This window comes from Dendropsophus ebraccatus, chromosome 2, assembly GCF_027789765.1.
Source record: "Dendropsophus ebraccatus isolate aDenEbr1 chromosome 2, aDenEbr1.pat, whole genome shotgun sequence".
NCBI lineage: Eukaryota > Metazoa > Chordata > Amphibia > Anura > Hylidae > Dendropsophus > Dendropsophus ebraccatus.
This window is the reverse complement of record NC_091455.1, coordinates 194029598-194101686: the sequence shown is the minus strand read 5'-3', so window position 1 is coordinate 194101686 and position 72089 is coordinate 194029598. Positions and strand designations below refer to the sequence as shown.

The window sequence follows — 72089 nt, the reverse complement described above, 5'->3', positions numbered from 1 at the left end:
AACACTCAGATCCCGACCTATGAAAACTTTTCACATGCCTCTGTATCAAAAGTTTTTTCCATGGCAAGTACACTTTTATTCGGAAAAGGCAAAAATCAACTATAGATTAAAAGTTGCAAAAATAGAGCTGTATAATCTTCCCTATCTACAACCCTAAAATGGAATGCTTCATCAAAAAATACCCATTGTTTAAATCAAGTTTTTATATTAAACACATTTTTTGTGTGTGTTTTTTTACTATCTATATTATTATTATTATTATTATTATTATTATTATTATTATTATTATTATTATTATTATTATTATATCTATATTATTAAATGATCCAGTTTTAATTATGCAGTTTTAAGTCTGGCCACTAAGCCTAATAATAAACTGACATTTCCTGTTCTGGACAGTAAACTTTTTTTATACACCAGTGTGTATAAATATACACCAGTGTGTATAAATAACAGGATCTACCACCATTAACTTCTGAACAGGTAACAGACCATACCTAAAAAACTCTCCCATACCAGTATATGCCCCCCCCCCCCCCCTTTAGTCTACATGCATAGTGAAGATACTGGGCAATTGGCAATTCCGTGCATGCTGGGAAATAGAGAATTGAAGAAATTGCGACTTAGCATGAACCCTGACAGCCAGTATGAATATTTTACACAGGAGCAGTTAGGAAATGGCGGCATGAATTAACGTCTGTACATTTTAATTGACCAAGGGCTCATTTGATACATTACTCATAAGAACCTTTAGTCAGGGTGACACAGTGCAGGGTTTGAAGTATCTTGTTTTTAGCCAAAACAAGTTGTAGGTACATAAAAAGAGATTTTTTTATGAGTTTATAATGTTATAGATGTTCCCTTTATGACTAAATAAGCCATATGGAGAGGATTGCCTTTATAAGGTAAGGTCTTTATATGGACAACCCCTTTGATCTGATTGGCTGAGCAGGTATTTCCTGTGTGTCGGGATACGAGCAGTGCTCTACAGTGGGGAGAGCATTGTCAGGACACGACCGCCAACAGGTGAGTATAATTTTTAACTTTTTAAAATAAGAAGTAATTTAACAACATATTATAATTATAGATGAACGAATCGCTTTGTTAGCTCGGCAATCGGCTTATCGGCAGTTGCCTTTGAAGTCTGTGGCGCTTCTCTCCGGGTGCCTAGAAAAGCTGGATCCAATCCTGTGAAACTTCTCCTAGGACTGGATCCAGCTTTTCCCGGCCAGCTGATAAGCCGATTTTTTAGCCAGCTGATAAGCCGAATAGCTAACAAATTTGCTTTGTTTATACTATTTGTTTACAATAAATAGCATTGCCCACATGATCCTGTCTCTGTTCTCGGCTTAGTGAGATGATATTTTTTCTTATACAGGAAAACAAGCAGCCAGACGGTAAAACGGTGTTGTCTTCACTAAATCTACAGGAAGTTACAGAGGAAGAGGACTATAAAGTTAAAATGAAAAAACAAAAACAACTGAAGTCTGTGAAGAAAAGAGGAAGGCGGCCTGGAACAGTCTCTAGTACAGTCAAGGAGGGCAGTCAAGGTGGTAGAGAATCGAGCAAGAGAACATTTGTTCAAGGTGGGAAAAGAGGAGATGAATCAGTCACGGAAATCAAAGACCACCAGGATCCAGAAATGTTGACCAGGGTTTCTAACCAACTAAAAACAGCACCAAAGCCATCTAAAATTCCATCGTCTCAAAGGAAAGTGAAGGCTAAACGTAATAAAGAAGATGCCTTAGTGACCAGTAAGGCCAGTGTGGAGTCTGATAGGGCCCAGCTTCCAGCTCCATATGAACAGCAGGAGATACTAGGAGGACCAAGGCCTGCAGGCCAACAGCGAGGTAGAAAACAAAGCCTTAGCTCCAAGCCAAGACGCCTATCTCTAAGTAAAGAAGGAAAGGATATAAGGATAATTAAAGAAGAAAAGGATAAACATATACATAAGGATCTTATTGGGAAGAGGGAGGTTAGTATTATTTTTAACCATGGTTTTTTTTCATTTTTGTTATATTTTTTAAGCCATATAAATTCTTGGAATAAAGCACATGACTAAAGGATGGTACTTGCTGCTCATACAGTGCTGATGGAGTTTATATGCTTCCATTAACTGTAGGGAAAAAAAATAAGGGTGAAAAACTGGGTTTCTAGGGGGTCATTGGGGGCAGAAACCTGAAGCAGTAACCAAATCCACCGAATGCTATTTAAAGTACAGCTTTATGTTGAAACTACTTGGTAGTAGTATGACAGCTATATTGACAAGAAAAGTAAAGTAACATATGACTGCAGATTAGAGTTGTTTGTAGTCTGTTACCGTGGAGACACTAATTTTTTTTTTTCTCACTTGCTTAGATAATGAAAGGTATTCCAGAATACCAGCCAGAAAAACAGATGGCAACTGAGGAAGTGCACACTGATAGGTAAATAGCTGTAATAAGTTATCAGCATTGGTCTTCTTCCTATAAAATAAATGTATGGATGATCCCACTGATATGAGGTTATATGCACACAAGATGGATTTGGTGCAGGTCTTCCGTGCAGAAATTCACTGGTTCATTGAACCTCGGCCAATTGCTGGATTTCAGTCGATCGCTGAGTTATGGTTATAACCATTGGTTACATCAAGGTTGGGTGAACTGGATTGTCACTTGTTTTTTTTTATGTATACGATATATGTATTTTTTATTCTTTATTTTTTTATTGTTTTTGTTCTTATTCATTTAATATAGTTTGGTGAAACCATCTGTTGACGGGAACAGAGAGCATTTTACTGGGCACAGTCTTTACAAAGCATTAGGTCCAGACCAAGACTTTTTAGGATATGACAGAAGTACAGAAGAGTCTGCTGGGATTACACCGTATTCTGGAGCGATGAGTTCAACTGCAAATGAACAAGACCAGGAGGACATGTTGCCTAATAATGCTTTTAGAGATACATTTCCTTTGAACACTTCTGCATTTGCCCAGTCTGATCCGATTAGTACCTCTGATAGTGCTGAAGAAGGTTTAGGCACGCAGGACTCTCAGGTTATGGACTTGTGTGAAATGGAAAAAGCTGAGAAAAACGTATCACCAAATTATGATGACACAAAGAAGAAAATTCTCCACACCATGTCTAAAATTAACCAAACAGTTCCCTCAGGTACCATAGATAAAACCTTGCGTACAAGAAGAAAGATGGAATTTCCAGATTTGAAACCACAAAGGGCTAAATGGCAACTTTACAGTGAGAAAGACAGTCACCATGCCCAACGAGAAGATCCTCGAAAACCTCAGCTATCTACTGTAGCCGATACTACTTACCCACCATCCCATCACAACAGCCAGACACCAGATCTGGATGACATCGATGACACTCATTCCCGATTTCTCTCATCAGAAAAGGTAACGGAACAAAGAAGATAAAAGTACATAGTGAAAATAATGTATGATGATGTGCATGAAGGTACATGTAGATCATCCACCAAATGGACACAATGGTTTATACCAGCATTGGGAAAACTTTGTCCTTCCAGCTGTTACAAAACAACAATCCATATCAAGCCTGGACAGCCAAAGTTAAAGCTGTGACTATCCAAGCATGATGGCAATTGTAGTTTTGGAGCTGGAGCGCCAAAGATTCCTCAGCCCTGGTCTACAGTGAAGGGTCAAAGATGGCCACTCAAAAGCATACATTTCGCTCATGGATGTTTACCTGCCTGATGAGACTCTGGGATGTAAAGAGGGGACACTGAGGTAGTGGGGTGTCAATAAAGTGTAAACAAAAAGACAAGGACAAGAAAAATGAAGATTAGGTACCAAAAAGCACTTACTAGCTGTGGGAAGTGACCACACTTTGGTTTAAAGCGAGAGAAACCAGTCTGGCCCATTGCTTATGATAGGCTAACCTGAGATGGTGTCTTAAAGTGTACCTCTCACTTGTCAAGCTTTGATAACTCAGGGTCTGATTATTCAGACCCCACCAATCACTAGAATGAGCTGGAAAAGGAGCATGCTGTTGAGTACTTCTTCTCCTGCTCTTTGTACGTGACCGAGATGGTCCCATAAATTTACATTGGGACACAGACCTTGGAGAGGATGCACTGAGTGTTCCTCTCCTGGCTCATCCTAGGGATTGCTGGAGGTTTGAACACCTAGACCTCGACCAATCAAAATTTTTGACATGTCCCTTTGACAGGAATGGGGAACTTTTGGCCTTCCAACTGTTGCAAAACTACCAACACCTATCATCCCTAGACAGTGTCTATTTCCGAATTAAGCCAAGTAGGGTCCATAGGAGCTGAAAGTGCTTTTGGATGGTCTAACCCCTATAATTATACATTTATGGCACATATATGATCTCTGTGCTTAAAAAGACTCTGTACCCACAATCTGCCCCACCGCTTGTAACGTCGGATAGCTGTCGGGGTCTGTTCAGCAGGTGATGCAGTTATTGTACTAAAAAAACAACTTTTAAACTTGCAGCTCTGTGTCAAATTGGCATGGCCTAGAGTACTTGTGCCCTAGTCCTGCACTGCCCATCCGTCCCTCCTTCCCGCCCTCTTCACCAATAGGAATGCCCCAAGCAAGATTTCTCATATTCATCACTTGTCTGAACGCTGTACATGTGCCTTAACGATCCAACACATGTGCAGTGTTCAGACAAGGGATGAACTATTGAAGGGAAGAGGGCGGAGAGGAGGGAAAGAGGGGTGGTGCAGGACTAGGGCACGGGTACTCTAGGCCACGCCAATTTGACACAGCGCTGCAAGTTTAAAAGTTGTTTTTTAGGGGAATAACTGCATCACCTGCCGAACGGACCCCAGGACAGATCTTTGAATAAAAGCAGCTATCAGAAAGTACAAGTGGTTTGAGGGGCAGATTGTCGGTACAGAATCCCTTTAACCCCTTAACGACCGCGGGCGTATATTTACACCCTGCGGTCGTTAAGGAAGTTCAGAGCGGGGCCGCGCGGCGGCCGCTCTCTGAGCCGCAGCGGTCCCGGGTGCCACTTGTAGCCCGGGACCGCAGGTATTAGCGGGCACGGTCCGATCGCCGTGCCCGCTAATACAGTAATCGGATGCAGCTGTCAAAGTTGACAGCTGCATCCGATTACCGTTTGCAGCGTCATCCCTGGTGTCTAGTGGGGAGATCGCTCCTCCAGGACGTTGCCCCGGAGGAGCGATCTCCGTTTCTGAAGCCGGCCGGGGACCACTCCAAGATGGCGCCGTCCCCAGCTCGGCACTCGTTTACTTCCGGCTGCAGGAGCCGGAAGTAAACGAGTGCCTATCTCATGGATCTCTGCAGCATATCTATGCTGCAGAGATCTCTATGAGAGATCAAAGCACTTATACTAGAAGTCCCCCAGGGGGGCTTCTAGTATAAGTGTAAAGGTAAAAAAAAAAGTATTGTTATTAATAAAAAGCCCCCTCCCCTAATAAAAGTCTGAATCACCCCCCTTTTCCCAGGTTATTAATAAAAGTAAATAAATAAATAAATAAACAAACATGTTTGGTATCGCCTCGTGCGTAATCGCCCGAACTATTAATTAATCACATTCCTGATCTCGCACGGTAAACTGCGTAAGCGCCAAAAAATTCCAAAGTACAAAATTGCGCATTTTTGGTCGCATCAAATCCAGAAAAATGTTAATAAAAAGCGATCAAAAAGTCGTATATGTGCAATCAAGGTACCAATAGAAAGAACACATCATGGCGCAAAAAATGACACCTCACACAGCCCCATAGACCAAAGGATAAAAGCGCTATAAGCCTGGGAATGGAGCGGTATTAAGGAACCTATATTTGTAAACAATGGTTTTAATTTTTTACAGGCCATCAGATACAAGAAAAGTTATACATGTTATATATCGTTTGAATTGTAACGACTTGTGGAACATATATAACAAGTCAGTTTTACTCCAGGGCGAACGGCGTAAAAACACATATCCACTAAAAACACAAAATGTGTTTTTTTTTTTTCAATTTCACCACACATTGAATTTTTTCCTGCTTTTGCAGTGTACTTTATGCAAAAATTCAGCCTGTCATTGCAAAGTACAATTAGTGGCGCAAAAAATAAGGGCTCATGTGGGTTTCTAGGTGAAAAAAATGCAACTGCTATGGCCTTTTATGCACAAGGAGGAAAAAACGAAAACGCAAAAATCAAAATTGCCCCGGTCATTAAAGGGTTGAATATGTGTACACATTAGTGGATGCTACTGCATAAACCCACAACAAGCATAGTATTAACATTACAGCAACACAACTAAACAGTATATATCAGACAATGACATTATTAGCCATTTAAAAACGACCTTGTTACATATAATACAGAAGTGCACTAACCCACAGGAGGATTCCGGTTATTGTTTTTAAGCTTTACCGGCTACTTTTCTAAGATACTTTTTCTTTTCTTACTAACCACACATTTCCTGTGTAAATTTCAGATACCAGACAAGGAAACAGCACAAAGTGGAAATCAGCTAGAGCCAGCAATGATGGCACTGTATATCACGAACAATGGATATTTGTATAAAAGGCTTCCTTTCTTGGGGACTTCTGTACAACTCCTTTGTTTTAGACCTCAGGAAGAAAAATAAAAAGCTGTACTCGTATAGAGACAGATGACTTCTATCCCATACCCAGAAACAAGGAATAGAATAATCAGCATATAAAGGGGTACCCAACAACATTGATGATCTGTCTGTGTCATATCACGGCATATACGTAAAAAAAATAACAATAAGCTTACCTATAAGCAGGGCTGTATTTGCCATTAGGCCTTATGGCCCTGTGCCTAGGGCAGCAGTAAGGAGAGGGGCAGCACTTAAGTGAATTTAACAAATAATAAAAAAAAAGATGAATACTTTTGATATAGGTTCTGCCACCATGCTGTGGCCTAGAAAAAAAAAGTTTTCCCTTTGGTTAAATCCACGTGGATCAAAACAAACATGAAATTTACCTGCAGATTTGCATCTGCTCATTATGTTGTGGAGTTATAATAATAATAATAATAATAATAATAATAATAATAATTTTTATTTATATAGCGCCAACAGATTCCGCAGCACTTTACAATTCTGGGGGTACATACATAGATTTACTGCATATTTATGACAGATCTGCATGAAAAAATTCTGACGCTAGTGGAATCATCCTAATGGGTGGTCCGAGTGCCTAGGGCAGCACAAGCTGTAAATGTGGCCCTGCATAGAATGTTGACATAGAATGCTATCATGCTAAAATGTTTGCATAGAAAATCCAGGCTTAGAATTTTGGCATAGAATGTTAATATATAATGTTGGCATAGAATGCAGGCTTAGAATCTTGACATAGAATGTTGGCATAGAATGTAGGCATAGGATGTTGACATAGAGTATAGGCTTATAAAGTTGGTATAAAATGTTAGCGTAGAATGATATAAATTGTTGGCATAGAGAATGTAGGCTTAGAAAGTAGGCTGTTAATATAGAATGCTGGCTTACAACGTCGGTTTGAAAAGTTGACATAGAAGTGTAGGCATAGAAAGTTGGTATGAAATATTGGCATACAATGTTGGCTTAAAATGTATGCATTAAATATTGGCATAGAGTGAAGGCTTAGAATGTTGACCTAGAATGTTGGCATAATAATAGCATAGAATCTTGACATAGAATGTAAGCTTAGAATGTTGGCCTAAGATATAGGCTTCGGATCCTGGCATAGAATGTTGGCTTATAATGTTAACCTAGAATATTAGCTTAGACTGTTAACTTAGAATGTTGACAAAAATGTTGGTATAGAATGGAAACTAAGAACATTATCATAGAATGCTGGCACGTGTTTTTTTTTTCTTTAATAATGTTATATTACAAAGTTATAAATCTAATAAAGAGATGTAAACAAGTTGTTTTATAGTTTCCCTGGAATACACCTTTAATATTGTTCATAGCTAAATGAAACATATGTATTTTTTAATTTCTAGAGTCATCTCCATCTTGACGTTCTGCCTCATGGACATCAGCTTCCACCTTTGGAACACAAAAGACAGCAGGTACTGTATATTCCTAGAATTGAGAATATCCCTTTAACATTACATTTTGTACCCTGCTTCCTGGGGGTTTCTGTACCTCCATGTTGACATTTGGTTGCACGGTGGTCACTGCTCCTGGTTTACAAGGGAGTTTTTCTCTTATCGTATGACTACCTATCTTTCCCAATCAATCAATCAATCAATCATTTCTTCTGTCTCTCTCTCTCTCCTCCATCTTGTTGCACTTCATCCTCCATAATCTTCCATATTCTTCTCTGAAGCAGGTTGGACAGGCGGCACCTATGCCGATCAGAAAGTCTCATTGGAAACTTGATATTGCTGACCTGGTAAACTGGATGACTACCAATTATGTTAGTAACCATTTCATTTTTGACAATATTGGACTTTTACCTACTCCTGTAACAAATCGCGTCCATCTGTGTACTTTCTTGTTTCCCCATTTCCTTCACACAATAGGGGGAAGGTGGAGTTCACTTCCACTGAGGTGGTAGATGAATATGTCAGATGGAAAACACAGGATGAACCACTAGTCTGACGCTTATTCCAGTGCCTCCGGCTCTACTGGATTTTGTTTTGTTTTCTATGTTTGTTATATACTAGTTTATTAAAATGGCTTTGTTGGGTCTCTCATATTCTTAGGGGAGTACACAGAGGAGATGCTGAGCTCAGGGATATATAGATTTATATACTTTCTATAGATTCAGTATTTTCATATAGTCCTATGCAATGTAGCCTCTATTGGTTCTAGACCCCAAGTTAAACAGCATAATACAGTCCACCAGAGGTGGCAGCAGAGAGTACAATGTGTATGTGTGTGAGTAGAAATAGGGGTACTCCAGGCAAAATCTTTTTGTCTCAAATCAACTGGTTTCAGAAAGTTATACAGATTTGTAATTTACTTCTATTTAAAAATCTCAATTTTTTCCAGTACTTATCAGCTGCTGTATGTCCTGCAGGAAGTAGTGTATTTTTTACAGTCTGACACAGTGCTCTCTGCTGCCACCTCTGTCAATGTCAGGAACTGTCCAGAGCAGTAGCAAATCCCCATAGAAAACCTCTCCTGCTCTGGACAGAGATGTCAGCAGAGAGCACTGTATCAGACTCAAAAGAATACACCACTTCCTGCAGGACATACTGCAGCTGATAAGTATGGGAAGACTTGAGATTTTTAAATAGAAGTAAATTACATATCTGTATAACTTTCTGAAACCAGTTGATTTGAAAGAAAAAGATTATCGCTGGACAACCCCTTTAACTCTTTGATCCCTTTTGATTGCCATATGCCGTTACCTGAAAACAATGGAAACGTGTAGATTAGTAGTTTTACAGTACATTAAACATACATTACAACTTGATCAGATGATCCATCGTCAAGCCACATAAAATATACTGTATTGGGACGTTGCACATCTGTCTATCTCAACCAAAAGCTATGGCTGTCAGTGCTATGCAGTAAGCTAAACATGGGGACCATATATATTAAACAGATATGGTAGAGAACAGTTAAAGCTTCAGCAGTTACATTATCATTGTCCCACATGGATAGTTGCCCCTTCCCAATGCCGTCTATTACCTGTTTGGCATAATGACAGTAAAAAGGAAGTAAGCTCATAGTATTAATTCCTGTTGTTCTGCAGCCAATACTGGGGCAAAGGGCTGGACCAAAGACAAAGAAATTCCATCCACCTATGATACCATCACAACAACACCAAGTAGTAAGTGCTCTTACAAGAGTTAAGTACATAGTAGTATTGGTTATAATAATTAAAGGGATTGTCCAGCAAAAAATATTTTTCTTTCAAATCAACTGGTTTCAGAAAGTGATATAGATTTGTAATTTACTTCTATTTAAAAATCTGAAGTCTTCTCATACTCATCAGCTGCTGCATGTCCTGCAGGAAGTGGTGTATTCTTTCCAGTCTCACACAGTGCTCTCTGCTGCCACCTCTGTCCATGCCCAGAGCAGTAGCAAATCCCCATAGGAAACCTTTCCTTCTCTGGACAGTTCTTGACATGGACAGATGTGGCAGCAGAGAGCACTGTGTCAGACTGGAAAGAAAACACCATTTCCTGCAGGACATACAGCAGCTTATAAGTACTGGAAGACTTAAGATTTTAAAATAAAAGTAAAGTACAAATCAATATAATTGAAACCAGTTGATATGAAGGAGTACCCCTTTAAAGTGTTTCTATATACTATAAGCTACTACATGTATGTACATGAGGAGCAGCACTATATCTGGCCATCATATATCTTACATATGGCAGTTTTTCTGAAGATTTCTGCTCTGTAAGCTAAATTTTTAATTTTCACCTCTCAGAGCTGATGGGCAGAGCCTCCCGTCTATGAGGCTAGGAGGAGATCCTGCACTGTCTCTGTGTACAGCCTTAGCTGCACAACCATTGAAGCCATTATAAAGCTGTAGTGAGCAGTCTAAACTGTCTACAGTCTCAGGCTGGGTTCACACATAGTATGACACCGGCCGTTCTGTGACAGTGTCAGTGAAGCAGTGAAGTTCATCCCGAACCGTACTGCAGTACCAGCCAGTTGAACTTAATTTCTTTAGAATTGGGGTGCAGGCGCATTTGGGTGTGCCCACATTCTAATTACCCATAGCTGACAATGTAAAGTGCAGCCGGAGCTGCAGTTTGCATTGTCTGTCCAGGCTCCTCCCTTCACATCTCAGAATATAGTATAGGAGTCTGTACATCAGACTGTAGACATCAGTAAGCCTGATTTCACCAGATCATGACAACTTTATTAATGTTATGATCCCAACTTCAGTTTCCTCTTATCTATATGGAGTTGATCTCAGCACAAGTGTGAACAGCTATGAAGAAATCTGGACATTTCTTCACTGAGAAACCTCAGATAAACAAGAGGTTAACCCCTTCCCGTCAGTAATACACAGATATACGTTCCTGCTGCACATACCAAGTGCAGCAGGAACGTATATGCACGTTCCTGACACAGAAGGGGTTTGCGGGACCGCTACAGTGAGAGTGGCCCTGCAGGAGCTGAGGATAATGAGAGGCAGCTGCGATCCAGCAGCTGTGTCTCATTAATCTCTTAAACGCAGCGATCTATAGCGATCGCGGCATTTAAGGTACTCATTGACAGAACAAGCATCTGTCACTGAGTGATCGGGACCCCCGCAGCGGTCCCGATCGCATGTACCAATGGGTGTTCCGATTGCATGTACCTGTTGGTTTGGCGATCCGTGCATAGAGTCTACTCTCAGGAAGGCTCTATGCATAGATCGCGATAACACTGATCTATGCTATGCTATTGCATGTTAAGGCTGGGTTCACATTACGTATATTTCAGTCAGTATCGTGGTCCTCATATTGCAACCAAAACCAGGAGTGGATTGAAAACACAGAAAGGCTATGTTCACACAATGTTGAAATTGAGTGGATGGCCGCCATTTAATGGCAAATATTTGCTGTTATTTTAGAACAACGGCTGTTATATTGAAATAATGGCCGTTATTTACTGTTATATGGCGGCCATCCACTCAATTTCACCATTGTGTGAACAGATCCTTTCTGTGTTTTTAATCCACTCCTGGTTTTGGTTGCAATATGAGGACCACAATATTGACTGAAATATACGTAGTGTGAACCCAGCCTGCAAGTGTAAAAAAAAATTAATAACTGTAGTAGAAAAAGTTTTTAAAAGTATAAAAAAAAAAAAAACTTATATAACCCCCCCAATAAAAGTTTAATATACCCCCTTGCCCATTATAAAAATATATATATAAAAAAAAAATGAATAAACATGTTATATATGGTAGCGTGCGGAATTGTCCGATCTATTAAGATATTACAATATTGTTCCTGCACAGTGAACGGCACAAACGTAAAAAAAAAACAAAAACACCAGGATTGCTGTTTTTTTTAAAATTATATAGCAGAAAAAAATGAATAAAAAGCAATCAAAATCTTTCTGTTACATCAATATGATATTAATAAAAACTAGAGATCATGGCACAAAAAATTATACCCCAACCAGCCCTGTAAGTGGAAAAATAAAAGCGCTATGGCTCTTAGAAGGCGGGGAGGAACATTGCATTAATTTGACCTGGACTTTTGTGCATCAAAGGGCTCTGTCTTGAAGGGTTTAAAGCGACTCTGTACCCACAATCTGACCCCCCCAAACCACTTGTACCTTCGGATAGTTGCTTTTCATCCAAGATCTGTCCTGGGGTCTGTTCAACAGGTGATGCAGTTATTGTCCTAAAAAACAACTTTTAAACTTGCAGCCCTGTGTCCAACGGCTGGGGCTTAGATTGTGTATCCATTAGGCTGGCACACCCTCTCTGTCCCTCCTCCCCGCCCTCCTCATCATTAGGAATGCTCCAGGCAGATTGCCTCCTATTCCCCACCTGTGTGAATACTGAACATGGGCTGGATTGTTAAGGCACCTGTGCAATGTTCAGACAGGAGAAAATGTTCCAGTGGCATTCCTAATGATGAAGAGGGTGGGGAGGAACGACAGAGGGGTGGTGCAAAGTTAGGGCACAGATACTCCCCTTGGGCACAGGGCTGCAAGTTTGAAAGTTGTTTTTTTAGGACAATAACTGCATCACCTGCCAAACGGACCTCAGGACAGATCTTGGATTAAAAGCAGCTATCCGAAGGTACAAGCGGTTTGAGGGGGTCAGATTGTGGGTACAGAGTCACTTTAAGGAATGTGATAGACCTGTACTTGGTGTCCAATGTCATGACATTGATGGTAATCACCACCCAAGACTATTACAGCAGGGGTTTAGCTATATAGATGCAGAGGTTGCAGTGACACCCAAGTCCTGGTCATACCGTAGATACGACCATTGTTTGTACACAACAACCATGGACACAACAGCTCCATATCCTTATTATTGATACATTGTGCACACTGGAAGCCAAATCTGCACGAGTGTGGAGTCCTTTTTTATACTAGATAATGCTGTTTCCTAAGGGAGGTATATGGGTCATTGCTTAGCACGTAGCTCTGGTTAAAGATTAATCAAGTCTGCCGACTCCTTATTAAATCATAGTCTTTTTGTGGTTTATGTCTTGAAATACCTTTGATTTCTTGGTTGGACGAGACTTTAGAACTAAGGCTGTGTTCACACTACGTTTTTGAAATCCGTTTTTTTGCAAAAAACAGATGGAAAAACCTATGCATTTGTGTGCATCTGTTTTTCCATTGACTTCTATTATAAAAAAAAAACGTTTAACGTACACAAAAACAAGGCCAGCTACAGTTTTGTCTAAGTTAAAAAAAAATTATGCTTTTTGATCCCCCTTTTTTTAATATAATGGACATCAAGGGAAAAGTGGATTAAAACGGATGCACACAAATGCATACGTTTTTACATCCGTTTTTAATTCATTTTTTTCCAAAAAATTGATGATAAAAAAACGGATTGCAAAAACGTAGTGTGAACCAAGCCTTAAACCGAGAAGCGTGTTTCTTGTGTAAATAATACGTCTCTGTGTTTTCCAGAGGAAAGTTGAGGCTGATGAGTTTCCTTTATCAGAAAAAACTTTCCCACAAAGAGAACTGAACATCCAAGGTAACAACAACCATATTAGTGTTAAAACATATAGATTTTACCTGCGTTTCTTTATTAACTCAGTCACTTTCAAATCCAAGTTTTCCAGTACTTATCAGCTGCTGTATGACTTGCAGGAAGTGGTATTATTTCCAGTCTAGAGAATAGAAGAGGTTTTCTATGGGGATTTACTACTGTGCTGGACAGTTCCGGACATGTACAGAGGTGGCAGCAGAGAGCACTGTGCCAGACTGGAAAAAATATACCACTTCCTGCAGGACATACAGCAACTGATAAGTACTGGAAGACTTGAGATTTTTTTTTTATATAGAAGTAAATTACAAATCTCTGGCACCAGTAGATTTGAAAGAATTTTTTATTTTTTTTGCCGAACAACCCCTTTAAGCCAAAACCTTCTTACAAAGTAGTCCTTTTTAGATGGAAGGGTTAAAAGTCGGTCTATACTTTCCAGCAGTGCAGTGTAATATATGAATACTCATTTTGGCAGGGACAGCGGTTACTCACTGTATTGTTTAGACTACTGCAGAAGTCATTGTTCCCTGGTTACAACATGTACTATAGAGCCACAAACATCATTACTCATATCTATTATTCGGTATATTCTATAGACTGGGTCCAGTTTCTGAATCTGTACCTCCAGCTTTGGGTTAGTCTGCTTAGAATTATATGAACGTGTATTATAAGTATTATTTTTAATGGAATCCTTCTCACTACTAGAAGAGGTTATCCAGAAGTACAGCCGGATAGCAGGGAATTCCTGTGGTTGCCTTCCGATCTCATAGGCAATCCAAGAACTGCAAATACAGCACAGACTTCAGATTGCTATAAGATTATCTACAGCTATATAATATTCTACAGCTATAAGATATTCTACAGCAGTATTTCCCAACCTGTAGCTCCCAGCTGTTAGATTTCCGGGCATGATGGGAGTTGTAGTTTTGCAATAGCTGGAGGGCAGCAGGTTGGGAAACACTGGTCTACAGGTTGTATGGCTAACAGTGATGACTAGTGTTAAGCGGAGAGGCCCAAACTGTTCGCATGTGGCAACATTCTCCAAAGTCAAAAGCTCAGCATTTGACTCCACGTGGCTGCAGAAGTTGGATGCCACCCATGTCGCGCTCAACACTAGTGATGACACAATCCCAGAAGCAATGCAGTTAGTTCAATCCATTCATATGAATGGGGATGTGAGAAGATCAGATTACAAAACTCCCAGTCCTATTTCTCACCAAAGAAACAAATCATCTGGCAGCGGGTTATTTCCATCAACGCATTTCACCTAGACTTTATTTTATTTTAGGATGCCACATGTCGTTCACGCATAGTTTACCTACTGAGGATTCATCCAGAATACCTTCTCCAGCCCAGACAGCAGGTGAGCTCATAAGTCCAGGGCCGGTGTCAGCACAGGGCTTACACGGGCAAGTGCCGGGGCCCACAGAGCCTCTAGGGGCCCAGAGCTCAGATTTTCAGCCCCTTCACTGTAGTGCAGGGTGAGCGGGCTAAACATCAGAAGAAACAGGAGAACGACCTGCACAGAGAGAGAAAAGAGTGAAGGGTATGATCACATGACCCTCAGGTCCTCAACCTCACAGGGTGGAGAGCAGCACGACAGAGAGGAAGAGGGGGAAGACTGAGCTGTAAGCGCTGTGTGTATGTGTGTTGTCAGTGAGTAATGTGTGTCAGTCAGTCAGTAATGTGTGTCAGTTGGTCAGTAAGTGCTTTTGTCTGTCAGTAATTTCAGTATCAGACAGTAATGTGTGTGTGACAGTTAAGAGTACTATTACACGGAACGATAATCGGCAGAATCGGCCCGATTCGGACGATTATCGCTCCATGTAATAAAGACAAAGATCAGCCAATGATCGCTGTCATCCGCTGATCGTTGATATAGGTTTGGAACTATAATTGTCGGGCGCCGACCGCGCACCGCTACATGTAATAGCGGTGCACGGCTGGCGACTGACGATATATATTACCTATCCACACTCCAGGGCTGCTGCAGTCCGCTTCTCCCCGGGTCCCACACGCTCTAGCTTCAGAGAGGCCTGTCAGCTGACAGGCCCCCCAGCCAATGACAGGCCGGGACAGCCGTGGCCTGTGATTGGCTGAGCGGCCTCTCGGCTGATAGGCGGCTCTGAAGCTAGAGCGCACGGGACTCGGGGAGAAGCGGACCGCAGCAGCCCTGGAGTGTGGATAGGTAAAGTATACCATCTAAGCAAGGGCTGCGAGTGTTGGTTTTGGGGTGAACTCCCTCCGAGTCAGCTGCTAACCGAGTATGCTTCAGTAATCCACCCTGGACAGTTTGGTACCTCATCAGCACAGAAAAAGAATTAACCCAAGTGTAGAGATGTGTGTGAGTGTGCGGAAGAGATAAGCCAAAGTCCAGTGCTTCAGTAAAATATAACAGTTTACTTAGGCCCCCTTCACACGTCCGGAAAATCTGTCCGGATTTCCTATCAGGAAATCCGGACGGATTTCCGGACTCATAGGCTAACATTGGACACGGACACCCTTCCGGATTTTTCAGGAAGGGTGTCCGTTCCGGAAAATAGGACCGGATTTTTTAGATCCTGTCCTATTTTCGTCCGGAAATCCGGCACGGACGCCCCCATAGAAGTCTATGGGAGCGCCGGAATCACGGGCATTTTCCTGATGTATATCAGGAAAGTGCCCGTGATTCCGGAATGGTAGAGAGCCAGGACCTCACCACGGGGCCGACCGCCCGCTCTGCTCCGCTCGCCCGCCCGCCCGCTCCGCTCGCCCGCCCGCCCGCTCCGCTCGCCCGCCCGCTCCGCCCGCCCGCTAAGCTCGCCCGCACCGCTCGCCCGCACCGCTCGCCCGCCCTGCTCCGCTCGCCGGCCTGCTCCGCTCGCCCGCCCGCTCCACTCGCCCGCCCGCTCCGCTCCACCCCCCCCCCCCCTCCCGGAAACTCACCACCGGCCCGCCGCATGCTCCGGACCTCCGACCGCTGCCGCCGCCCGGATCTCTGCACTGCACTCTGCCCGGACCTCAACCTCGCTGCCCGGACAGAGCAGGATCCAGGACAGGTGAGATTACCCTTTTGAGAATTACTACTCCCATCATGGCTCTGCTGACAGGCCATGATGGGAGTTGTAGTTCTGCAGCCTGTGGCCATCCAGGTTGCAGAAGTACAACTCCCATCATGGCTCTGCTGGCAGGCCATGATGGGAGTTGTAGTTCTGCAGCCTGTGGCCATCCAGGTTGCAGAAGTACAACTCCCATCATGGCTCTGCTGGCAGGCCATGATGGGAGTTGTAGTTCTGCAGCCTGTGGCCATCCAGGTTGCAGAAGTACAACTCCCATCATGGCTCTGCTGGCAGGCCATGATTGGAGTTGTAGTTCTGCAGCCTGTGGCCATCCAGGTTGCAGAAGTACAACTCCCATCATGGCTCTGCTGGCAGGCCATGATGGGAGTTGTAGTTCTGCAGCCTGTGGCCATCCAGGTTGCAGAAGTACAACTCCCATCATGGCTCTGCTGGCAGGCCATGATGGGAGTTGTAGTTCTGCAGCCTGTGGCCATCCAGGTTGCAGAAGTACAACTCCCATCATGACTCTGCTGGCAGGCCATGATGGGAGTTGTAGTTCTGCAGCCTGTGGCCATCCAGGTTGCAGAAGTACAACTCCCATCATGGCTCTGCTGGCAGGCCATGATGGGAGTTGTAGTTCTGCAGCCTGTGGCCATCCAGGTTGCAGAAGTACAACTCCCATCATGGCTCTGCTGGCAGGCCATGATGGGAGTTGTAGTTCTGCAGCCTGTGGCCATCCAGGTTGCAGAAGTACAACTCCCATCATGGCTCTGCTGGCAGGCCATGATGGGAGTTGTAGTTCTGCAGCCTGTGGCCATCCAGGTTGCAGAAGTACAACTCCCATCATGGCTCTGCTGGCAGGCCATGATTGGAGTTGTAGTTCTGCAGACTGTGGCCATCCAGGTTGCAGAAGTACAACTCCCATCATGGCTCTGCTGGCAGGCCATGATGGGAGTTGTAGTTCTGCAGACTGTGGCCATCCAGGTACACTAGGGGCTGTGTGGGTACCTATGATTTATGTTGGCATACTAGACCATCTCATCAGGAAATCCTGAAGGTTTTTCCTGATGGTTTCCTGATGGTAAAAACGGATTACTGTCAGGAAATCCTGATACTATCCTGATGACATTTGAGGTCTCCTGATCAGGATTTCCTGACAGTAAAAACTGACACGGACGTGTGAATGGGGCCTTAGGATAACCGTAGTGCAATACAAAGAATACTGGTAGCAACAGTCCAGTGTAATACAGTAGTTACAATTTTGTAATAACTCAGGTGCTAGTAGTTGAGGTAGAGACCAGGTGCTTGTAATAAGAAGGTGCTTTGCAGTAGAGAGAGTAGAGATGAGGAGTTGCCAGTGGAGCCCTGCCCAAGGTAGAAGTGTACTCTGCCAGAACAGTAGAGGTGTGTAGTAGAATAGAATAGAGAATTCTTGAACTCACGGATGACTTCTAGTCTTGACCACTTTATGCCCCCTAGTTGCGAGCCAACCATCCTAGGTGGGTAATACAAGCCCCAGGCCTGGATATAGCAGACTCCCGAGATTTCCCGAGTCTGCGTAGTGGATTATGTAGACTTTTTCTAGTACCTTTGTTCCACTGGGGTTAGTTCCTATGACTTTGAAGGAAACTCCCCTGCACTGTTTAGAAAAGTTTATGGTGTGGGCAAGGTGATCCCTGTTAGGCTTCTCCCCCCTTGTGAAGGCTTAGCACCGCATAGTGGTTCTAGTGCTCATAGAAAGTTAGTGTGGTTTGCTTAGCTGTGTCCCTCTTAGAGGACCTGGCCAAATCCAGGTCCTGGCTTGGCTTCTGCAGAGACTCGTTCTTTTGCTCTCTCCAACACTGAAACTAAAACTAGACTCCCACCAGGAACTAAGTCATAACCCCAGGGATATGTCTAACCCTGTGATTGGTGGGCTTTGTGTGAGCAGAAAAGAGACTGAAGGAGATAGGCTAGAAAAAGGAGGGAAAGCACCTGCACCTGTGAGTGGTCAGAAAGGCAACACATGACATTTAACAGTTAACCCCTGGAAGACTTTAGCTGTGCAAAGGACAAGTTACACGGAAACACAGTAGTGACACCTAGTGGGAAAAAACGCTAGCTACAGCAGAAACCTTATCCCACTTGTGTGAGCCCGAGAGAGTTACCTTATTAAGGTGCAACAGAACTTAGGGGCCAGTACCAGTTCACTACAAAAAGACAAAAAATAAAGACAAAATTATATCCATAAAATTCATAAAAGATGATATAAAGAAGAGGATTATAGAAGACAAGCACAGAGTGGCTGACACCTCAGATGTAAGAACAGATCAATCCCAATTCCCTTGTTAGTGTTATATGACCAGCCTGAGGACATAGGTCATCCCTGTGGAAGGCTTCCATATTTAATGATTACTTTTCTATGTCTCTGGAGAAAGTAGATGGTCACCGGCCGTGGATAACCATAGCAGAGCTTCTAGTGATGGGCGCCCTCTCAGGATTCTGCGTCATAAATCGGGATCTGAACCTTTCCACTAAAGACATGAGATTAAAGGAGGAATCGATTTCTGCGCGTTCAGAGATCATACATTATAAATGACTTCTAAACCAAGTTAGGAGTTCAATCAACCTGAAAGGCTTACAGACGTGTGACCCTATACATTATCATAGCTTTTACACATTACAGTGAGCCAGTTACACTGGATATAGATGCAATTACTGCCTGTGAAGTCTCCTTAGCCTTCATCCTATATTCCACATAATGCATGTATAATAGGAAAGTACATGTCATATAAAAGTTTTTATTGAACCGATCAGTAGAATGGGCAGGGAGAGCAACACACTCCTCTCCCCACTTTAGGTCTAATAGACCTGTATGGCCCCATAGACTTGTATTAGAAATCTGTCCAGGTTACGTGAACCAGAGCCTGTAGAGAACGTGGCAAGTGCATACTTTTCTCGGTCTGTTCTCAGGATCTTTTAGTACCTAAGTGTCCAGACCCCGACCAAATTAAGATGGTGAAGAATAAAGAAAGCTGGCCTTCTTCCCAATTCATTATTATAAATATCTATTTCTATATCTTTTTAAAGACATCAGACTGACTTTTCCTTTACCCAGCTCCAGCCAACTATTCCAAAGACCATTTCACCCTAAGACTCAACACTTCAGTTTTCCTCCATTGGATGAAGCAAATGAGTTTATTGTCATGTAAAAACTAATCTATATATGTGATCGCTAGGTATTTCTTCACTTTTTAAGGCAAGCTTAGCAAAGAACAACAACCAATGTGGGTGGTGAAAACCTATAACTGCAGACCTGTTATACTGCCAACAATATGCAGCGTGGAGACTACTTATGCACTAACACTTTAACTGGTACTGAAGAATATGTTAAAGGGGCTGGCCACTTTATAGTAAAATTGCTCAGTATACAGTAGTAGTAAGTGAAATCACTGTATATACTGACAGCAGCTCCCTGTGTACCTCATAGAGCATATATCAGACTCCCCTCCTCCAGGGTGTACTGCCCTGCTCTGTGGTGTTTCTGTCACATGGAGGAGCATGTGACCATGCCCCGCCCCCCAGTGTCCTCCATAGGCATATACAGGCTCAGTGGTGGACACTGGGGGCGGGGCATAGTCACACGCTCCTCTATGTCGGCCATCTTATGGACAGAAACACCACAGAGCAGGGCAGCACACCCTGGAGGAGGGGAGTCTGATTTATGTTATATATCCAATGCAATTATATCCAATATGTAATGCTTTAATTACAGAAAGGAGAGTGCAACTGCTCAACGGGAACAGAATTATTCCAATGGAATACTCCACTCTTCCGACTATGACTGTGAAGGGCAGTGGGAGAGTTAAAGACTTGTATAAAGACAACTCCACATCTGGGCAAGGTTCCCCAAACCTACAAATAAACATCTGATGACTTGTTCAATAATCTATTAACTATTCAATAATCGTTCTCATTAGTTACCATGAAGCACCCTCCCCCCCCCCCCATTCCAACTTACATCATGCAGTCTTACAGACACAAAAAAGTGAAACTGAAGCTGCATCCCCCTCCAGCCTCTATTTATTGTACAACAATACATAGATCTGTGGGAGGACTGATGGGTTCAACATTGACAGAGCAGGTGGCTGGAGGAAATGCATATTTACAAAGGTCATCATCAAAAGTTTTATATATTCACACGTCCTATTGATTTAGTGGACAAAGTTACCCTTTAAATGTTTCACTGTCAAATCGGCAACAAAGGAAAGTGACCACAAAAGTAATATATACAAATCATATGGTCAGCTGTGAAAGCTATGCAGACTCAGCACATATAACATGAAGACCTGTATATGATACAGTCTATTTAGTATTTAAAGTCACACCTTATGATTCGTAGTCTATCCTTAGTCAGTAGTGACTTCATGTCTGTAAAATGTACTTGAGGACTGGTGAGGTCACATGACCCCTTCAAAACGCTTCCATATGCAATGCACAACTTCCATTTCACAACTTTTACTTTATCCTCCTTCTGGGGTTCAATCCAGAAAAAATATAATAATAAAAACATAACACACCTCAGGATTGAAGACAACATATTGGCTTGTCTAGATCGTACTATTCTTGCTTGTATTGTAGATTGCATCACAGTGCTAAGATTAGGGGGTTATCCAGGATCAGAAAAACATGGCTGCTTTCTTCTAGAAACAGCGCTATTTTTGTCCTCAGCATGTGTGCAGTACGGCCACCCAGTTCTATAGGCATGAATACAGCAGACTTGTAATACCAGACACAACCTGGCGTGGCACTGTTTTGGAAGAAAGAAGCCCTTTATTCTAACCCTGTATAACCTATTTAAGTTAATAAGTTAATAAATTTCAAATGTACCAGCATTTCTGATTAAGTCCTGTTTAGGAAGTAAACCCTTACTAATCCCACCATGTGCCTTCTGCTCTTGGTTACAACCCTCTAAGGTGGGCCAAGCATGCCCAGTTCAATTACTGAGATTTGGTAGCTTCACTTCATGCTACAGCCCCTTTAAGGTGCCCATTCACCTAAAGTCAGCCCAATGTATTGGAGGGGGGTTAAGCCTCACGGCTATCCACAGATGACGTCAGTGAGAAGACAGGTTGGGCATGGTGGATTTTAAATGTTTAACTCTTTTGTTCTGGGTGGGATAAACCACTGCTGTCGCCACAGCCACCTTACCCCTACCCATAGGGTATATATGATGTGTGAAATCCATAAAATCTCTGAAGGTATCTGGTACTAGCAGCCGATCCTGTACGCTGTGAATATCACATCTCTTTACTCTTGTCGTTTTCCAACTTTCAACATCATCTTCAAGATCTGACTGTTCACTTGCTGCCTAATATACCTCCGACCCTAGACAGGCGCCATTGTCCTAAGAAAATCAATGGCTTGATAAGATTATTTATAGGTTTTTGTCTCTAATAATTTCTTGTTGCCATCTGTACGCTGTTACTATGCACTGCAATACTCACAAAGTCATGTAAAAAGACAAAAATATGATAAGTATCATGTAACAGACCAAGATGACCGGACAGGGACGGATCTATAAATATTTCTGTCTTGTAGAATTACTGCATGTTTAAATAAATTAAATAACGGAAACATCCAGGGGGACTTATCACTGCAGGAGTCTCTAAATAGATGGTAATATGAGCGTCTGCCAATAGATATAGTGAAATGACGTAGACAGAATAAACCAGAAAGAGCCGTTGTGTCTGTTGTGGCTAAATTTAGTGTAACTAAAGCTGGGCTCATTGCAGCATGGCCGGCAAAAATATCCAATATTAGAAACACAGAATTATACCGTATGGCTAACCATTTTAATGTACGAGTACTGTAGAGGACCCACATACACAAAATTGGAATCGCACACTTTTCCCCAAAATTTTAAGGAGAACTGAAAGCGAATATACCATCTGGTACATTCGCTTTAAAGTGTCACCGTCGTTTAAATATTTTTTGCAGAAATCAATAGTCCAGGCGATTTTAAGAAACTTTGGCTAATAATTGGGTTTATTAGCCGAAAAATGCATTTTTATCATGAAAAAGCAGTTGGAAGCTCTCCCCCCTGTCTTCATTGTTCTCTATGATGAGGGGAGGGGTGGAGGGAGATGAGGCACCAAAACAGAACAAAAAGCACTGACCTCTCTGACCTCTGGATACCGGCTTTCATGCAGCTCCCGCCGTGCAATCCTTTGTTCTCTGCTGGCGACCAATCTCCCTCCTCCCCCCCCCCTCCATAGGTTAGACAGGGCTCACTGATGTAAAAGTTGAGATTTCCTGACAATGAGCAGTGAAAGAGAGAGGAGGAGGAGGGGGGGGGGGGGGGGGATAGGGCGGACCTGGGGAAATTCTTTTTTGAATGCAGATAATGGCATATTTGCCTAATAAACCCAATTACAAAGTTTCTTAACATCACCTGGGCTATTGATTTCTGCAAAAAATAAATAAATAAAAAAGTGAAACAGCATATCAATACAACAGTGCCAGCGCAGGGAAGCCGGTGCTGTGGTTTTTTTTTTTGAACTGTGGCCCGGTTTCCACGCCAATCTATTAGAATCAATGGAGCAGAGTCACAGAAGGTTTCCTCCCACTTGGGGTGGGCCAGCCTGCCTCAAGTGATTCAGCCCGGGACCGCAGCACCAGCTTCTCCACGCCGACACTGTTCTATTGATATGCTACACTTAAAGCGAATGTACCTTAAGGTGTCGCTGTCATCACAAAAAAAAAAAAACTTTTGACATGTCAAAATTTTTGATCGGTCCAGGCCCCTTTGTGGAGTCAGTGGCACATAGGCCCAACCTCCTCAACTGCCAATAGTATGAGCCGACCTAGAGGGGGTGGGGCCAAGACCTTAAGGCCAGCCTGTGCCAATGGTCGGCGAGGGGATGGCTTTATAAGCAGACTTCGTGCCTGCAAGGAGACAGAGGAAGTCTGTTTCCTAATAAAGTTTTGGGGGCATGCAAGGACAAGAATAAGTGGTGCGAGATTGTTGGTCATTTGGAAATGCTTTTAAATGGCACAATTAAATTGAGGGACAGGACAGCACAAATGATCCTTGAAATGTTTGTGTAGCCTTGAAAGCTGACAACAGATATGCATACATCTGTGCTGTCAGTTTCTAGAGCACACAAACAGTGCATACTTACCATCAGAGTCTGCTGTGCGATCCGGCACTGTCAGCTCCAATCCTGACGCTGCTGTAACTACAGGCCACTGCCCTGCCCGCTCCAAAATGATTGACAGCCAGAGGAGATAGGACAGTGGCTTTAGCAACGCTTCTATACAATAATCATCCATCGTAAAAGGTCCTTTAGACAGGGGGAGGTGAGCCAAATGACTTATTTGCTAGCAGACACCATGAGAGAGAAGTATAAGCCATACTGGATTTCAAAGGGCCTGGTACTTTTGTTCTCAAGAACTACACTGGTGGTGGATTCCTCCCAGACAAATATCTGACACTTGGAGCCTGCAAAGTGTATAAAACTAGAGTGAATACGTGCTGCTCTCACAACACACAATGGACAAAGAACAGCAAGTCAAACCCCATTTTAGGTCATTTTATTTAATAAATAAGTTCAGTTAACAGTACTGTAAAAAGTGAACTGCTAAAATAAAAAGGCACTTAAAAACAAGAAATGTGACAAACATGAAAACAGAGGCAAAGCAAATGGTCCGGGCGGGGTAATATACAATGAATCTGTATGGCACAATTTCAGAACAAATCAATGTAACAAAAAAAAAAATAAAAAAGGCGGTATATACTGAAAACTGTCACGGTGTCCGTAACCAAGCTTTACAGATTCAGGCGAAATCCCAATGATCGATGTCAAGACAGAATGTGGACAGGAAGAGAAGGAAGCAATAGATTTAAAGAGAAAAAAAAAGCGCACCATATCTGATCATAGGCTGCGTAAGATACTGCGGCTACTGATTATGAGCTGCAATACCCGACACCACCTATTCACAAAAGTGGAGCTGTTCTGGAAAGAAAAAAAAAAAAAAATATGGACAACTTTAACATAGGCACGCTCTTAAGATTTAAGGCCTTCAACGAAATAATGCACTGTGATTTTTTTGGCTAGGTAAAAGTTAGGCAGCAATTGGTGCAGGGCTGGAATTTACAGGGTATGCTTCAGGACCATCTTTTCAAATGTTTTCAGCATCTTGCTTTTCTGCTCACTTTCACTTTTTGGCATTCACTCATCATATACAATACAGACACAAGTCTACCAGGCCGCACTTTCCTATCCCCTCTGAGGTACACATAACAGTAACGTCGGCTTGTCTGTAGATTCCAGCCCTGCCGTTCCCTGTAAAGCAGACCTGGAGTCGGAATACTGATTGGAGAAGCCTTTAGCGATCACCCTCCCTCCCCCAAACAAAGATCTCCGCTTATACAAAGGTCAAAAAGGCACAAAGTGACCTTCAATGACTTAAAGGTTGAGCATTCAATGTGGTTTTTTTACAGTCCAATGGCACCGATTGCTTTTCGTTGCAAATCAAAAATTATTTTTACATAAACTGTACAAGTGAAAATCTGAACATCAAACACTGTTATGCTTTAGTAAAATCATTGCAGTACTGCCCATCTGATCCCAGCGGGTGGGTATGAAAAACAAAAACACAAAAAACAAAAACAAAAAAAAGGCTACTCTTGCATACACAGTGTAGTAAAATGTACACAGAATAAAAATGTTCATTTTCCCTCATATTTTGGATTCACCACCGTTGTCACCGCGCTCTTGTAGATGGGATTTTCGCCCTGAAAAGCAAAAAAAGAATAGCCAAAAATGAGTACAAAAAAATAGTGGGGGAACAAAACGCAGAATAAATCACAGCAGAGAGGAAATGGTGCGTGAGATATCAAAGCATTCCTGCTAAATTACACACATGGACAACAGCACACGGTGCACTCACAACACGAGGAGGAGGCAAGTACACGGAGCCGCCACAATTGTGAGCGTAACCTGATCTATCACTAAGAGTGGAACCTAAAGATGTATGCTTGAGTCGGATCATTGACGATTTCAATATCAGTGGCTGGAGTTGGATGCAGCCCTAGAGAGTCTTAAAAGAAAATACGACAGTGACACTTTATTTATTACTATTTTTGCAGAAATCAATAGTCCAGGCGATTTTAAGAAACTTTGTAATTGGATTTATTAGGCAAATATGCCATTATCTGCATTTAAAAAGACTTTCCCCAGGTTCCCCCCTCCTCTCTCTCATTAACTACTCATTATTAGAAAATCTCGACTCTTTTACATCAGTCGAGCCCTGAGTAACCTATGGAGGTGGGAGGGAGGAGGAGGGAGATTAGTTGCCAGCAGAGAACAAAGGATTAAACAGCAGGACCTGTGTGAAAGACAGTACTCAGGGGTCAGAGAGGTCAGTGCTGACTTCAGAGGAGATAGCCGGGTGATGTAGCTGTAAACTAACTCTTTGTTGTCCTGTTTTGGTGCCTCATCTCCCTTCTCCCCTCCCCTCTCCATAGAGAACTATGAAGACAGGGGGGAGAGCTTCAAACTGCTTTTTCATGATAAAAATGCATTTTTCGGCTAATAAACCCAATTACAAAGTTTCTTTAAATCGCCTGTACTATTGATTTCTGCAAAAAAAACAAACAAAACATCTATGGTCTATAAATCCAACTTCTTCAGCTGCCGGCAATCAAATGCCGAATGATTGGACTCTAGCATGCTCATTTTTAGTGGAACCATGTATCACACAAGTCTACTGGTGGCCAAGCCAGGTCATGGGGCAGTGACTCCTTCCTATCTGTGTTTTGGATGGGCTCAAGTCTTTAACCCTAAGTTGGCATCTTTGTACTAGGGGACCTATGAAAGTGACCACAAAATACATCATAAATGTGTGTGGGTCAGACCACAGGAATATCATTGGTTTACAGAACTGTCTCCGAGAGCCCATTGTGAGTGACAAGGTATGGGGCTTTTGTGGACACTGCTACTATGGGACTGCTCAAGATCATGTTCAACTACCACAGTCCATCCCATAGCCCGTGAATGGAGAGGTAGCTGAGCAAATACACTACAACTCCATTCAGGGGCACTCTGACAAGAGACTAGCCAGACCGCCAGCGATTGTATACTTATCACCCACCCTGTGGATAGATAGTAAAGTGATGTTACTGGACCAACCTGTTTAGTTTATTGTGATCAGACCCTTCTAAAAAGTTGGGGTTGCCTAAAGCGAAGAAATCTTTTAAGGTTTAAGGTATTAGGCGAGTACGTAAACCGAATCCCTACAAGAAAGTGAATACAGAATACTCCCCCTCCCCTTATAAGATACATAGGAGCCGTGGGATAACAACACTACTCAATTGAATAATTTCTGGGCCTCACACATACTAACCAAGGGGAGGCGGTAGATGCACTGATGTTACAGAAAAACTAACCACTACCCTTAATAGGCAACATGGCAACCATGCAAGGAAAACAGAAGTTCAAGTAGTGAAATTATGCAACTAGTGAGTAATAGTGAGAAGCCTCCCATAAAGGGCAGGGAGTTTCCAAGGAGAAGTCAATGTAATAAACAGATGGAAATAAAGACTTGGGGGCCATTAAAATGTGACAAAATATTGGAAGCTGAAAAAGAGCAAACTAGAACTGAACTCTGTGCTGGTGACATCAGGTCAGGGACTGTGTGTCCATCAGCCAAGAGACAATTCTGAACAACTATTTAGGGTGCGTTCACACCTACAGGATCCGCAGCAGATTTGATGGTGCAGATTTGATGCTGTGTTCAGTTATTTAAATGAAATCTGATGCAGATCCACAGCAGAAAATCAGCTGCGGATCCGGTAAGTGTGAACGTACCCTTAAAGGGATTGTAAGTACATGATGCAGAACTCCCTGTGCAGGTGTCGACAGCCTCATATAGTGATGACAGATGATGGCTGAGGGTTTCCAGCAGTGAGACCACCCACTATCAGGTCATGTAGGGGCAGCTGAACATAAAAATGTAGTCGCTAGAAGAACAATCCCTTTCAATTTCTGAAGAACAGACTGCTGAAAGTGATGCTTGAAACACTTAAATTATATGGCTTTTACTCCCCCTAAGAGGCAATCTTGGACGTTTTCCCAAATTCAATCACACATTTTGTGCACAGTCAGGTTATGGGATGCAGCATTGGGATTATCCAGATTTATAAAGAGTTAATTTTATTTAGAAACAGCGCCACTCTTGTCCTCAGTTCATGTGTGGTATTGCAGCTCAGTTCCATTGAAGTTAAAGGAGAACTCCAGGCTGGGGTGATTTTAATGGAACTTAGGCGAAACACCACACGCAACCTTAGGACAAAAGTGGCGCCATTTTCCAATCCTGGATAACCCCTTTAATTACTAAGTTACCAGAAAGCCTTATCAACCTTAAGCCATTTGCAAACCGGTTTTATCACAAAAACAGCAAACCGTCACCAGTACACAACCGCCGGACCACACGGTGTTAATATAAAGAATGAGCAGTGTGCAGGGAGCATGCATGAAAAAGGCACAAGAAAACAAAGTGATAGAAAAGATACAAACTGAGATCTAGAGAGCGGCTTTACGTCCATAATTTGGATTCTTGAAATTATTTATAGGACTCTTGTATATAGGATTCTCTTGCTGGAGAAAGCAATCCACAAAGAAAGAGGTTCACATTGACACCACACAAATCAGACAATGTATGGAACGTAAAATCAGATGTACGGCTAAGATGAGGAGCTGACAGTCTGTTCCACATAGGATTTTTAGGGAATTATAATTTGGTTGATTCGCTCTGTATTGCTGGATTTTATTGGGGAAGTAACAAATATTCCACATTAGGCAATTGAGTTAAAGTTGAGTTAAAATTTTTACTAAAGTATTGTATTGCCCCCCAAAAGTTATACAAATCACCATATACACCTTATAAAGTGTTTTTTTCCTGAACTTACTGCTGCATCAAGGCTTCACTTCCTGGATAACATGGTGACGTCACTTCCTGGATAACATGGTGATGTCACTTCCTGGATAAAATGGTGATGTCATGACCCGACTCCCAGAGCTGTGTGGGCTGTGGCTGCTGGAGAGGATGATGGCAGGGGGACACAGGGCACTGGCGGGACAATGAGCATCCCTCTGCCATCATTCTCTCCAGCAGCCACAGCCCGCACAGCTCTGGGAGTCGGGTTGTGACATCACCATTTTTTTTTATCCAGGAAATGTTTATCCAGGAAGTGAAGCCTTGATGCAGCAGTAAGTGCAGGAAAAAAAAGCACTTTATAAGCATTTCCCGTAATAAGTGTATATTGGGGATTTGTATAACTTTTGGCAGGCAATACAACACTAATACAAAATTTTTGCCAGACTTCTCCTTTAACGGACTGGGGTCCGCTGTTGAGGATCCTCAGCTCATGGTCAGACTGAGGGGTAGTTATACAGAGTGACCTATCCTGCATCACACAGGGTAATTGAAGTCTTGCAGCCATGCTTCCCTATTGATTCAGGGGGTTATTCAGGCTTAGAAAAACATGTCCGCTTTCTTCCAGAAAAACCACCACTCTTGTTTCCAGTTTGAGTTTTGCAACTCAGTTACATTGAAGTAAATAAGAGATTCATTGCAAAACCACACCCAGTCTAGAGACAAGAGTTGTGATATTTCTAAGAAAAAAAGTGGCCATGTTTTTTTTTTTTTTTTTTTATTCTGGATACCCCCTTTAAGGCAATAATAGCTAAAGCCCCTGTCACTTAAAGAAAAAATAAAGAAAATTTAACAGGTCTCACACCTCAGTCAAAACTTTTAATCGGTTGAGGCCTGGGGTGTTTGGAGCCCTAATGCTCGTTTGATTGTGCTGGGAGAAGTGCGTGGCTAAGCGCTTCTCTCCACAGGTCATCTTGCCGAAGGAAATTCATAGACTTACTAGAGAATCCGTCTACTGCCGTCAGCCAAGGAGAGACGTGCTCAGGCGCGTGTTTCTCCTGGGTCTATCTAGTGATCAGTGAAGCCCAACCGATCAAAACTTTTGACGTGTTTCTGTATAATATCAGATTTTTTTTTTTTTTTTTTTTTTAAATCAGTGACATTTTGAGGTTATATTCTGTCTACCCAGTTCTTTTCAGTAGCTACATAGGAGTTGAATTATTGCCATATTCCCCATAACAATACAGATGTACCTACACAGAACACGTCCATAGCAGACCATACAGTTTAGTCTGTCCTAGAACTGTATGTAAGCGTATAGTCACTTTGCCTACTCCCACTAAGTTAAGCAGAATTTGGCAGGAATCAAAAAGGGTTAATAATGAAGTAAAACTGAATGTAAATCAGAGGTACGGAGGAGGGTTAAAACTGAAAATACACATGGAACAGATGAGGAAGAAAAAAAAAAAGACTAAGTGAATGCTCATTTATCTGAATATTGTTTGGATGATTTGTGCTACATCTGAAAAGTTTCATGTATACATTGGCATATCTGATAACCATATCCATTCACCTGATTGAGGCCAAAACTTTTCTTCCAGCCTCCGTTGACGTCCTATAACTTTTTTGTTGGATTGAACAGTATAGCCAGCTATGCCCTATTATCCAAAGGCACTCAAACAAATAAACTGACTATTATACCCCATTGTATACGGGGATCTATCATACAGCCTGCATCATGCCTATGCCTCAATTACATACAAAAAGGGCAATGATTGAGTAAAACATGATCATGTAGAAACATGTACCAGAAGGACCCCCAAAGAAGCAAAGCCCCCATTTTCTAACTCACCGCCCTAAACCTTCATCTATCATTACATCAATAGTAATACACACACACACACACAATCTAACCACTGGGGCTTGTGGACGACTAAATGTAATGCTGTATAACTCGCTATTAATCTATCGCCCAATATCGAAACACTAAATAAAATTAACGATAGTGCAGAAATAAACTGAATGGATCAGAACCAGCCAGCCAATCACAGGGCAGCTTCAGAATTAAAAACTGTATACAGATAATGGCCACTATAGACAACAAGCTCAAGTTCTCCTGTATTGATAAAAGTCTAAATACCTTTAAAGGGGTTAGAAAACCACGGCTGCTTTCATCTAGAAACAGCGCCACTCTTGTCCTCAGTTTGGGTGTGGTTTTGCAGCTCAGTCTCACCGTATTAAATGGAGTGGAATTGTAATACCACACAAACCCTGGGCATAGAGGTGGCGCTGTTTTAGAATGAAGTAGCCTACTCCTTTTTTTTTTTCTAATTCCAGATAACCCCTTTAAATAAAATCATCCTAAATACAATAGGAGGCCATTCGATACTTACAGCGTCCCATTTGGCATTCAGTTTCTCCTTTTCGAATTTAGCAAACTCTCTTCTGTCGTGGATGATCATAAGAAGCTTCCATATAAGCAGGAGGGCCAGCCCGATGAGGACGATTCCAGCGACCACACCAGCGACAATTGGGATTATGTCAGGGCCACTGGGACATTCTAGGGATGACAATATATATTTCAATATAATCACAGTACACAGAAATAGCAGTCACGGCCAATACAACTCTGTTCAGACTGAGGATTACCTGGATCCTTCACCACATGTACATGAACCTCGGAGTTGGCGTTGACAGAGTAGGTAAAGTAGAACCAGCAGTCATTGGCGTCCTTCTCTTTGCAGTGGGTTAAGGCGTCGGCTTGTCCTGGCTGAGGTAACTTATCCCGGCTATCCACCATGGTGTAGTTGAAATGGAAGCACTGACTATCGCATACTTTTTGTTTCTCTCCTTTTTGGAAAGCTCTACATTGAACACATTCCCTAAAATAAAAAAAATGTAAAAAAAAATTTGGTCTCTTGCAGCACGATGGAAGAGAGAAAACTACAGAATTAACACTCAGACATCAACTGAGCTTTAAAAGGGGTTATACAGCGCTACAAAAACATGGCCACTTTCCCCCTCTCATCTCCAGATTGGGTGGGGTTTCAAACTCAGTTCCATTGAAGTAAATGGAGCTTAAAGGGGTAGTGCGGCGGTAAACAATTATTCACAGAACAACACAAATTACAGAGTTATACAACTTTGTAATGTATGTTATGTCTGTGAATCGCCCCCTTCCCGCGTCCCACCTCAGCTGCTCAGCCGCGATTGGCTGAGCACAGTTATGCTCAGCCAATCGCGTCTGAGCGTCTGATGACACTGCAGAAGGCGGCCGGCACTAGGGAGGGTCGGAGCGGTTCGGCCGTCCGTCCGAAGATGACGTCCTGGTACAAGATGGCTGACATGCGCGACACGGATCAGGTATGTATAATGCACCACACATCCGGGTACACGTTCGGGGGTGTAGGGACACGGGAAGGGGGCCATTCACAGACATAACATACATTACAAAGTTGTATAACTTTGTAATGTGTGTTATTCTGTGAATAATTGTTTACCGCCGCACTACCCCTTTAACTGCAAACCACACCTGAACTGGAGACGAGGTGGCCATGTTTTTGTAGCACTGGATAACCACTTTAACACTTAACATGTCAATATGGTTTTCTAATGACCAGGACATTTTAATTCAATAGATTTTCTACATTGCCCTCCTGCAATAAGGCAGCACAAGTTACATTAAGCATCACACGTCATACTAAGAACTTCAGGCATGAACTAATAAGGAGTGAAGATCACCATGTAATACGTACTTGTGCTCAGTACAAACACCCGCGCAGGTCTGACACATCTCACAGGTTTGTCCTTGGAATTTAGGATCGGTACATTTACACCTTCCGCATTCACAGACGCCTCTACCGTTGCACAGCTGGCCGTTTGACGCCATACACGTAGACTTGTCTTCTGAACAATCACAGGCGCTTCCAGAGAAGTTGGGGAAACACTCGCATACTCTGCATTTGCAAATTCCGTTACCTGGCAGAGCGAGAAAAAAAAGGTATAATCTGATAGTACAGTAAAAAGATCACAAAGGAGTATCACAGTGCTCATGCTTACCTCCGCAGATCTGTCCATTGGATCGGTCACAGTTGAAGTTGTCACAGTCACAGTATTTGCCAGAATAGACCTCATTGGGGTTGTCCCTCTTCTTACACACACATTGCCCACAGATACAGTCACCGTTGTTGCTGCAGATCTCGGAGCTGTTCTCCTTCCTGCACTGAGCGTCCATATCTTCGTTGCTGACCTGCTCTGTGCTGCACTCACAATGTTTTCCGATACGACCGTCATTACACCTGGACAGAAAACAGATTTCAAATGTGAGTCGGGTGCGAACTGCATGAGTAAGATCTGAAGTGCTTTCCTGCTACCAAGCCTAAATACATACAACAGTGCACAATAATCTTCCTGAAGTTCACAGGTATGAATATTAGAAGCAGGATAGTGGTTAGAATACTATTGTCATCTATGAAGGAGTCAATGATGTATTGGAAATTACCAGCACAAATGTCATCACATGAATTTACCTGCAAGCTCCACATTCGAAAGTGCCATTCCCAAAGTGACATTGTGGGCTATCAGGTGTGCCAGAGCCTTGGCAGGCGCATTCACAGATATAATCCAGAAGGATCTCTACTTCTTCGGTAAAACCCAAAGGCTTGATTTTAATAAAATTAGGCTGGTCCTTCTTGGGGCACTTGTGAGCGGTTACACTGATCTCAAATTGCACCTAGAATAAAAATCACTGGTTAGCAAGATACGGAGCTCTGTACATTATATCCAGGTTCACTGCAAGTCCACACTTATTACACAGATTCTGTAGCCGTGCTGCAGTGAAAGTGGCGAAACAAGGTGAAAATCCGCAACAGAATGACCATGCTGCAGATTTAAGTATCCACATCGTGCCTATATTTATATGCAGAAATAAGGCACTTTTTAAAAAATTCTATATTAAAAACTACTGAACGGAAAATTGGAAAAACACAACTTTACCAGAGCAAAAACTATGATAAACGCTTCATGGTGAAAAAAAAAAAAAAAAAAAAAGAGAAAAAGATTCCCCAAGCTGCCACCTACCTGATCTCCCAAAGAGATGTTTGAGCATTTTCTTCCGTTCTCTCCTGTACCAACTACTCCGTTCTTACAGAAGGACTTATAGTTGATTGTTACGCCTTCCGGTAATTTGCTGTTTTCCAAGATCAACTCTGAAGATAGTGACTGTAATGGAAACAACCCACATGATTTACTGCTCATCAATGGTATGCCACTGTCTGGACTGGATTTTCCTATCAAATATACTCACATCATAGGAGTCAATGATCAGCTGAATCACGTTGCTTGAGTTTGAGGACAGAGTCCCTACAGCTGACTTGGGGATCAGATTCTTTAACTCCTATCAAAAGGCGACAGCAGATCTCGTATTAGCCATTGATATAATGATCCTTTATTATCTACTATAAAAAGTTATTAGGCAGATACTGTACCTTATAAACTGGCTGGAAATCTTCAGTGACGGCAAAGATGGTCTGGATGTTATTTTCACTAAGTTTTTGCACTATATGAGCAATGGATGGATAGTCCTATGGGGAGAAAAGGGCAAAAAGTACATTAGTGAAGTCTTTAAAATGTTAACGTGTATGTGTCTAAGGTTCTGATCAGTAGACTTACATAATAGTGGCTCATTGTGTACATATTGTCTTGCATGTGACATTTCCCATCATTTGGCAGCACGATTCCTCCTAATTTTCCATCTCCGGCAAAATGGAATCCGGCGTCAGTGGAGAAGACCAACAAGCGTGTGACGTTCCTCCACCCAATTTGCTCCTAAAATAAAAGGCCGCAGCATGAAGGAGACACAGGGAACGGAAGAAAGTGTGCGTGATGTGTTTAGCCCCTAGGGCAGGGGTGTCAAACTGAGGCCTTTCAGCTGTTGCAAAACTACAATTCCTATCATGCCTGGACAGCCAAAACTATAGCTTTGGCTGTCCAGGCATGATGGGAATTGTAGTTTTGTAACAGCTGGAGGGACTCTTTTTGACACTAGGGAAACCACAATTAGGCTTGGTTCTTAAAAAAAGTGCACACATATTCAGTTCATGTACAATTACTTTTGGTAACTGCTTTTTAAATTGCAACTGAGTTCTTAAAAGGATTTTCCAGATGTCCGATATCGAACCACTCCCAATGACACCACTGAAGGGAATAGGGCTGCAATACAAGGTATAGCTGTGTGCATGGATGAGCCGAAGTGACTGCGTAAACAATATGGGTGAATCCTAACAGGAAACCATTCCAGAAGCTGATAATACCATAAGCCAGGGATGGGGACCTCCAGCCCTCCAGCTGTTGCAGAACTACAATTCCCATCATGCCTGAACAGCCGAAGCGAATGCTTCGGCTGTGCAGGCATGATGGGAATTGTAGTTTTGCAACAGCCGGAGGGCCGAAGGTTCCCCATCCCTGTCTTATGGTATCAGCTGTTTTGCTAAGGGAATCTGCAGAATTGTCAATTTTAAGGAAGGGAAAGCCTCTTAGATGTCCGTGTGGCAGAAAGGTTTCTGGCAATTGTCCCTTTCCCCATTATCCCAGCAAAAGACATGCATATATAGTGACCCTACTTACCCCACACACAGCAACCTGCATAATTGCATCAAATCCACCTTCTGGGGAATCCAGGTTTCCGGAGATCTGCTGTTTGCCTACAAGAGTATTGAACTGTGTGCCATTACTTGTGAGACTGAGGACATTTTTGAAGCTAAATGGACTAGTACAGTTCTGCTCGGTGGTGCAGGGATTGAGGAGTTTAGCAGGGGTGGTGCTAATGTATGGCATCACTGTCTTCTCCACAAAAGAGCCAAAACCTAAGATGAAACAAAACGGAAAATTTTGAGCCAGCCTATTGAAAAATACTACTTTTATAGGGATTTAACAAAAGCATACACAATTGAAGAACAGATAAGTCGCCTACAACACAAGTTGTCTTTCAAAACCTGCCTACATATTTGTCTTCTACATTCTCTACAGCTCCCCAAGTTTCTCTCTATGCTTGTACACAGCCTATAAGGTTCCCTCCGGTATACTGCCTTATACCTGCCCTCCTCCCTTTCTTCAGCTTGTATGAGCTGTCCTCCAGGGTTTCTCTCTTCCAATGTCTCTGAGCTGGTAAGGAGCCAATCTAACTGTGATGGTGTCTATACATATTAGGTAAATGCTAGTGTGTATGGGTGGTCAGCAGACTCTACCCAAATGGCAAACAAAATTTGGGCATGTTTGCACACACATTTATGGTGAAGTCATTCAGTATAGCGGTTAGAGCATAGGAGACATCTAGAGCATACAGACGCACACAAGTACAGGAACATATAACCTTCATGTACAAGCTGTGCTTGGGCAAAACTCTCAGCATCTGATTTCCGGTGGCTGAAGCTGGATGCAGCCCTACAGCTGCCAGAAAAACATGGATAGATCCATAGGCTGCATCCATGTTTTCCAGGTCTCACTAGTACAATTCCTACTGTGGTAAACAGGTGTTATATTTCCTTGCTTCCCAGAGCTTTCACCCTTTTGTGGGCCCACATGACCAAATAACTTTCACTTGGTTTTAAGACGTGTTGCCGGGGTATATGACAGCCTCAAGTGCACAAAACCACAAATGCATGTGACTGCCAATGGCATCACAACGTTGCGCAACATTGTGCAGCCATTAGCCTCTGTGTGCATTCATGGTTTCGCCCACACGTGATTGTTATACCTTAGTACATGCCCTCTGCGCTTCAAGCTGCTGCAGAGCTATCGGGTGGTCTTGAAGTGGAGTATCAGGCAGTAACTAGAGACAATACCTTACTTCCCCTAGCAATCCCTTTAAGTTTTACTCCGTACCTATCCTGAAATCTGATGTGATCCCTTTCATTTTCTCCATGAGCTCCGTGCCGAGTTTCTTCACATTCTCCAAATCGTCCTTCATAGAGTATGACAGGTCCATAAGATAGTACAGGTCAATAGGATAGTCTTCTGCTCTTCTGAAGGTTAAATTAAATGTCTGGGGTTCACCTACAAAGGAGGGTAAAAAAAATAAAATAAAATTACATAAGGTTGATAAAGGCAGAAGGGAACAGTAACAGTAGCATTACGCTACCTACCAGATCTTAGCGTGAATTTTATTTGCTGGGGACGGATCTGGGTGATGTTTGCAGGATGCACATATTCTCCTTTGGCCTTATTGGTTATGGCCTTATCCTTTTTTGTTTCGTTGCTGCCTCTGGGGTTCTCAATACTTTCCTTAGGGCAGCCTTTACTTATTAATGCAGCTAACTCGTCACAACGTGCAGATGTTGGTTCACCTTCTTGCAAGAAGTCCTAAACAAGATAGAAATGTTCTCTATAATTATCAAAATACGGGATTATATCATGTTATTGGACAACTGGTTTCATGATCGTGTTTTGTTTTTGAGAAAATCCCTCAAATGAGAAGTTGCCAACGCAAAGGGTCTGTCTGGCATAAACGATTAATGTATGATGCTGCCAGGGCTGCGGGGGAAATAACAGTGCTATATACTTACCTGTCCCACGACTGCCAGTTCCCAGGCCACCCGCTGTCATCTTTTTTTACAATATCCACCAACGTGCTGTTCCCACAGAAAATGGCCGCTCATCATAGAAAGCACTATATTGTGCTATACACTATGTGAGCAGCCATTTCCTGTGGGAATGCTATGTAAGCGGATATTGTGAATGAGATGACAAGGGCGGACAGGGAACCAGCAGCTGTGGTGGAGTAAGACGGGTAAGTATACTGCACTGTTATGTCCCCTGCAGCATCATATGCCGGACAACCCCTTTAAATCATACACTGTAGCCATATGTCCAACCTTAAAAATCTAAAAGAGGTCTAAAAGTTTGCAGATTATTTTCCTATTTCTGGACAGTCAGTCAGAGCTTTGTTCTTCTGCTGCAAACCCCCTTTATAGACAGCAATACATGACTTATATTGACATGCAGAGAAAACACATTTTTTATGTGTGACGTTAAGACAACCGACTCACATTGGGTTCAACCTGACACTTTAGGTTATGTTCCTACGTGTGTTATTCACTCCTTTTGTTCAGCTCCGTTGTAGGAAAAGTACAATGAAAATGAGAGTGTAGCACCGAGGGCTTGCTGGGAATCTAAATGTATTATTGAAGATTGGCAGGGGTCTGACTACGACTACAGCCACTAAAAATCTATGCCTTCTTTGACAGGTTAAAAGTTTTGTTTTTCTTGTGTGGATTTCCAGCATAACAGCCACAGATCCTGCAAGTAAGTTTTGCAATCTCTTCTGTTCCTCCTCTAGGCTGCTGCCTTCAGACACAACCTGCCACTTCCTGTCCAGTCTGCACAATCTTTAAATTTAGCAAAACCACCGGTCATGTAAACAGTAATAAGTCTGCGCTAGTGAAGCTGAGCTCTGACCCCAGCAGCATATACCACAACTGCAGAAAGACATACATTGCATTTATCATATTATATGTAGAACAATGCTGCTTTGAGATGAAATACCATAACTAAAGCATTTAGCATATAAACCCATCACTAATAAGCTGCATGCACAATACTCCGTCACAGCTTATAGTATATAGTACTCACCACTTTGGTGCACCACCCACAGTTTGGTCCGGCCTGTATGCACTCTCCACATGATTTGGCATTAGCTTTTAAACATTCTGTTCCACCTACAAGAACAAAGAGACAATTATAATACATAAGAAAAAAAAAAAGTTTAACCTCCAGGTTTGCTGCCATAAATGATTGTGTCATGATCAGTAAAATGTCTCATTTGCAGTGTTCCTGTTTATAAAAACTTGTCATATAGAGACAAAGCTTCTTATCAGTCAGACCCCTACCATTCACTAGAACTAGTAGAGAGAAGCACTTAGCAAAGCACTTCTCTCCCCAATACATAACTGACTCCATAGACTTTCTATGGGATCCATCTTCTGCAGTGAAGAGACAGACAGGGAGAGAATCAATCTAGAGATCAGTCCGGGGTCTCAGCACATGGACCAATCCAAACTTTTGACATATTTCATGCGAATCTTAAAAATCAGACTCTGGATTCCAATCACTTTCACTGGAAGTTTCCAGAAAGTAAAACACAGCCCCTTATACATAGAGCGACTTTCTCATGTGTTGATCTCAAGGACAAATGAAAGCCGGATGTTAGGTTTGAGACATACAGCAGCCTTACCTTGTTGTGCGCTGGTGTATGACAGTGAATACATGCACAGCCCCACAATGAATAGGATACGCGCCATCTACAAGACAAAGGATACAAAGCTTTATTAGGATTATGCATTAACAGAGCAGAAAAGTAAAGTGACTGCAGTCAGTATCACATATTACATCTGCATTGTATATGGGGGGGTTCCTGACTCAACCGTGATAGGTGATGTGATGGAGAGAGAAGGATCAGGCATGTTGGATTTCAACTGTTCAATCCTTCTATACCCAGAACACATGTACATTCTGCCGAAACAATCGTCCATGGGCTGATGAGGGAAAGGTGGGTATGCCACTGTGTATGTAGGCTGATTAAATGCAGATGTTTCAATCCTTACACAGTGATGGTTGCTTCTCGAGCCTCCTTAGGCTATGTCAACAGTAGAGATGAGCGAACCTGGAGCATGCTCGAGTCCATCCAAACCCGAACTTTCGGCATTTGATTAGCGGTGGCTGCTTGGATAAAGCTCTAAGGTTGTCTGGAAAACATGGATACAGCCAATGACTATATCCATGTTTTCCACATAGCCTTATGGCTTTATCCAAGTTCAGCAGCCCCCGCTAATCAAACGCCGATCGTTCGGGTTCTGATGGACTCAAACCCAGTTTGCTCATCTCTAGTCAACAGTTTTGATCTGTAAGTGTCTGGGGGTCCAGATCTCCACTGACTATAAGAACCAGTGCTGCCTCTTCCCGCTTTAAGCATAAAACAAGACCATAGACTTTCTATTGAAGTCCATCATGGCACAGACAGGAGGAGACAGCGTGCTTAGTAGGGAGCTGAGCGACCCATCAAAACCTTTAACCTGTCCCTTCTTTTAAAGCGTAACTGTCATTTCAGGGTCATTTTTCAGAAAAAAAATAAATATCAATAGTACAAGCGATTTTAAGAAACTCTGTAATAGGTTTTATTTACCAAAAGAGTTTCATTCTGTACTGAAAAAAAAGCAGTTTTCCTAGCTCCCCCCTCACTTCAGAAGAAGCAGGATTTCTGTGTCGATTATGTGCCTATGGAGAGGGGAGGAGCTGAGAGGCGTGAGTGAGCACGGAGCAGTCCTACACAGCTCAAATACCCTGCAATCTTCTCTCAGCAAGTTCCTAGATAAGCACCGACCTTTGACCCCTGAATCCAGCGTTTTAGGTGCCCAGACAGTCTACGAACAGCTGACCTTCATGTCTCCTCTTCCTGCTCACTCATCTCCCTCGGCCCCTCCCCCTTCATAGGATATAATGGACACAGCAGAACCAGTCTTCACTGGCTTCTCTGTAATGAATACAAATTTGCCTGATAATGTACAGATAAGAAGTGAGAGGAGGAGGCTGGGAGATTGTTTTTTGAGTACAGAAAGGGTTTTTTGCCTAATAAGTTTATTAAAATCGCTTGTACTATTGACTTCTGCAAAAAAACAAAAAACAAATAAAAACATGAGTTACACTCTAAGGGTAGCTTCAAACGTACCGGATTTGCAGCGGATTTCGCGCTGCGAGTTTGCAGCTAAATCCGCTGTGAATCCATATAGTGTGAAGCTCAATGGGGTTACATACCCACAGCAGGATTTTCATTCTGCTGCGAGTATGTAACCTGGTCCCTTTAAACCCCCGCCTGGAGCATACATAACCTGCTCGGCGCTGTGGCTGCGTGTGAGGCTCCTGGCTCCCATCGGTCCCCATCAGCCAATCAGCGCTGCCGTGCACTAATTTTCTGATGGGGACCGAGGGGAGGCGGGAGCGTCACATGCAGCCGCGGCGCTGAGCAGGTGATGCTCTGGGCCACAGTGGGGTTAAAGGGGCTGGGTTACATACTCGCAGTATGTAATCCCATTGAGCTTCACACTACATGGATTTGCAGTGGATTTCGTTGCAAATCCGGTATGTGTGAAGGTACCCTTAGTGTTACTGTCGACTGAACCCATGTGGCCGGCCTGACGAGAGTATTACATCTAAAAAGGAAACAAAAACCCACTAAAAGTGACAATTTATTAACAGCGTATCACCCGAGCAGACATACGTAAAAGTTTCTGAAACTTCTCGGAACTGGAAATAAGTGAGATAAGATCGTGATCATGGAGGCAGATAATTCTCTAGACTTCCTGTCTCTCATCTCGTGGATGGAGGAGCGATAATAGAACAAGTAGCACATCCGATAGTACAGGACTGCAGGAACACTGTGCACCAGGCTGTACGCTCAGGATTATTATACTATCCTGGAGTTTATATGAACCACACAAAAAAAAGAGAAGCCCCAGAAACATAAATATCTCCCATTAAGCAGCTCACACAGCAGTAGTAGTAGTGACAGGGCCGAGCACCGGTGTACAGTCAGTAACCAGCACAAAGCTTTCGCCGGTCCCCATTTTTGGTAATGCCTAAAGCAGATGTTATTCAGCCTCCTGACAAGCGGCGCTCGCTGAGCCACACTGGCATTCATCAGTACATGTATCTATGGAGAGGAAGCCGGACGGATTCCTGCCCCGCAACCTATCCATATAAGGGCCGAGCACTGCACGCTCTCCTGGTGTCGGCTCTGCTACATCGTGTTATTCTCATCACTGCTAGTATGAAAAGTAACGTAGGATATGGGAAGAAGGACACATGTCAGAGATAAGTTTTATATTGCACTTTGTGTCGGAAGAGTTTGGTTAGAACAGTGGCCGTGACTCTCTATACTTACAGGGCTGTAGATGTCGGCTGACTGTGTATATGGAGATCCTATGGAGAATGCTAAAAATGTGCAGGAAGTCGGTGTATGGAAACATCGTTTGTAATGTTTAGACCTCTATCTGTAAGTATGCAGTAGTCTGTGTCCATAAGGGGCCCGGTGGTGACTCCTAGTACTGTGTTAGCACTACCTATACTATATGTATGCACTTACTAGAGAAGGGGCCTCATGGAGTAACCAAACAGTAATACACTGCACACAAGTACAAAAGTTCCTTTCTGTAGAAGAAGATATGTAAAGAAGCTTTCCAGCTCTTCAAGGTGGCAAGTCGGAGCCTTAAAATATGACTGGGAATATATGCCAAGCCAACGATCTGTCCAAAACAAGAGATGACCCATCTGGTGTGAGTTGCTTTGTATATCCTCTTTTCCCAGAATTCCCAAGTGGAGCAGGAATGGCCTATAAGCCTCTATACGTCTTTATGATGCTCTCATCAAGGAGAGACTTAAAGGGGTATTCCCATCTGAGGTAGTTATGCCCAATCCAGAGGATGCAAAGGATCAGGGAAGGTCCTACTCATGGAGCACCCCGTCCCAGTCACAAGAATAGAGACCCCAAAAATCACCTCAGAATAGAACCGAGAGCTGTGTAAGGGGTTGCTGCAGCTCCATATATTTTGTGTGAAGCCACCAGAGCACTGAAGGCTACATAGAGAATGAATGGAGCTGTAGGGAGTTCAGGGCCCCATAAATTCGACCTTTTACCAGTCACTTAGGTATGCCCAACACTGTGCATATTCTGGATAGGGCATAACTACCCCACATGGGAATCCAGCTTTACCTTTTTTATGATTACCAATGGCAAATCCCAATCACAGGGAAGCAGAATAATGGCGTGCAGACAAGTATGCTAGATATAAGAGCTAAACTGAACATATCTGACCCCACTTCTCAACCACGTCGGTCAGAGGAGAATTGGGGAGGACAACATACACAGCATATACGTGCACACAAGTAGACTTCTTTTATTGTAGGCGTTTCAGACGTGCTCTATGGTGTCTGCACATGATAACCCCATCTTATTATATATCTCATATAGCATATATATTATATATATCATATAGCATATAATAAGCGGAGGGCACATGCAGTGGGATCTCTAGCAACGTTAGTGAGCACCCTACAGTCTTCACCAATGCGTCACACAGCACTGAAAGGTTTACAATGTTATGTAGTTATATGTACCAGAAAAAAAAAAAGGTACTAATAGAAACCTAAAATAAATCTTGCAAAAAGCAAGATCTTATGGAGCTACACAGAGGAGAAAAAAGGAAAAATAGAAATTATGTTAAAAGAGGCAAAAAAAAAAAAAAAAAAAAAAAAAAAAAAAAAAAAAAAAAAGTGTTTATATAGGCGGTTCAGTGCCATTCAAGCACATAGGGGCTGGTCTGTAATACCAGGCAAGACTCTTGAATAGTGATGAGTGAACTGGCTGAACACTTTGGGGGGGATTTACAAAGTACGCGGTCTTATATTAGGCCCCGCTCCCTTTTCTACGGCAGGATTCACCAAGAGGCACACGCCTCTTAGTGAATCTGAACGGCCAGGCGCACCAATCTGCGACCAGCGTACCAAATCTACACCTGTGGTGTAGATTTGCATCATGATTTGCGTAAATCATGATAAATGAGGCGCGGGAGGAGGCGTGGGCGGATCACCCCCCCAAGCGCCACCAGCCCACCCATCGGGAGGCGTATGCCAGGGAGAAGGGGGAATCTGCACCTTCTCCCTGGCATACGCCTCTGGCATAAGCTTCGTAAATTCCCCCCTTTGTGTTTGGCAATGTCCTCCGAACCTGAGCGCTCGGCATTTGACAAGGGTGGAGACATTGGATGCAGCCCGAGGGAGTCCTGGAATACATGAATACAGCCTATGGATTCCCACTTCTTTGGCCATCTGGAGTCAAATGCCTAGTGTTTAGGTTCGGATGATGTTGCTGATCCCGGATAGTTCGCTGAACACTATTTTTGAACTCTCAATTAGTACTAAAAACTGCATAAAACACAGGATATTCTTCATATCAATAAAAAGGTCCCCGCTTGTAACCAGTGTTTCTGGCGACAGATACCCAGAACAGCTGTGTGTGAGGAAGTGAATGACGACATGTGATGAAAACCGGCTAAAAGCAAAAAAAAAAAAAACACCGCAGCGACCACCGAATATAGAGGGGAAAAAGCTGCGGTGTTACATGTGGTGGCGCTCAATGACTCAGGCTGCAGAAAATGTCACCGCCGAGGGCCAAAGCTAATAAGACATCTTCTCTTTCACATGCGACTTCTGCTTATTCTTCACAACCAATTTCTCCTTCTTATAAACATCGCTTAACACCATAGGAGCCATTATAAGAGTAAAATTAAATACATGGATTGGCCCTCTTTGTTAGGGCCCTTTTACACCAAAAGATGTCTGACAGATTTTTTTCAGCCAAAGTCAGGAATCAACTTATAAACAGAGAACAGGTCGTGAAGATAAGACTGAGATTGCTCCTCTTTTCAAATCCATTCCTGGCTTTGGCTTAAAAAAAGCTGTAAGATAATCTGTCAGACATCTTTTAGTGTAATAGGGCCTTAAGGGTATTCTCACCATGAACACTTTGATCTTTACAGGGAAGATGTCAGTAGTTTGTGACCCTTCAAAACTGCTGAACGTCCCTTATAGAGGACGGGAAGAAGAATAAAAAAAAAAAAAAAAAAAAAAAAAAAAAAAAAAAAAACACCAAAAGTTCTGGTCATGTAGGTTGTAAACCCCCCAGGAGGTGGATCCTTCCTGCTCTGTGCTCTAAGCACTTCCCTGGATTGTACTATTAGGCCATGTTCACACTACGTAAAAAAACACTGCCGTGTTCCATAACAACGGCCGTAGTTGCTCAAACAGCCGTTATTTTACAAATAATGGCCGTTATTTGCACAACTACGGCCATTTTTTTATGTAGTGTGAACCAGCCTTATAGTGTAGCGGGGGTGAAATACCCATTTACCACACAGACTACAAATACATAGAGGAACGCAGTTAGACCATGTTCACTCAACGCAAGTTCAGCGGTAATTACGGCCGTTGTTGCAACAGCCGTGATTAGTACAGAACTTACGTTGTGTTGCAGGCTGAGGGAATACACATGGTAAACACTCCGGCCGGGATCCCTAGCGGCACATGTCGGTTTTCTGCGGCCGCTACTTAATGAAAACCCTCTCAGAGCATTCAGGAGATTCAGGATTTGCCCCCCTCCCCCCATATCTTAAAGCTTATCAGGGGCTCAAGCTGTCCGCCATACTTTGCACTGCAGCTGTGTTTGTATACACTGACAGGTTAGGAAGTTGGCCTTGGCTGGATGGCACAGTGTGTGTTTACACTGTGCAGTTATAATAGTCAGTATGGCCTGTGAGGCTGTGGTCTTCCCCTTCAGTATAAATCAATGTTTACTCATTACATTAAAGTGTTAAAGGGGCATCCCGACCAGTCTATAAAAGCTTCAGCTACAGGAAAATGATATGCATTTAATGTGGGATATTAGATTGTTGGCACGGACGACCTGTAACACTGCAGCACCAGATCGGTTTTGCTGAATCAGCTTCTAAAGAAGCCGCAAAATACACGTTCTACCAGGAAAGAAATAAAAATCTAACCATTAGAAGCTGCTTCTTATATACTGAAATGATCCTATGACCCCACTGTAGGCATGGTACATATAGGTACATCTAACTGCATTATACCCCCTGCAGCTGATGAAGAACCTCTTTACAGAAATGGGGGCACGTGTCAATCAGTAAAATTTCTTGCAGAAAGAAGTAGGACCCCGCTCAGCTACACTACAACTCATGTCAAAGGTCATATGGTCCACGATGGCCTGTACTAGTCTGCATTGTGCATAATAAATGCTATGTATCAAAAACAGGCAGGTGGTACTGAACCTACTGTTCATGTGTTCACAGGGAGGCAAAGCTGTAGGATCCTCATACATTAGAAGGACGTTCCCACTCTCCCAGGTAAAGAAGGGATCAGGCAAGTTGGATTTCAACTGCCTGATCTCTTTTATTATCAGTGAGATAAGCTGCTGCTAGAAGAGCCCAGCAGTGGTAACCCCGTCCATTCACAGCACTGTTGATGTGTATCGACTTAGGGCCTTATTACAGGGAATGATTATGGTTCAAAAAAATCGTTAAGTCGTTCGGATTTGAACGATAATCGTTTAGTGTAATAGACAACGAGAAATCGTTTGCAAATCATTCGCATGTAATAGGACGTCATTCGGTCATTCGCAGCAACGGCAAATGCAGTGGCAACAACAGGACAAGGGCAATAACGCTCATATGTAATGATCATCGATCCGTGTAATTGGGTGAACGATTTCAGGTCGTTCGCCATATCGGTTATTTGAGTTTGTTTATTATTAATCGTCGAAAAAACGCTTCATGTAATAGTACCCTTAATAGGACAGATAGCTGTTTGCCAAATAGCTATTGTATGTGTACCAGTAACTTCAGCTCTGCTGCCCTGTAGGGTCATATCAACATCTATATTTCAGGAATAAAACTAATTTAAATGTAAAAAAAAATTATATTATAATATATATATATATATACACACACACACCAACAAAACACAACAATCACTGAACTCAACCCGTGTTTTGAGACTCGCAACTGAGGCTCCACAGACCCCTTCTTTGCGTGCGTGCGTGTATATGTATGTATGTATGTATGTGTATATATATATATATATATATATATATATATATATATATATATATATATATATATATATATATATATATATATATATATACACACACACACACACACACATTTCAATAATTAAACTTGCAGATTCACACAAAAGTAAAAGGTCTTTTTTTTGTAAAACAATCCTGTGTGTCATGGAAAGGAAAAAAAAACGCAAAAAAAATCACCTTTGTAGCCTGTAAAATAAAAAGTTTAAGGTGATAAACCACCACAGCAGAAAGGTCAGTAAATACCATCCGACCATTAATAGGTCATAAATCTATGACATCGCGGATCAATCACATAACCTTACATATGCATTTTCCTTTAATCCACTAATAGGGAAACATTAGACGCAGTGTATATATATTATATACACACACACACACTGTATAGAAGTCAGTAAACAGCTGTAAGGGCCATATTCCACCGGATGATTATTGTTTGCATAATCGTTAACAATCTCAAACGACCGCTATTGCGAAAGACCTGAAAACGTTCACTCATTTCCATGGAACGATAATCGTTACTTATGATCGTATTTGCGATCGTTTTTTCTTCGCTATTGCGTTCGTATCTACTGCGAACGACCTAATGATGTCTTATTCAATGCGAACGATTTGCGAACGAGCAACGATAAAAATAGGTCCAGGTCTTATAAAGCGATCAACGATTTCTCGTTCGGTCGTTAATCTATAACTGCATCTCAACCGAACGATTATCTTTAGATTTTAACAATTTACCGATAATCTGAAGGATAATCGTCCGGTGGAATAGGGCCCTAAGTCTAATACACACACTCAGCAGTATGTATCCTTGCACAAACTCTGAAAACAAAGGAAACTAGAAAAACATACCTAGAGGGGAGAGGGAAAGGAAAAAAAAAAAAAAAGCAACCACCCACAACTGAGGCCAGACTAGTGCTGACACATCAGCTCCTGAGGCCACAGATCTGCACTGGGAGGCGTATATATATACACAGCTGAAGGAAAAACCAGGAAGTCTACATGGAAATACAATAACCGCGCTCAGGACGACAAGGATTTCACAGAAGTGAGAAAACATATGTACAAAGCAGTGCCCGCCAGCTGTGGGGGGACTACAACTCTCAGCATGCCCGGACAGCCGAAGGCTGTCCGGGCATGCTGAGAGTTGTAGTTCCCCCACAGCTGGCAAGCCACAGGTTGGAAATAGTTAAAAACTGACCTCAATTCATATGGAAATCAAAATATCGAAGATGATACAAAAGGTGTGTTTATATCTATATATATATATATATATATATATCTATATATATCTATATATATATATATATATATATATATATATATATATATATATATATATATATATATACACACACATACACACATATATGAATGAGATATTGTTACATTGTAGCCTATGCCACTTCCAACAGATTCTACCCCGCAACAAGCTCCCAAATAACCAGGCTAGAGAAGGGGGGTTACAGACAACGTTAAGATCAGTATTTTCGGCTCGGGCCATGTGTTATTTGTGGTGGTCTAGTGTTATAAATACACAGTGTACAGGGTGAGAATACGTTCCCCCCCCCCTCACTACCACTCCCAGGATGTCCTGTGCTCCCCTCCCACTGCACATTCCTACAGGGAAACTCCCTGCCGCCTCTGGGGGTGGAAAGGACATGGCAAATTACAATATGTCCGCACGTAAGAGACACAATCACTGCCAGGGGGTGAGCACAACTGTATATAGGATCAGTGGGTTCCTGCACAATAGAAGCTGGCCAGCTGTATGTGCTCCCCCCATGGGCAGGGAGTCATTGTATATGCAGCTCCACCTCTGCTGGACATCAGGGGACGCTTATGCCTACAAGAACAAGCAACCCTTTCACTGCCATGTCTGCAGTGCAAACTTTATCATAGCCCCCGGATAGTACAGATACCCTATAATCACTATGGGGGTCTATACAGTTATATGATATCTAGTGCACTACAGCAACTTAGGTGTAATATATACACAAATACAACTAGAGATCAATGGATACATACACAGATACTGATGGATATACAGGGACATAGATATAGGTGAATTTAAATAGCTAGACAGAGAGATATAAAGAAAAATACATACAAATATATATATATACATCTCCACTATATAGAGATATACAAACAGCAAATCCACTCACCAGGAATATTACATGCAGTTCTGTATGGTATGTGCATTGTATATACAGAATATATATAACTGTATAGGAGCGATAATAAAAAAAAAATATATCCACATATATGTACAAACACAACATTATACAGAACAGACATGAAAACTATTCATCCTTTATGGCAAGATAAACTAGTATGCAACTATATATCATACAAACACACTGAACACATCACCATACACACAAACCTCCACTACCTTACATACATAATACACACTAAGTACAACACACTGTACACTACCTAACATTCATGGCACACACTGTAATTACCATACATACACAGCACACACTGTACACTACCTTCCATATATAGTACACACTATCCTACATACATGGTACACACACTGCACACATAATACACACTACCTTACATACATAGTACACACTAACTACAACCTATACACTGCCTACATACATAGTACACATTCACTGCAATTACCATACACGCTGCACACGCTGCACACACTGTACACCACCTTACATACATAGTACACACTGTAACTACCATACACACTGCACACACTAACCTACACTATACACTACCTTACATACACTGTACACACTACAGACTATACACTACCATACATACATAGTACACACTACAGACTATACACTACCATACATACATAGTACACACTACAGACTATACACTACCATACATACATAGTACACACTACAGACTATACACTACCATACATACATAGTACACACTACAGACTATACACTACCATACATACACTGTACACACTACAGACTATACACTACCATACATAGCACACACTGTACACATCCCCACACACACTGCACACCCCAGCCCACTCACACACATACAGTCTCCGTCCGCCGCCGTTCTCTCCTCCTGTATATCGCGGCTCGTGTCTCACCTTGCGGACGGCGGGGTCTCGGCTGCGGCCGGTGTGTACAGGAGCGGGCTGCAGTGAGGAGGGGGCAGTGTCCGGGCCCCGGTGTGCGGGGAGGTGCAGGCTCCGGTCTCAGTATCTCGCCTCTTCCCGGCCGCCGCCGCTAACGGTTCCCGACTTCTACGCGGTGACGTCCCGCACCCAGCCCTGTCCGCACGCCGCGCCACAGGAAACGCATTCCAGGGCCGTGACGTCAGCGCAGGGGGCGGGGATTCGGCGGGACACGTGGGTGCGCAGAGGGTCCAGAGGGGGCAGGGAGGTGACGTCATCGCTGCCAGGACAGGGGGCTGTGATTAGTGATCGGTCACACTGAGATCATGCTGCCCTGTCCGGCTGCGTCACTCTGTGCTGGAGGAGCTGTAAGGGGGGGTCACAGTGTAATGTATAGGCCAGGAAAACTCTTACAAAGTTTCTTATTGTTTTCAAAATCTCTGCTTGCTGTCAGCGTATGGATCTAGTGTCTTCATCCTTATCAGGATCTTTGCTGGCTGTCAGTGAATGGATCTAGTGTCTTCATCCTTATCAGGATCTTTGCTGGCTGTCAGTGAATGGATATAGTGTCTTCATCCTTATCAGGATCTCAGCTTGCTGTCAGTGTATGGATCTAGTGTCTTCATCCTTATCAGGGTCTCTGCTGGCTGTCAGTGAATTGATCTAGTGTCTTCATCCTTATCAGGATCTCTGCTGGCTGTCAGTGAATGGATCTAGTGTCTTCATCCTTATCAGGATCTCCACTGGCTGTCAGTGAATGGATCTAGTGTCTTCATCCTTATCAGGATCTCTGCTGGCTGTCAGTGAACGGATCTAGTGTCTTCATCCTTATCAGGATCTCTGGTTGCTGTCAGTGAATGGATCTAGTGTCTTCATCCAAGTTTTTGTTGATCATCGTTTTAAAGGGGTACTCCAGCTAAACTCTTTTTCTTTAATATCATCTGGTTTCAGAAAGTTTGTTAAGATTTGTCATTCTATCTAAAAATGTCAAGTCTTCCAGTACTTATCAGCTGCTGTATGTCCTACAGGAAGTGGTGTATTCTTTACAGACTGACACAGTGCTCTCTGCTGCCACCTCTGTCCATGTCAGGAACTGTTCTATGGGAATTTGCTGCTGCTCTGGACAGTTCCTGACATGGACAGAGGTGGCAGCAGAGAGCACTGTGTCAGACTGGAAAGAAAACAACATTAACTGCAGGACATACAGCAGCTGATAAGTATGGGAAGACTTGAGATTTTTATATAGCCATAGATTACAAATCTATATAACTTTCTGAAACCAGTTGATTTAAAAGAAAAATATTTTCCTTGGATAACCCCTTTAACATGTGGGCAGATAGTGAATGCATTGAACTTCCTTGCAATTCTCAAGATTTCTGCTTGCTGTCAGTGAATGGACACAATTTTTTTTATCCTGACAAAGTAAGGCTTGACTGACTTTTTGGTTCCTCTTTTTCTCCAGTTTTCCCTAACCTATGGCATTCCAATGGGGGATAAACTACAACTCCCATCATGCCCTGACAGAGTCTTCCTCAAAGCAGTCCCTCTGTGATATGTATCTGATGTGATGTCACCTTATTCTGCAGCACTTTACATAGCACTCTGCACATTTACTCTGTTAGATTCTGGGGGGGGGGGGGAAACTGCATGAAATCTACGGCTATGTTCACACACAGTATTGATCATTTAGCTTTGGCTGTCCAGGCATGATGGGAGTTGTAGTTTTGCAACAGCTGGAGAGCCAAGGTTCCCTACCCCTGGCTTATACAGTAAATCCTGACCACATACCTCAGTGTGAATGCGGCCTGAGGGCGTACATTCAGTCTCTCCATCCACTCAGTCACCATCAGGTTGTATTCGCTCAGTAAACAAACCTTCTATTTGGACAGTGATCACTATCAGGTGGCGGCCTGTGATCGCTTCCTGTACATCTGCATGTGTTGGGCAGCCATGTCTTCTCCCACTTTGCAGCACTATGTATACATTGCTTTACAATAAATTATGCAGCAGCAGTCCTGCCTTTATGGGGGTTAATCTAATGTGCTGTGTCGCAATATGTTATAATGGCCTATTATGCTGGATAATTTATAGCCATGTTTATGCTGGAGCTAGGCTACCTGCACTATTTAAAGGGGAACAAATCTAACCTCCTGATATGTCCCTGTTGCACAGAAGACGCAGAAGAGGAGGGTATGTGTCTTACCTTCATCCTCGGTGCCATTCCAGTGCAATTAGTCGTTTTCTCGATGGACCGGTGAGACTGTTAGGAGCACAGCCCGCCTCCTTTCTAATTATAATGAATAGAGCGGGCCGGACAGGGATGGGCTGGATTGGCGCTATGGGGGCAGGATAGTGGTCCTAACGGTCTCACCAGATCGTGGAGCAAACGACTAACTGCACTGGAATGGCGCCGAGGATGAAGGTAAGACACATACCCTCCTCCTCAATGTCTTCTGTGCAATAGCAACATATCAGCAGGTTAGATTTATCTAACCTACTGATGGTTCTCCTTTAAGGGTATGTTCACACAGGAAAGATACACTGCAGATTAAAAAAAAAAAATGCCCTAAGGGTTGAATTAAAGAATTAGTTGAAGAACCAAAGTGTTCAGCCACCTGACGTTGCCTGTGAGCTTCATCTGCCGGTATAGCTTCTAGTATGGAAAGGTCAAGGCAAATGAGAAGATTTCGCCTCCAAGGCCCCTGAGCCTACTGGTCAAGTCAAGTAGTGTATTCCAGAAGTCCCTGCAAGATAGACAAACTAAAAGCAGAGATCTTGCCTCTGAATGCTTCTATACCTGTGAGTGGGAGTGGGACAAGCTACAAGCAAGATATACTTCAGCATTTCCCAAAGCTGTGATAAACAATTCACTTCTGCCAGTCCACACTGCAAGTATAGTGAAGTGTCCACAACCTTCTTCTAGTCCAGGGTGGGAGAATCAAGGGCCCCCTGGCATCCAGAGTTTTCTACTTAGGCCTCTAATGGGATGGCGCTGATCTTAGTGATCTTCCTCTTGCACACATCTCTTCGGTTGCCATATGACGGATTTGCAGAGATCTTACCAATACCAATATTTGCGCTTTACCAAAGTCACCTGAGCTGTGAAGATACTTGTAAGCTAGTCTAGCCCTAGCCTAATTGGACTGAGCTCCTTTTAAAGGAGAAGTCCCACAAAAATCCAAAAATGTCAGGAAGGCGGGTGCTGGAAAATAATAAAGTAAACTGACTCGTCCTTGAACCCCATATCGCTGCTCCTGAGCCCAGATGACAGCCGCCAGTGTCCTGCAGCTCTTCCAGCTGCAACATCACGTACCCAGCTAAGCAATTGCCCCCTCAGCCAATCAGTAACTGGGACAGGACACCACCCCAGTCACTGACTGGCTGAGCACTCAGCCAGGCCGCGATGTTCCAGCTGGAAGAGCCGGGTATGTGACATACCCGGTTTCCAGCCAAAAATGATATCTGGTGGCCGTCAGTGGGACCCGGGAGTGGCGCTACAAAGGATGGGTGAGTTATTGTTGTTTATTATTTCCCTGCACTCTTCTACCTTCCGCCATTTTTTGAATTTGGTGGGACTGTTCCTTTAAGTCGATCCCTAACCCATAGCAACCAAGCTCCACATCTGTCAAAGCGCTGCAGAACCCAGTTCATGTGCCATTGGTAGTATTTTTGAAGGGACAGTGTCAGAAGTCATTCTCCTTTACTTTGCATCACTGAAACAGCTTGTTGTCAAAGAGTGTGAACTGCACCAGGAACAATCTGGCTAGCAATGGCACTGTGCCACGTAAGAGTACACAAGCACTACTGCACCCAGCTAAGGTAACACCAGTTGCCCCCTCCCAGTTGCCCAGCGATGCCCACTTTGCTTTCAGATGTAGTTTTGCACAATGTATAAGATGCTTACATATCAAAAAACACCTTAAAAACCTGTAAACAGTCAGTTCACGTTGTTATGCAGCGAGTGCTGGGGCTCCTGTCTGTGGTTTCCTCTGAATGTCACCTCTTGCGGATTACCTCATTGGTTTCAGATGCATTAAGCTGAGGGTTCATACGGTGCATGTAAAGTACAGGGCACACTTGGAAACCATCTTGCTTCAGCATTCTATACAGATTGGTATACTGTGACTAATGAAGAAACTTGTAGGGAACAGGAAGAGTTATTTCTTATGTCATCGACCCTGTCAGCGGGGTTCACCATTCCAGAACAATCTGCACTTGCAGGCTATGACCATGCTCATAGGAAGCCATTTTTAACTCTAGTATTTATGGACTGCAATGGAATCTAAGATCCCTTTAAGAAGCCCTTTAGGAATGTGTCCTTGTTGGCTTTACCACAAAGCAGAAGACAGCAGTGTAAATGGATTACTATGACACTGCCACCATATCACTATGTAGTAGACTACTGCTGTATCATGCATCAAAGTGAATGGGAGCAGAGCTTTAGTGAGGGCCCTTTTAGATGCATCAATCTTCGTCCGTTCAGAGACATTAACTTGCCGATCCGTGGGATCAGTGCTGGTTTGCAGTACCTTCACAGGGAACAACTATTCGAGTGGCTGCGCTGTACAAGCGATCCCTGTATTGTTTGTGCGGCTGTTTAAATACATTGCTATCAGCCGCACATCACCTGTATACACAAGGAGATATGTGGCCAGTAAACGTTGATTTTAAAGGGAATCTTTCACTAGGTTTTTCCACCTTAAGCATAAACTAGTGACAGAAATGCTGAACAGATCGGTGTATTACTTACATTATTCTGTTCAGCTGTTCTCCTAATATGCAGGAGAATAGGATTCTTGCCACACCCCTCCCCCCGCCCTCCAGCTGCTGATTGACAGCTGACTGCCAATACACAACATGGATAGATAACTGCCAATCAGTAGCTAGTGGGCGGAGTTTTCTGCTTCATTTGAATAATGAGGACTACTAGGCTCATTCACATAATGGAGAGGACTACTTATTGTTCGTGTTATTCCAGAGGATATCATACGTGATACATCATTCTATTCAGCTTCTCTGTCGCTAGTTTATGCTACCCTGAGATAGGACAGAATAATCCTGCTGACAGAGTCTCTTTAAAGAGGATGTACCATCAGGTACATTCTCTTTAATCTGACACAGGGATAGAACGGCGCTGTCACGGGGAAGCCGGTGCTGCAGTCCGTTTTTTGAACCGCCGTTCCCGTGTGCGGCGCCGTTCTATCAACAGGTCCTGGGCCGGAGCTGAAGCACAGGAGGCGGGCCGGCCCACCCCCAGTGGGAGGAATCCGCCGCCCCTGTATGACGCGGCTCCATTGATTCTAATGAAGCCGCGTCATAGAGGGGAGGGAATAATAATAATTAATACACGTGGAGATTATCGTTCAAAGATTCGCTATAACGATTGCTTGCTAGCGATAACTAGCGATTTTGTAGCGAACAATTCTGAGGTTATTAGGGTGCGTTTACACAGAGAGATTTATCTGACAGATTTTGGAAGCCAAAGCCAGGAATGGATTTGAAAAGAGGATAAATCTCAGTCTTTCCTTTATGACCTGTTCCCTGTTTATAGTCTGTTCCTGGCTTTGGCTTCAAAGATCTGTCATATAAATCTGCGTAAACGCACCATTACTGTTATGAACGAACGCTTTTACGTCGTTATATGGTTGCTTATCGTTCCTCAGGACGACCCACACATGTTTTATGGGAGAAAGACTTATTACACCAACAAATATGCGAACGATCAGCGAACTACCAAAGATAATTTTTCAACATGTTGAAAGTCAAAAATGAACGATTTTTCATTCGTCATTTGATCGCTGGGTGTCATTACACGGACAGATAATCGCTCATTTCGATCATTTTAGCGAATTTTTAAAGGATAATTGTTCTGTGTAATAGGGCCTTTAGTATAACAGGGCCCTAAGGAATAATGCCCTTAGCTGAGACACAGTACACAAAAGCCATGTGGTTCCATAGTATTTTGCTGCAATATATACTAGATCTCTGTTTTTTCTCTTCGTGTTCTTTTTACACAAAAAGTTAGACGCCAGTCAAAGATGGATATCTACAATATGTAGACTATTCCTTGCTGGAGTCATTGCCTATATATAATAAGTCTTTCTGGAAAACAACAGATCTGCACCATATAAACAGAAGCCCAGAAGAGGTCACAGATCAAAGCAGAGGTCATGTACCTGCATCTACTATGGAGCCACATTGTCTCTGGGAGTGTGGCTATATACTGTAGGTTCGGCGGCTATACAAAATGGTAGCGTTCCTTGCCTACAAACAATGTTTCCAAGGGAGAATACCCCCAAACATAAGGCGGGAGATTTATCAAACGTGGTGTAAAGTGAAACTTGCTCAGTTGCCCCTAGCAACCAATCAGATTCCGCCTTTCATTTTCCAAAGAGTCTGTGAGGAATGAAAGGTGGAATCTGATTGGTTGCTAGGGGCAACTGGGCCAGTTTCACTTTACACCACGTTTGATAAATCTACCCCATGGAATCCAATACCACATGACACTAAGGAGGATTCCGACATGTCAATTCTCTCGGCGGATAGTTGAATTGGCCTGCCTATAGAACGGTGTCTTTGGAGCCGGCGGAAAGGTGCGTGGCTGTGTCCGCGCGGATTCTGTAGTGTGAACCCACCCTAAATGGGTAAAAAGCGAGTTGTACTCTACTCGGCGTCAATGGAGCACTGCAGGGAGGCAGGGAATTTTTAAACCAAAATCCATTGCTGTCAACTTTACTCCCTATGTAACAGGGATGGGGAACTTGCGGCCCTCCAGCGGTTGCAAAACTACAATTCCCATCATGCCTGGCCAGCCAAAGCCTTCGGCTATATAAGAAGGAGATGTGTGGCCAATAGCAATCTATTTAAATGGTTCCATGAATGATACAGTGATTGTTTGTGCAGCCTGGCCATGCAACTAATCATGCCTTATGCCGACACTGCAGATGAGCAGTCATCCCACTAATCGGTGCTTGTTTGTGACCATAGATGGCCGAAGATTGCGTAATTTTAAAGGACCCTTATTGAACCTGAGAGATACTAATGTAAATTTGTCCCGTCTGGCCTTTTATGACATTACATACTGTTACTGAAATCTTATTTTTCAACTGGGGGGGAGTTGCGGCGGCTGCAGCTGTCCACGATGCTTTATCTCCGGCCTCCAGCTGTTACTGAATGAGTGTAAATTTATGGCTCCACAACTGTCTCCTCTTGCTAAATAACCCTAGACCAGTAGATCACATTGTCAAGGCAGGAGATAAAGAGCAATGGTGTTTTTTTTCTAAAGTTTCTGATACACTATTAGGCTAAGTTCACACAACGTAAGTTTTCAATAAATTTATTGAAAATTAAAATAACATTGTGTCCTATGGAATCCTGGACGGAGTGTATACACACTGTATACACTCCGCCCTGGGATTCCATGCGGCCACATAGGAAACTGACATGTCAGTTTTGTGTGGCCGCTATTCATTGAATAGCGACCGCACTAGACTGACAGAGTAGACAATGTAAACTGTAAACTTTACATTGTCTGGTATCAAAAGAAGTGAAGTTCATGGCTAGTGTGAACTTCACAGACAGCGGCCGTTCTGTGACATGGCCATGTCACAGAATGGCCTCTGTCATACACTGTGTGAACCCGGCTTTAATGTAGTTCACAATGGCAGATTTGGATGCTTATTGCAAAGATTGTTTTTAGACACCAACAGATCTTCTCACTGTGTTTTTAGTATATGAATAGCAAAAAGGACTAAAAAATATCTAAAAGTATCAAGAAGAAAGCAGCAAATGTTCACCCAATTACACGGAACAATGATCGTTACTTATGATCGTTCTTGCGGTCGTCTTTTTGTCGCTACTGCGAACCACCGAACGACGTCTTATTCCATGCGAACGATTTGCAAACAAGCAACGATAAAAATAGGTCCAGGTCTTATTAAGCGATCAACGATTTCTCGTTCGTCGTTTAATCGTTAACTGCTATTCAACTGAACGATTATCGCTTCGTTACGAACGATTTATGATTATCTGAACGATAATCGTCCCGTGGAATAGGGCCCTTAGAATGATTGAAGAACATTTCTCCATATAGTAGCAGAGAGCACTGCTTGGAGTTACCCTGGATGTCTCAGAGCTGAAACAATGTCTCCTGGTTTAGGTTACACAACCTTGAAATAGCCGGATTCTGCTATATCCAGCAGCTCACAAGTCTTCTGTCTCCTCCCAGTCCTCCATAGAGATGATTCCTGCTACATAGAGAGTTTCTTGCACATAGGTCTGGAATGAGGGCTGTCATTTACAGGCGCTGATCAAGCTGAAGCATTGCAGGTAGTGACTCAAAGGGACGTGACTCAGCCGGACTGTCAGTCCTTAAAGTGATTTGACTCAGGGGGAGATGATTCAGTTATGGTAACAGTAAAGCAGACACTGTGCATTTCCTATTTGGGGAAAGATAACATTCATTGCTTATAACGTTCTCCTTATTCGTTCTCCAAACCATCAGCAAAGTGTCTGTAGGCAGACTAAGTGGCCACTTAAAGTGAATACGCTGTATTGCTCACATATGTTTTAACGATAAGAGTCAGATACTGGGACATATTCATTTTTTCTAATCTGTTTCTATTTTCTGATGGTAATTTTTAAAAAAATCATTTTTGTACAATATTATGGGGGAAGCCATCTTGCCTGAGCTGTTTTTAACAACATTTGGTAACATCCTTTACGGCAAGTTTCATGGACATAGACACAATGAACATCTCCAGATCCTATTGTTTGTATGGGACACACTTGTAGGCATGCTCTGTAACCTCTGTGACCTGTGCAAATGTTATTCTACATGGAAGGGAGGCCAAACTGTTATTGTCTTTGTTATCTACTGGTGTGACCAGTCGCTGTAATTTTGTACAGATCACTTTAACAGCAGTTTAATACTTATCATCACAGACAGAAATTCGTTTGAAGCCTAGCGGCCAAAATACAAAATGCAAGATGTGAGGATTATTTTATAATATAGATAGTAAAATGGAAAATTTTAAAAACCATCAGCAAAAATTAAATAAAAAATATATGTTTAACATAAAAATATGATTTAAATAGTAATTTTTTGATGACATGTTTCCTTTAAATGTTTTTTTTTTTTTTTTTTTTAGGAAAACCCAGTAGTTATTCCTATGCCTTTACATTGCCTGTACATTAAAACATCAAATACCAGTTTATTTCCCTACTCCACTCGGGGTTTTAGCTGTCATATCTTCTGGTCACCACTTCTATGATGTATTACTCCTCACTCAACCAATGACAGGGTTAACTGTTAGGTTTTCATGGAAAAACTGAATATATATCGCCTAGATCAGGGGTACTCAAGAACTTTTAGTGGAGGTCCACTTACCGGGGTCTAATGTCAGGTGAAGGTCCGAGCTGAAAATCAGTAGTAAACGTGTTTTGTTAACTTTTCATAAACGTTGTTAAACTATTTACATACAGAATTGATGCTTATTAGTGGAAAAACTGGCATTTTTTCCCCTCTCACCAGCTCTGTGCGCTCCCCCAGTAGTATATAGCCCCCCTGTTGCTCCCACAGTAGTATATAGACCCCTGTGCGCTCCCCTAGTAGTATATATTCCCCCGTGCAATCCTTCAGTAGTATATAGCCCCCCTGTGCGCTTCCCCCAGTAGTATATAGCCCCCCCCCGTACGCTCCCCCAGTAGTATATAGCCCCTCTGTGCGCTCCCCCCAGTAGTATATAGCCCCCCTGTGAGCTCCCTCCTAGTATATAGGCCCCTGCACGCTCCCTTCAATAGTAAATACCCTTCTGTGAGCTCCCCCCAGTAGTATATAGCCCTCCTGTAAGCTCCCCCAGAAGTATATAGCTCCCCTCTGTGCTCCCCCCATAGTAAATAGCCCCCCTGTGCGCTCCCCCAGTATTATATAGCCACCCCAGTAGTATATGGCCCCCCCTGTGAGATCCCCCCAGTAGTATATAGCCCCCCTGTGCTCTCCCCCCAGTAGTATATAGCCCCCCCAGTAGTATATAGCCCACTGTGAGCTCCCCCCAGTAGTATATAGCCCCCTGTGCACTCCCCCCAGTAGTATATAGCCCCCCCAGTAGTATATAGCCCCCTGTGAGCTCCCCCCAGTAGTATATAGCCCCCTCTGTGCTCCCCCAGTAGTATATAGCCCCCCTGTGAGCTCGGCCCAGTAGTATATAGCCCCCCTATGCACTCCCCCCAGTAGTATATAGCCCCCCTGTGAGCTCCCCCCAGTAGTATATAACCCCCCTATGCACTCCCCCCAGTAGTATATAGCCCCCCTATGCACTCCCCCCAGTAGTATATAGCCCCCCCTGTGAGCTCCCCCCAGTAGTATATAGCCCCCCTGTGAGCTCCCCCCAGTAGTATATAGCCCCCCAGTAGTATATAGCCCCCCTGTGAGCTCCCCCAGTAGTAAATAGCCCCCTCTGCACTCCCCCAGTAGAATATAGCCCCCCTGTGAGCTCCCCCCAGTAGTATATAGCCCCCCTGTGCACTCCCCCCAGTAGTATGTAGCCCCCCTGTGAGCTCCCCCCAGTAGTATATAGCCCCCCTATGCACTCCCCCCAGTAGTATATAGCCCCCTTGTGAGCTCCCCCCAGTATTATATAGCCCCCCCTGTGAGCTCCCCCAAGTAGTATATAGCCCCCCCAGTAGTATATAGCCTCCCTGTGAGCTCCCCCACAGTAGTATATAGACTCCCTGTGCGCTTCCCCAGTAGTATATATCCCCCCTGTGCTCCCATTCCAATATAGCATTTAACATAAAAAAACAAAGAATTATACTCACCTGGGTCTGGGCATCTCCTCTTCACTTCGCTCTTGTGACCACTGCGGCCACAAGAGTGACTAATAGAGAGGGAGCCAATGGCTGATTAAATTTTGTACATCTTTTAAAGTTAAATTTTTTGTACATTATTATATAGGGAAAGCGTTTACAGATATTCTTTATTGCAAGTCTCATGAACATTAAAGCTGGCCCACACCCTATTCTCTAGAATGGGAGAAGTCTCTGGGCATGCTCTGTGACCTTTCCTGGGGAGTCTCAATTTCAGCTACCGTGAATGGTGTTGTATCTATATACTGGTTTCACCTTTAAGGGTCCTATTAGACGAACTGATTTTTAACGATAAGCAAATAACTATAAATTAGTGCAAACAAGATTGTTTATCGTTAACCTGAAATCGTTCACCATATTTACTACACAAAACGATAGTCGTTCGTTGCAATTGTTACAAAGATCATTATTGCAATCGTTTACTCCATCTGATCTCAGCAATAGAATGAACAATGTGGAAATACACTCAACGATTATCAATGGTTTTAGGGTCAGATCTAAATCAACGATCAATGACACACAATTGATTTTTCAATCGTTGCCTGCTATTACACAGGACGATAATTGTCTCTGCAATATAATCGTCCTTGACTGTACTTGACTGTACTTCTGTCTGTGCTAAGGAGCAGACTGCTGATCGCTGGCCCTATTACACAAGGCTGATCATTGGTTCAGTTTGGTTGACAATCGAGCAGTCGCATAAAAAAAAAAAAAAAAAAAAAAGACATTTTTGGGCTATAGCTTTTGCTGTAGCCCAAGAAATATTTAAAAATATTGCAAAATAAGGCTCAAAAACTTTTTACCAAATGCCAGGAAAGGCCCGCGGTTGTCACTTAACGGACGTTATTTTAAAACAAAGGCCGTGTTTTATACAAATATTGCCCGTCATTTGCTGTTAAATGGTCATTTTGAAAGTGTGTGAACATAACCTTAAAGGGGTACTCCGGGCTGGGGTTATTTATAGTATATGGCCGGGGAAGGGGTGGATAAAGTGGCTGCCGGTCACTTACCTCTTCGGTTCCAGCACTGGGTCCCGGATCGGGCCGCCTCGTTGTCCTGTCCCGCTTCTTGGCCTGAGCTGTGGCTTGAGACGTGGCGTCTCAAGGTAGCTCAGCCATTCAGCGGCCGAGGCGGGGCCCCGCTACGACCACTCCAATACAATACAATACAATAAAAATAGCCTCAGCCCAGAGTACCTCCATCTGTCCACTGAAATTCAAGTTCCAAACTGTTGACACTGTTAGAACGCTGTAAGGTCAAAGAGACACATGGTACCTTTTATATATCCTTCTGTGCTTCCAGAACATAGAATGCTTTTATTATTTATACAGAGGTGTTCCCAAGCTCCTGAAGGGCTGCAAGCTGGAACACCTCCTGACTCCCCCTCCCATCCCCGTTCATGTTTGATTGACAGTCAGCTGGAAGCCGCATTCCAAGCAGGATGACATATGGGAGGGGTAGCGAGGAGGCGGCCATTTTCACTAACTTCAGCCAACTCTTCTGAAATGCCAGAATAGCAGCATGAAGTCATTCATATATTTGGAAACCTTTAAATCATGCTTTATGTAATAGAGACTTTTTCCCAACAGAGCGTTTAGAAGGCAGGCTGCAAAAATTATGTCAAAAAAATCACCAGGATAAATGAATAGTCATGAAGCTGCCAGCTTCCTATTCCCTGGACAATCCTGAGTATCATCCGGAGCCCATGCCAAAGAGGAAGCATTGATTGGCGCCGCTCCTGTAATACATAGGCCAGGGCTCAACTCTGGTCTTCTCTATTTTGTATTAGTTCTTATTGTCCAGTCATTACTTTCTTGTTTTTACTTCTTACTTTCTGTGAGTTATTTCTGGCCTTTATTGTATTTGCAAATATGTAAATGACAGGAAATTCTGTTCACCCTGGTTGTGTTAGAATACACAGACTTAATATACACCTGCCGTGGGGATCTGTAAGGGGAATCTGTCATTCCTTTCATGCTGCCTGAACCACAAGTCATTAGGGTGGTCCTAATGGCCTCTGCCTGCTCCTTCAGTCTTGATGGATAGATCTCCACTCTCTACGTACAGTGCAGCAAGCACCCAACAGCCATCTAGAGATGCACTAGTATACGATTCTATAAAAAAAGCTTATTAGCATATCAATTTCCCATAGAACATTGATGTGTGACCGTGGCCTGGGCTTCTTTTTTGGATACAGGCCCGGACTGGCCAACTGGCATTTTGGACAAATGCTAGATAGGCCGGTGCCCTCTGTGGGCCTTGTCTATCTCCTTGTGATGTGCTGTTTCCCTTCACATCACTAGGAGCAGACTGGGGCTGGCGCCTTTAACTATACAGGCTCATAATGAGAACATGTAGTTAAAAGCTTTGTACTCCCACTCTAGCATCGGCTCCCACTCTGTCAGTCACTGTGGTGGCCTCATCATTATGCCTTCAACGCTGCGGCTGTCAGCTAACCTGGAAGCCAGGTGAGTATGTGTTTTTGTTTTTTTGTGCGTTTCTTACAAAGAGGGCTGCCTAAAGTGGTGGGGAGGCTTAAAATGGGGCATTGGGGACTTTGGGTGGAGGGGGATATTACAAATTGGGAGGACATCTATATGTCTACATGACAGGGTTATTTCTCGGGGGGGGGGGATGTCTACTGTCGCCCGCTCTTGTTTCCGGTCCCCCAGCCGCCTCCTGATCTTAGTGGGGACCTGGGTTGTGACATGTCAGCCCTGCTCAGCCAGTCAGCGCCCGAGGCGGGGTCCCACAGGGGGCGGGATCACTTACAGGGGGATTGTCTATGGGGGGGGGGGGATCGCCTACAGGCGGATTGCCTATTTAGGGAGCCATTGCCTACAGGAAGGATTACATACAGGTAGTTGGGGTGGGGGGGGGGGGGGGGGGTAGATAAACCATTCTGTGACTATCCCAGCACATATAGCTATGAGGGCAGGAATGGTTTTATACGGGAAAGAAGAGAAGTAAATTCTTCAATGTGCAAAGTTTGGGGAATAATGTAAATGACTGTGTAACTTCTATCGGTCTCATCATCTAGAACATCTCTATGAGGATCTGATTGTAAAACTTCCTGTTTTTGTGCTTATTTCCCACAGATATCTATGAGAAGTCTCTAAGCTCACAGCAGGCTCCTTCTGTAAGATGGCCGCAGGACAGCTGTTTCCTGTTATTCCTGCCACACAGCCGCTCGCTGGGACATATGAGCCATGTATACAGTATACCAAGAGAGTGACAGCTGCGGTGGATGCTATGGACGGCCATCCTACTGAATTCCTCACGTGCATGATGGGAATTGTAGTCTTGAATAGCTGGAGGGCTGTTATATAGATTTATAATTTACTTCTATTTAAAAATCTCCAGTCTTCCAGTACTTATCAGCTGCTGTATGTCCTGCAGGAAATGGTGTATTCTTTTCAGTCTGACACAGTGCTCTCTGCTGCCACCTCTGTCAATGTCAGGAACTGTGCAGAGCAGGAGAGGTTTTCTATGGGGATTTGCTGCTGCTCTGGACAGTTCTTGACACAGACAGAGGTGGCAGCAGAGAGCACTGTGTCAGACAGAAAGAAAACACCACTTACTGCAGAACATACAGCAGCCAATAAGTACTGAAAGACTTGAGATTTTTAAATAGAATTAAATTACAAATCTATATAACTTTCTGAAACCATTTGATTTATAAGAAAAAGATTTTTGCTGGAGTACCCCTTCAAAAACCACGGCATGTTCATCGGCCCTAATAAGAAATCTAGATTTTGAACCACACTGGTAACAGGGACTGATGTAAACAGCAGCAATCTTTGCACAACACTGCAGAACATAGTGGTGTTATATAAGCAACAGGATTAAAGGGGTACTCCAGCGAAAATTCTTTTTATTTCAAATCAACTGGTTTCAGAAAGTTATATAGATTTGTAATTAACTTCTATTTAAAAATCTCCAGTCTTCCAGTACTTATCAGCTGCTGTATGCCCTGCAGGAAGTAGTATTTTCTTTCCAGTCTGACACAGTGCTCTCTGCTGCCACCTCTGTCCATGTCAGGAACTGTACAGAGCTGGAGAGGTTTTCTATGAGGATTTGTTGTTGCTCTGGACAGTTCCTGACATGGACAGAGGTGGCAGCAGAGAGCACTATGTCAGACTGGAAATTCTACACCACTTCCTGCAGGACAAACAACAGCTGATAAGTACTGGAAGACTTATTTTTAAATAGAAGTAAATTATAAATCTATAACTTTCTGAAACCAGTCGATCTGAAATTTAAATTATCTTGGCCTCTATATTGTTGGAAAGATATCAGGATCAATCAGGGTTAATGTTTCTGCAATTCTCCTGTAAACTGCATAGATACAGACATGTTCAGCCTGTTATCTAGACCTCATAGTGGAGAAGAGAATGGGATCATTGTTTTATCCTTGGCGGCCATGACCTCACGGTTACTAAACAAAAAACTTTATTATACCACTAGTCCCAGCTACTGTTTCCCTATGAATGTCCTATTTGTCTGCACTGGGGTGAAGCAGCTCATTATTGTGTAGGATGAATGGTAAGGGCAGCATTCACAGACCTGGGTGCAGGGTGTGCTCATTCACCTAGGAAGAGCAAAGCATACTGCCCGCCAGCCCGCCCGCAGCATAATGGGGCAAAGTCCAAGCTGAGTAAACAAAAGGTGCATCAGGCTCCATTATATAGTGCAGCACTGAGAAACAAAAGCTGTAGAGACTGATATACCTAGAAGATAACTGCTTCCTCAACTTCCCCTCAAAGACGTATATTTTGCTTAGATAATTTCGGTAAAAGGAAGAAGATATCGGCTGCGTGATATATCTGGTTCGGCTTATCTTCGAGTGAAGCAAACATACCACCTATGAAAACATACCAGACCGCTACATTATTATACTCAAAATACATTTTATTGATTAAAAAATATTTAAAAACTTCAACATAGTAAATCCCAACTAAAGATGGTCCACAGAGGGGCCCCTAAACAAAAGGGGGTCCGACAAGTCCAGAACATATTACTATATTACAATGTTACATATTACATAGTACTATATTATAAATAATGGTATCAGAAGTGCAAATAGATTGTATCACAGAGCTTTAGCTTTGGCTGTCCAGGCATGATGGGAGTTGTAGTTTTGCAACAGTTGTAGTTATCTTAACGATAATCGTTCGGTTGAAATGCAGTTAACGATTAACGACCAAACGAGAAATCGTTGATCACTTTATAAGACCTGGACCTATTTTTATCGTTGCTCGATCGCAAATCGTTCGCATTGAATAAGAAGTCGTTCGGTCGTTCGCAATAGATACGAACGCAATAGCGAAGAAATAGCGAAGAAAAAAAGATCGCAAATATGATCATAAGTAACGATTATCGTTCCATGGAAATGAGTGAACGTTTTCAGGTCTTTCGCAATAGCGGTCGTTTGAGGTCATTAATCGTTAACGATTATGTGAACGATAATCATCCGGTGGAATAGGGCCCTTAAGCCTTTAGGGTAGATCGGCGAAAGACTGTTTACACGAAGCGATCTGCGAATTTTCAGTGAACGACCAACGATGATTTGACAACTTGTTGAAAGATCACGATGAACGATTTATCGCTCGCTCAAATGCAATCGTTATCGCAAAATTCAAACGATAATCGTTCCGTGTAAACGCACCATTAGTCTTTATCAAGTATTACAGTAATGCAGGGAAGGCTGAAGAGACAGATTCCTAAGCTGTAGTTATTATATCTCCTGCGCTGTGTATTGTGATGCCTCCCCCAGACTCCTACATACAGGGGAGTAGAGCTCTGGACTCCTAGATGCTTTATTCACATACAGAGGACGATGTTTTTGTCGGTGACTGTGGGGGTAGAGAAGTGAGTTTAGACATAATAATTACATCTTTGGAATCTGTATTTCTTGAGATAATGATGATGCATTATATTATATTTTATTATATTAGTTTAAGGGGGTTCATATGACCTCATCTGGATTAAAGGCATATTCACATTTTATAATAACATGCCATAGCGCTAGGATATAGCATCGCTTACTGATTTAGGCTATGTTCACACTACGTAAAAATACGGCCGTAGTTTTGAGGAGTTGAACATAGCCTAATTTGTAATGGGATCCCGGCCAGAGCGAACACACATCGTATACGCTCCGGCCGGGATCCCATGCGGCTCCGGAAAAACTGACATGTCAGTTTTCTGCGGCCGGAATTCAGTGAATTCCAGCCGCAGAAAGACCTGTCAGTTCACACAGTGAAGGAAGCGGCTCCGGCCTGTGCGCTATGGGAAGCTCTGATGCGGGCGTGCACTAATGTACGGAACGGCCGGTCTGTTACGTAGTGTTAACATAGCCTTAAAGGGGTAGTTCACCAACCATTTTTTTTATTTCAAATCAACTGGTATCAAAATTTACTTACTGTTATCATGTAAAAATGAAATAAAAAAAAAATCTCAAATCTTCCAGTACTTATTAGCTGCTGTATACCCTGCAGGAAGTGGTATATTCTTTCCAGTCTGGAGAGCAGGAGATGTTTTCTATGGGGATTTCCTGGACAGTTCCTGTGGCAGCAGAGAGCACTGTGTCTGACTGGAAATAATACACCACTTCCTGCAGGACATACAGCAGCTGATAAGTACTGGATAACTTTAGATTTTTGTTAATAGAAGTAAATTACAAATCTCTGGCACTTGCTGGGACCAGTTGATTTGAAGGAATTTTTTTGTGAACTACCCCTTTAAGAAAGTTTAATTGGTATATCTTATAGTATTTCCCCGGCATAGTGCTGCCCCAGGTCATCTGCTCTACAAGGAATTGTCTTCCATGCAGAAACTTATAAAAAAAATTATTTACTTGAACTGTTTTGAGTTACTTTGTGTTTTTCTAGTTAGGTTATAATACGCTGTATACCTAGCTGCTCAGCCCCTGTGTGGCGTAGTATATGATGTGAAAATACTCACCCTCTCCCTGATGCATAGTGCTGCTCATGGGTAGTGTAATAATACTCACCTCTCCCTGTTCCTGTCTGTGGCCTAATCCAATAGAAAAAATCCGAAGCACTCGTTTTTCATATGCAAAAAGTGTTCATAAGTTTATTAATAGCGTGCAAAGGGTAAGGCCAGGAAAATAACAATGCTCTCTTTTGTAGCAAGACAATAAATGGTTTATGGCTTGTAGCGACTGTGGACGTTTCGATCCTATCCAGGACCTTTATCAACGTCGCTGTGGTATGGTCTGACGGGGAGCGCTCCTGGCGCTATTCTGGGGCGTATCAACATTTTTTTTTTTTTTTTCAAATCAACTGGTGCCAGTAAGTGCCAGAGATTTGTATTTTACTTCTATTAAAAATCTCAAGTCCTCTAGTACTTATCAGCTGCTGTATATCCTACAGGAAGTGATGTATTCTTTCCAGTCTGGCATAGTGATTTCTGATGCCACTCGCTGTCCATGTCAGGAACTGTCCAGAGCAGTAGCAAATCCCCATAGAAAACTTGCAGGGCATACAGCAGCTGATAAGTACTGGAAGACTTGAGATTTTTGAATACAAGTAAATTATAAATCTCTGGCATTTTTTGCACCATTTTATCTGAAAGAAAAAAACAACCCCTTTAACTTTTTATACTGAGCAGGTTCACAGTCTTTGTCAGGAGTGAAGTCTTTCTTGAAGTTTATATTTGTTGTAATATACAATTTATTTCTCAATAGTCCCTGCCTGTGATAATAGACTAGAATGAATTCTCAATAATTCTAAGAAATTGTGAGGTCCACTTTAAATCCTTTCATTCAGTTTGTGACCAGTTTTCACACTCGCACCAAGATAGAGTTGCTAAGGATGTGTCATAAAATACACTGTAAATAACACATCTGTCTGCATAGTAACTTTATGTGGCTGATATATCACATACATGGGGATTGACCTTCCTGACTGATGTAAACGAGAAAGTCGGGCTACAACAACCCCAGTGTTTTATGATGTCATTTCCTAAAGTATTGCATTATTATAAAGGGAACTCTATGTCCCCATGAATTACAGCCATGGAAGCAGACAGACTGTGCTGCCGATCAATTTTTGCTGTTGTCAGCTCAGACAGTATAACAGAATATCTAGCTGAGGTCTGTCTTGGTGAAATTAACTGTTTAAATGCTTAGGCCTTATTCACACGTTCAGTAAAGTTGCAGATCCGTAATCACTCTTAGAGGACATTAATGTATATTAGGATATTCATACAGTCCGTTTAAAATTTGATCCATAATCTGTTCCGTAAAAAAAAAAGAACATGTCCTAGTGCGGATTGTGTTTGCAGTACAGATTACGAATTGAAGTCGATGGGATCCGTAACATTCGCAAAAAACACGGATGAAATCTATGCAAACTAGTACTGTTCATATTTTACGGATACTGAAACGGAAACGGATGCAATACGGATGAATTTATACGGAACACAGAGTAAAAATGGCGAGAGGTTTTGCGGCCCAGAAAAATTACTGATTGATTGTGATTGAGGAATTAGATATGATGTACTAATGTGGATCACGAAGGTTGACATCAATGGTTTACAACCTGCAGCCCTTAAGTTGTTACAAAACTACAATTCCCATCATGCCTGAAGATCCAAAGGCTGTCCAGGCATGATGGGAATTGTAATTTTGCAACAACTGGAGGGCCACAGGTTGGACACCCATGTGTGGTGTCCCACCACGGGTGTTGCTATTGGTTACACCCTTCGTAAAAGCCTGTACTTATTGTGAGTCAGTAGTGATGAAAGTAGTGATAAAGTTTTGCCACTAGATGTCGTTGTTACAGATATATGTACACAGATGCTGCACAGCTGAAGTATGGAAAGGGTTATTTTTTGTGTGTCACATGGATCTGTGAACCTATGGGAAGGTCTTCTTCTTCTATCCTATCATCTCTCACTTTACTTTTTCTAACGCACTCTTCACCCACTCACAGCGCACCTTAGATACGCTGGGGAAGGAAGTCACATGGGTAGAGGAAGTGTATGAGTTATTTGTGTTGGACATCGTAGGGGAAGGACGCAAGCTAGAAAGCTCCCTACAGTGGTCCTCTTTGGCCCTGGCCCTGGCCAGCTTTCCCTACCTTGAAAGTGCATTCTTAGTCAGGTTCCTGCATGAGTAGGAAGCAAGACATGACGCAGCTAACAGTTTTCCCTCAGTTTACTCTACACAACACTATGCAGTGTTAAACTCTTACAGGAGAGGACAAGTCAGAGATACCCTCAACCCACGCCGTGGACTAGGAGAGTCACAGTGCAGGACAGTCTCCACAAAAGCCAAAAGAAGCTAGGAACTGATCCAGATAGAGCAAAGTTTCTAAGAGCCTAGGAACTCTATCTCACAGCGCTGTTGTCAGCGCTTATCCCACTTACTTATCCCAGGTAACAAGGTCTGGGGCCTTGTATCACCCTTTAGGACGGGTCCCCCCACACTGGTGTGCATTAGGTGGTGCGAAGACCCAAAGGTCAAAACATGGGCACAAGTATTCTCTTCTTCTTCTAAGTATTCTCCTACCTCATCCTCCAACATCCCGGCAGAGCACAGTACTACTTGGGTTGGGAGTCGGGACTATCAACATCCTCCTCTCTGCTCCTCTGATTCCTTGTACCTCTCAACACGCAACTCAGTCAGCATGACTGTACTCTTCACTGTATCCATATCACAGATCTTGTTGCTATATTATCTAGTGTACTACCGAGTGTATTATCAAGTGCTTTCTCAAGAGAAACATATCCTATCAAGGGAAAAGTTGTATTATCTGCTGCACACAAGTACTTTGCAAGTAAAATGAGATTATTTATGGTAAAGAGACTTTGTGATTCTTCACCCCACACCAACACCATCTATACCATGTCCTAGGAACATTTCCCCTTTCTGTGGGTGGCAGTACTGATAGTCCGGGTGGGTCAACACTCCACTCTGGACCACCGTGATTATTATATCCCAAGGGACACCGTAGCAACCTGGCAGGTCACTGTCCACAGGGGAGCAGGGTACAGCCGGCCCTTTAAACCAAAAGCGGGTGTGCCACCATACCTGTGTGCCCAACCGGTACTGGCGTCACAACATAACATCACTGGGCCCGGCTGTATCTTGGCCAACCACCATAGACCTGGCGTCACACCACACCATCTAGCAAGTGACCGGCCGCTCCTCCGACAAAACACCTCGGGGGCACACCACACATGGTCTACACCAGGGATTGGGAACTTTCAGCTCTCCATCTGTTGAAAAACTACAACTCCCATCATGCCTGAACATCCAAAGACTGTCCGGGCATGGTGGGAATTGTAGTTGTACAACAGTTGGAGGGCCACAGGTTGGACACCAGAGATGGGGAACCTTCGGCCGTCCATCTGTCGCATAACAACAACTCCCCTCATGCCTGGACAGCCTTGTGAATTTCAAAAAAAGCTTATTAAAGGGAATCTAGCAGAAACTTGCCCATACTAACATGTTAGTATGGGCAGATCAGCATTGTGACGCTGAGATGAATACTGTGCTTCGTTGGTAAATTGGTGGTCTGGTTCCTGAGATATTGGCAAAAGTTTAATATGCAAATAAACTTCCTTGGTGCACTGAAGGTGGTCCTAAAGCCCCCAGTTCATTGCTTTTCCGATGCTGCTCCATCAATATTCATGATGATTCAGGCTGGGATTGACGTTACAGCTTAATCATCATAAATATTGATGAAGCAGCAGCAGCAACCAGCCGGTAAAGCAATGGACTGGGGCCGCTGCACCACCTTCAGTGCACCAAGGAAGCTCATTTGCATATAAGGTTTTAGGGAAATATCCTGAGAACTGGACTATTGATTTACAAATGGAGCAGAGCATTCATCTCGGCATCTCAGCGCTGATCTCCCAATACTAACATGTCAGTATGAGCGAGGTTTCTGCTCGATTCCCTTTAGGAGTTAATGCACACGTGATGGATTTGATGTGCAGAAAAAGAGACGGTGCTGCTTGTTACATCTCTGTTCGGTAAAGTATAACCGTGTCTATGGCAATGGTAAACAGAGAGGAAAGGGGCGTCATATAGTACTGCATGCCCCCATCGGATACCATCATATCATGTGAAATTTCATTTAAAATCATTAAAGGGGTACTCCAGCAAAAATCTTTTTTCTTCAAATCAACTGGTTTCAGAACATTATATAGATTTGTAATTTACTTCTATTTAAAAACCTCCAGTCTTCCAGTATATATCAGCTGCTGTATATCCTGCAGGAAGTGGTGTATTCTTTTGCATCTGACACAGTGCTCTCTGCTGCCACCCCTGGCCAAGACAGGAACTTCCAGAACAGGAGAGGTTTTCTATGGGGATTTGTTACTGTTCTGGACAGTTCCTAACATGGACAGAGGTGGCAGCAGAGAGCACTGTTTCAGACTTAAAAGAAAACACCACTTCCTGCAGGACATACAGCAGCTGATAAGTACTGGAAGACTTTTTAAATAGAGGTAAATTACAAATCTATATAAATTTCTGAAACCAGTTTATTTGAAATTGATTGAGTACCCCTTTAAATTTTTTTTTTGCAATACTCAAAAACATGGTTGACCTACCCTAATAATACATTGTGGTGGTCACTATCCTAAGAGTTGGGCCACAGTAGAGAGAAGCCCTAGAAAAGTGTTCTGCTGAGTTTACAATGGTGCTGAAGACTTGTAATCTTAGCATAGAGTTCATAGAGTATTGAATAACATTGTAACTTCTATACTAGACAGTTACAACTCTGGAATAATACTAAATCTCGGAATGTGCTGAAAGCTGGTCTTGTCTCGTGTTCCATGAGAAGTTATATACTGGAACTCATCGGTAATGTTTACCGAGC

General features: G+C 43.0%; 2 protein-coding genes across 7 annotated transcripts in view; one reads left to right on the top strand and one right to left on the bottom strand.

Annotated features, from left to right (window-relative positions):
* CCDC7 (coiled-coil domain containing 7) overlaps nt 1-20560 on the top strand; it is a 44467-nt gene extending 23907 nt beyond the window's left edge. For 2 of the 6 annotated variants that reach the window (XM_069958973.1, XM_069958970.1), the window contains 9 exons: nt 1379-1975; nt 2359-2426; nt 2736-3390; nt 7951-8019; nt 8280-8369; nt 9657-9734; nt 13514-13583; nt 14884-14958; nt 20388-20560. In XM_069958973.1, coding sequence (XP_069815074.1) covers nt 1379-1975; nt 2359-2426; nt 2736-3390; nt 7951-8019; nt 8280-8369; nt 9657-9734; nt 13514-13583; nt 14884-14958; nt 20388-20545 — 1860 coding nt within the window. In that variant the 3' untranslated portion in view covers nt 20546-20560. The remainder of the gene's footprint in view (nt 1-1378; nt 1976-2358; nt 2427-2735; nt 3391-7950; nt 8020-8279; nt 8370-9656; nt 9735-13513; nt 13584-14883; nt 14959-20387) is intronic. The other 4 variants (XM_069958975.1, XM_069958972.1, XM_069958971.1 and 1 more) reach the window with 3 other exon arrangements.
* A 3632-nt stretch (nt 20561-24192) lies between these two features.
* ITGB1 (integrin subunit beta 1) lies at nt 24193-49553 on the bottom strand. Its single transcript, XM_069958969.1, has 16 exons — nt 49339-49553; nt 38781-38847; nt 38180-38265; nt 36694-36910; nt 36434-36604; nt 35177-35415; nt 34223-34378; nt 34039-34134; nt 33858-33947; nt 33632-33772; nt 33082-33284; nt 32612-32850; nt 32308-32530; nt 31202-31434; nt 30946-31112; nt 24193-25412 (listed from the first exon to the last, which is right to left on the bottom strand). Exons 2-16 carry the CDS (start codon nt 38845-38847, stop codon nt 25347-25349), a joined length of 2394 nt encoding a protein of 797 aa, XP_069815070.1. The 5' UTR covers nt 49339-49553; the 3' UTR covers nt 24193-25346.
* Nucleotides 49554-72089: the final 22536 nt, after the last annotated feature.

Excerpts from the sequence above, each read along its gene's own strand:
- ITGB1 (XM_069958969.1), bottom strand. The coding sequence starts at position 38,847 with ATGGCGCGTATCCTATTCATTGTGGGGCTGTGCATGTATTCACTGTCA. Across the intron at positions 35,416-36,433 it reads CACATCAGATTTCAGGATAG|GTTTTGGCTCTTTTGTGGAG; the intron begins GTACGGAGTAAA and ends GTTTCATCTTAG. Across the intron at positions 33,948-34,038 it reads ATTTCCAGCCAGTTTATAAG|GAGTTAAAGAATCTGATCCC; the intron begins GTACAGTATCTG and ends GCCTTTTGATAG.